Source organism: Lissotriton helveticus, chromosome 10, assembly GCF_964261635.1.
Source record: "Lissotriton helveticus chromosome 10, aLisHel1.1, whole genome shotgun sequence".
NCBI lineage: Eukaryota > Metazoa > Chordata > Amphibia > Caudata > Salamandridae > Lissotriton > Lissotriton helveticus.
The window spans coordinates 306,611,422-306,683,510 of NC_136071.1; the positions used below are offsets into that span (position 1 = coordinate 306,611,422).

At 47.9% G+C, this 72,089-nt stretch overlaps 1 long non-coding RNA gene across 1 annotated transcript; it reads right to left on the minus strand.

Moving 5' to 3' along the window:
- Positions 1–27,455: 27,455 nt before the first annotated feature.
- LOC144785177 (uncharacterized) lies at positions 27,456–56,155 on the minus strand. The gene is made up of 2 exons (XR_013601795.1): positions 56,043–56,155; positions 27,456–27,764 (listed from the first exon to the last, which is right to left on the minus strand). It is a non-coding gene; the product is annotated as an uncharacterized LOC144785177 (long non-coding RNA).
- Between the last annotated feature and the right edge of the window lie 15,934 nt (positions 56,156–72,089).

Consider the following 72,089-nt stretch of genomic DNA (forward strand, 5'->3'; position numbering starts at 1 on the left):
CTCATTCTGCACTCACTCTGCACTCACTCTTCACTCACTCTCACTCTGCACTCACTCTGCACTCACTCACACTCTGCACTCACTCTCACTCTGCACTCACTCTCACTCTGCACTCATTCTGCACTCACTCTGCACTCACTCTCACTCTGCACTCACTCTCACTCTGCACTCACTCACTCTGCACTCACTCACTCTGCACTCACTCACTCTGCACTCACTCTCACTCTGCACTCACTCTGCACTCACTCTCACTCTGCACTCACTCTCACTCTGCACTCATTCTGCACTCACTCTGCACTCACTCTCACACTGCACTCATTCTGCACTCACTCTGCACTCACTCTCACTCTGCACACATTCTGCACTCACTCTCACTCTGCACTCACTCTGCACTCATTCTGCACTCACTCTGCACTCACTCTGCGCTCACTCTCACCCTGCACTCACTCTGCACTCACTCTCACTCTGCACACCCTTTGCAGCACTCACACTCTGAAGAAACTCACTCACACTGCAGCACTCATTCTGTACTCACTCTCACTCTGCACTCACTCTGCCCTCATTCTGCACTCTGCAATCATTTTGCATTCACTCTGCACTAACTCTGCACTCACTCTCACTCTGCACTCACTCTCACTCGGCTCTCACTCTCACTCTGCACTCACTCCCACTCTGCACTCACTCTGCACTCATTCTGCACACACTCTGCACTCACTCTCACTCTGCACTCACTCTCACTCTGCTCTCACTCTCACTATGTGCTCATTCTGCACTCACTCTGCACTCACTCTCACTCTGCACTCATTCTGCACTCACTCTGCACTCACACTCACTCTGCACTTATTCTGCACTCACTCTGCACTCATTCTGCACTCACTCTACACTCACTTTGCACTCACTCTGCACTCATCCTACACTCACTCACACTCTGCACTCACTCTCACTCTGCACTCACTCTCACTCTGCACTCACTCTCACTCTGCACTCACTCTCACTCTGCACTCATCTGCACTCACTCTGCACTCACTCTCACTCTGCACTCATTCTGCACTCACTCTGCACTCACTCTCACTCTGCACTCACTCTCGCTCTGCACTCACTCTCACTCTGCAATCATTCTAACTCTGCACTCACTCTCACTCTGCACTCATTCTGTACTCACTCTGCACACACTCTGCACTCACTCACTCTGCACTAACTCTAACTCTGCACTCACTCTGCACTCATTTTGAACTCACTCTGCACTCACTCTCACTCAGCACTTATTCTGCACTCACTCTGCACTCACTCACACTCTGCACTCACACTCTGCTCTCATTCTCACTCTGCACTCACTCTCACTCTGCACTCACTCTCACTCTGCACTCACTCTCACTCTGCACACTCAGCACTCACTCTGCACTCTGCACTCACTCTCACTCTGCACTCACTCTGCACTCACTCTGCACTCCCTCTCACTCTGCACTCATTCTGCACTCACTCTGCACTCACTCTCACTCTGCACACATTCTGCACTCACTCTCACTCTGCACTCACTCTGCACTCATTCTGCACTCACTCTGCACTCACTCTGCGCTCACGCTCACCCTGCACTCACTCTGCACTCACTCTCACTCTGCACACCCTTTGCAGCACTGACACTCTGAAGAAACTCACTCACACTGCAGCACTCATTCTGTACTCACTCTGCACTCACTCTGCACTCTCTCTCACTCTGCACTCACTCACACTCTGCACTCACTCTGCCCTCATTCTGCACTCTGCAATCATTTTGCATTTACTCTGCACTCACTCTGCACTCACTCTCACTCTGCACTCACTCTCACTCGGCTCTCACTCTCACTCTGCACTCACTCCCACTCTGCACTCACTCTGCACTCATTCTGCACACACTCTGCACTCACTCTCACTCTGCACTCACTCTCACTCTGCTCTCACTCTCACTCTGTGCTCATTCTGCACTCACTCTCACTCTGCACTCATTCTGCACTCACTCTGCACTCACTCTCACTCTGCACTCATTCTGCACTCACTCTGCACTCACACTCACTCTGCACTTATTCTGCACTCACTCTGCACTCATTCTGCACTCACTCTACACTCACTTTGCACTCACTCTGCACTCATCCTACACTCACTCACACTCTGCACTCACTCTCACTCTGCACTCACTCTCACTCTGCACTCACTCTCACTCTGCACTCATCTGCACTCACTCTGCACTCACACTCATTCTGCACTCACTCTGCACTCACTCTCACTCTGCACTCACTCTCGCTCTGCACTCACTCTCACTCTGCAATCATTCTAACTCTGCACTCACTCTCACTCTGCACTCATTCTGTACTCACTCTGCACACACTCTGCACTCACTCACTCTGCACTAACTCTAACTCTGCACTCACTCTGCACTCATTTTGAACTCACTCTGCACTTACTCTCACTCTGCACTTATTCTGCGCTCACTCTGCACTCACTCACACTCTGCACTCTCACTCTGCAATCATTCTAACTCTGCACTCACTCTCACTCTGCACTCATTCTGTACTCACTCTGCACACACTCTGCACTCACTCACTCTGCACTAACTCTAACTCTGCACTCACTCTGCACTCATTTTGAACTCACTCTGCACTCACTCTCACTCTGCACTTATTCTGCACTCACTCTGCACTCACTCACACTCTGCACTCACACTCTGCTCTCATTCTCACTCTGCACTCACTCTCACTCTGCACTCACTCTCACTCTGCACTCACTCTCACTCTGCACACTCAGCACTCACTCTGCACTCTGCACTCACTCTCACTCTGCACTCACTCTGCACTCACTCTGCACTCCCTCTCACTCTGCACTCATTCTGCACTCACTCTGCACTCACTCTCACTCTGCACTCACTCTGCAGTCATTCTGCACTCACTCTGCACTCACTCTGCACTCACTCTCCCTCTGCACTCACACTGCAGTCATGCTGCACTCACTCGCTGTTGGAAATGGGATCCCCGGCTGGCCAGGGCTTTCGCCAAAGTCAGTCAGAGACCACCACTCCCAAGTCAGGGCAAGGGAGTTACACGCCAAGATAACCCCTGCTCACCCTCTAGGTAACGTGGCGCGAGCAGCAAGGCTAAACTTGGAGGCGATGTAAGTTAAGTATTTGCGCACGCACCCCAGCAACAACACCCAGGACCCACCACAAAGGAAACTCCACACAAGGTTATATAAAAAATAGCCTTTGTATTATACCAAAACACATTAGATAAAACACACACACTTTACAATGTGCCAGAGGCACGGGCAGAATTTACATGGGATATGTACAAGACAGGGCCACCTGGACCACTGCCAGGAATCAGAAGTAACACTTTCAGAAATAGCACTTAGAATGTAAATTACTGTAGCACAAAATATAAAAATAGAGCACACAACCAGTAACTACTGGTAACAGGACCTCACTAGCACCACCTGTACTAGGGAGGAAACAACCACCTAAGTATTACAATACCTGTAGGGGTGTAAGAACATAACACATGATGCAATACATAACATTCATTCAGAGGTGTAAGGGAGGGAAACACATGATGCATCAACAATACATTCAGAGGTGTAGAACAATAACAATGGCGCCAAACTCACGTAAGTCACCACCTGAGACTGTCCCTAGGCCAACTGGCCTCGCAGGGGCTAAGACGCCCTGTGTCCCAAATGTCAGGGGGCCTAAACGTGGCAGCTGCCCACAAAGTGCTGGGCAGCTGGAGATGAGGATGGGGCCAACGCTGGAGCCTCGCAGGCTCTGGCCAAAAGAATTGCCCCTAGAGCCTCTCTGGGCTCTTAATTAGCAATCTGGCACTTCGAGCCTCTCAGGGCTCTAAATACAACTCTGGCGCCTTTCTGTGGGAGTCACCCCCTCTGGGGGGACTCGAGAACACTGGCCCGTCGTTGGAGTCCCCCTCCTGGGGACTCGAAGTGAAAATGGGGCGCCTAGAGCCTCTCAGGGCTCGTGAAATAATTGCCCCCTTGAGCCTCTCGGGCTCAACTACCAAATTATGCCCTGAGCCTCGCAGGCTCTATCAACAAAAATGCCCCTGAGCCTCGCAGGCTCTGAACACCGGAGGGGGGGGCGCGAGCACCGACAATGTGCCCCGACGTCCCCCCTCTCTCCCAACTGCCCTGGACTTGGAGCTCCCGCCCAGCCGGCTTCACTTACCGGCACTTCTGCAGGTGGGGGCTCCTTCCGGCGGTTGATGCAGACTTCCTCTGTTGCTCCGGTGCGGAGCGAGCTACACACTGGGTCCGGAGGAGGCGGGGTAGGCTCTCGTCCTCCTCCTTGATGGCGACGCACCCTCGGCCGTCGGCGGGGCTCTCCCAGGCCACGGGAGCCCCGCGGGACCAAAATCACGTCCGGGTCGTCCTGTTGTCCCTCTTCCTCCTGGGCAGTACGTGCGACCGGCACCCCAGCCGCAATTAGGCCGCCATTTCTCCGACGTCCTCGAGGACGCTCCTTCCGTTGCCGGGCAACCCTCCGGCCAGGCTGATACTCGATAGGCTGGCGGGACAGCCAATGGCAGCGGGCCCTGCAGACGAGCCCCCAGGCTCCGGGTCGCGCTGCTGGGCAGGCAGGAACTTCTTCTTCTAACAGCCGCAATCCGGGGTAGCCTCCCGGGAATTCACAATTAAAAGCGAGGTGGCACTCGCTTGGGTGGCAATGTCCCTGGCAGGGTGGGCACCTGCCAGGGGGCTCCCAGATCGGCAAAGAACGGGGCAAATGCCGGGTGGGCACCGGCTCTCACCAATAAAGCGCTCCTAGCGCTAGGACGAAAATAAAGCGCTCTCAAGTGCTAGAGGGAAAAGCCAAGCGCTCCTAGCGCTATAAATCAGGAAAGGACCCAGCAAAGTCCTTGTAGGCAGGCAAGGGGCAAAGCTGGGCCCAGAGCCAGCTCACTGGGTCTCCAGGCAGGGAGACACCCCAAGTGGCGGTCCTCTGGCCCAGCAGTAGCAGCAGCCCCCTCAGGATCCTGGAAGAGAACAACTTCTGTGGGGACACAGCCCCATTTTTATACAGTACATTCCTTTGTCTGAAGGTGCAGGGTGGGGGCAGAACCAGTCGCAGCTGGTTCTTGAGTACTCTGTTTACCTCAACCACCCTCTCTATTCACTGGCAGGGCTTGGGTCGTTAGACACACCACAGGGGGGCGGAGCCAGCATTGTGTGGAGAAAACACAGCCCATCCAGGACACAGGTACACTTCTCCCACACATCACTCATGCTAATCTCACACTCATCACCGGGCAGACCCATCCAGACTTCTTGGAGCCTGGCATGCCAGCCAGCTCCAGCCAATCACGCTCCAGCACCCTCACTGCACACGGACAGCCATGTCTAGAAATGGCGCTTCCCTACTAGACACATACATGCTGCATACACCATCTCGCAGCATTCACTCTCACGAGTTCACACATACCAGACTCAAGCCTGTACACCCCACGCATCAGGAACTACCAGGGACACATACATTCCCCATGCATTCCTATGGGCGGGCTGGCCTAGCTCAGCACATGTACTCAAAGTGCGCACGCACTTTCCACTGGGACACAGTGAAAGTGCGCAGAACCCAAAAATCACCATTGCCAGGTCACCATTTCAAGCAAAAAGTCTAGGGGTGAACCTGCCCTAAGGGCCAAAGTCCAACACTCTCACTCTGCACTCATTCTGTACTCACTCACACACTGCACTCACTTTGTACTCATTCTGAACTCATTCTGCACTCACTCTGCACTCACTCTTCACTCACTCTCACTCTGCACTCATCTGCACTCACTCACACTCTGCACTCACTCTCACTCTGCACTCGGTCTCACTCTGCACTCACTCTCACTCTGCACTCACTCTCACTCTGCACTCACTCTCACTCTGCACTCACTCCCACTCTGCACTCATCTGCACTCACTCTGCACTCACTCTGCACTCACTCTCACTCTGCACTCACTCTCACTTTGCACTCATCTGAACTCAATCTGCACTCTCTCTCACTCTGCACTCATTCTGCACTCACTCTGCACTCACTCTCACTCTGCACTCATTCTGCACTCACTCTGCACTCACTCTCACTCTGCACTCACTCTGCAGTCATTCTGCACTCACTCTGCACTCACTCTGCACTCACTCTGCACTCATTCTCACTCTGCACTCACACTGCAGTCATGCTGCACTCGCTCTCACTCTGCACTCATTCTGCACTCACTCACACACTGCACTCACTTTGCACTCATTCTGCACTCATTCTGCCCTCACTCTGCACTCACTCTTCACTCACTCTCACTCTGCACTCACTTTGCACTCACTCACACTCTGCACTCACTCTCCACTCACTCTCACTCTGCACTCATTCTGCACTCACTCTGCACTCACCCTCACTCTGCACTCACTCTCACTCTGCACTCACTCAGTCTGCACTCACTCAGTCTGCACTCACTCACTCTGCACTCACTCTCACTCTGCACTCACTCTGCACTCACTCTCACTGTGCACTCACTCTCACTCTGCACTCAGTCTCACTCTGTACTCACTCTCACTCTGTACTCACTCTCACTCTGCACTCACTCTCACTCTGCACTCACTCCCACTCTGCACTCATCTGCACTCATCTGCACTCACTCTGCACTCACTCTCACTCTGCACTCACTCTCACTTTGCACTCATCTGCACTCAATCTGCACTAACTCTCACTCTGCACTCATTCTGCACTCACTCTGCACTCACTCTCACTCTGAACTCACTCTGCAGTCATTCTGCACTCACTCTGCACTCCCTCTGCACTCACTCTGCACTCACTCTCCCTCTGCACTCACACTGCAGTCATGCTGCACTCACTCTCACTCTGCACTCATTCTGTACTCACTCACACACTGCACTCACTTTGTACTCATTCTGAACTCATTCTGCACTCACTTTGCACTCACTCTTCACTCACTCTCACTCTGCACTCACTCTGCACTCACTCACACTCTGCACTCACTCTGCACTCATTCTGCACTCACTCACACTCTGCACTCACTCTCACTCTGCACTCAGTTTCACTCTGCACTCACTCTCACTCTGCACTCACTCTCACTCTGCACTCACTCTCACTCTGCACTCACTCCCACTCTGCACTCATCTGCACTCACTCTGCACTCACTCTGCACTCACTCTCACTCTGCACTCACTCTCAATTTGCACTCATCTGAACTCAATCTGCACTCACTCTCACTCTGCACTCATTCTGCACTCACTCTGCACTCACTCTCACTCTGCACTCATTCTGCACTCACTCTGCACTCACTCTCACTCTGCACTCACTCTGCAGTCATTCTGCACTCACTCTGCACTCACTCTGCACTCACTCTCACTCTGCACTCACACTGCAGTCATGCTGCACTCGCTCTCACTCTGCACTAATTCTGCACTCACTCACACACTGCACTCACTTTGCACTCAATCTGCACTCATTCTGCACTCACTCTGCACTCACTCTTCACTCACTCTCACTCCTCACTCACTCTGCACTCACTCACACTCTGCACTCACTCTCACTCTGCACTCACTCTCACTCTGCACTCATTCTGCACTAACTCTGTACTCACCCTCACTCTGCACTCACTCTCACTCTGCACTCACTCACTCTGCACTCACTCTGCACTCACTCTCACTCTGCACTCACTCTGCACTCACTTTCACTCTGCACTCACTCTCACTCTGCACTCATTCTGCACTCACTCTGCACTCACTCTCACTCTGCACTCACTCTGCACTCACTCTGTACTCACTCTTCACTCACTCTGCACTCACTCTGCACTCACTCTCACTCTGCACTCATTCTGCACTCATTCTGCACTCACTATGCACTCACTCTCACTCTGCACTCATTCTGCACTCATACTGCACTCACTCTGCACTCGCTCTGCACTCACTCTCACTCTCACTCTGTACTCACTCTCACTCTCACTCTGCACTCACTCTCATTCTGCACTCATTCTGCCCTCACTCTGCACTCACTCTCACACTGTACTCATTCTGCACTCACTCTGCACTCAATCTCACTCTGCACTCACTCTCACTCTGCACTCACTCTGCACTCACTCTCACTCTGTACTCACTCTCTGCACTCACTCTGCACTCACTCTCACTCTCCACTCATTCTGCACTCACTCTCACTCTGCTCTCACTCTACACTCACTCTCACTCTGCACTCACTCTCTGCACTCATTCTGCACTCACTTTGCACTCTGCACTCACTCTGCACTCACTCACTCTGCACTCACTCTCACTCTCACTCTGCACTCACTCTCACTCTCACTCTGCACTCACTCTCGCTCTGCACTCACTCTCACTCTGCCCGCACTCTGCACTCACTCTGCACTCACTCTCACTCTGCACTCATTCTGCACTCACTTTGCACTCACTCTCGCTCTGTACTCTCACTCTGCACTCACACTCTGCACTCACACACACTCTGCACTCACACTCTGCACTCACACACACTCTGCACTCACACACACTCTGCACTCACACTCTGTACTCACACTCCACACTCACAAAACTTATTTTGCCGACCTCCGAGCAGGGAAAGGCCTTCAGCGTTCGTTCTCTATTTAAAAACAGAGACCTGGAGATCTTGCAGATCGTATCTGTGGGGTTTTGATCTAGTTATTCTTAGCCATCTTCACAGATTAAGCTTGAAGTGGTGAACACAAAGTGGATTGCGTCATAGCTTTGTGTTAGGAACGAGTTGTCATTAGTGACGGCCGTGTTTTGAATCCGATTGAAAATAGGAACAACCTATTCTAAGTCTTAGTTCGAATCCAAACCGCCTGTTTTACCATGTTATACTGCTGATGCATCACATGAATTGCATGTGTGTTGGGTGATGGTACGCGCCTGTCACTAAAGTACCAAGAGACTGCTCAGTATGTCGCGTGGATTGTAGAAGTGGTTTAAAGGATTCCTCAGGCCTGCCACGCTCTTCCCTCAGTGTGCTCATGTGGGGTTGTTATTCTCGCCTCTGGAATCCACATCGATAGGCAACAAAGTTACATAGACGATAAAAGCATTCTTTTTGTAATTGAAAAGCTAATGGAAAGAATAAGTCGGTGATGACATCCACGAATTCATTCTGATCGAGGAGCCCTTGGAACAAAAACAACAAATACGATAGTAACCGCGGCCGTGACGGCCGTGATAATTGATGAAAAAAAAAGCCTGCAGTGATGCGCGCACGCGCGCCACTGCGAGCATATGTTTTGAATTATCTCCGATGTCAAGCCACGATAATTCAAAACATATGGCCTTCTGGTGCACGTAACAGACATGAATAGGCCATAGGCAGAGCTACGCGACCGCCTATGGCCTATTGCGTGTTCTGTTTCTAAAGCACACGCACGCAAAGGCCAATAGCAATGCACCTAGGAAAAAACACGCACGAGCAGCGTGGAATTCCTAGGTACATTCTGAGAAGCCCTAAGAAAAGGACTCTGGGCTCCGCCCACTGCTGACGCAGTGGCTAGGCCTGAGACCTAAATAAGGCAGATTGTTACAAATCGCACCAGAGAGGCAGACCTCATTAATACATTACACCCTATCCACCTCTCCCACCAAATGAAACACTACGTCAATGGCTACAATTAAATGGCAGGCTCCCACCTTTCAAACAAAGACCCGCACTTGCCCAAAATACCAAAGGGTTCAAGAGAGGCTGGGATTCACACCCGCCTCTCCCCTGTTTCAATTCTCAGTAAAAATACCAACAAAATAGAAGGCTTTGTCCGTCCCCTCTGTAGTGAGCACGTAGCACTGAATCCAAACATGAACACTGGCTGGCACAGCAACTCTTCTCTCTCCCTCGCCCACATTTGCACTGCACTTCCGTTTCCTTTGGAATCCGATGCAAAACATGTAGATAAGGGAAACAGAAAACGGACTACAAAATGGACGGTACAGTAATTAACCTGGTGGCCATCAAGCATTGGTGAAGACAACCTGCTCCAAACTTATTCTTACAACATCTATGCTGGTGTGCACACTATTTTTAGAAGCCTTTATTTGTTCTTGTTTTCACTAGCTATTGTAGAAGCAGGTGATACTGCACACATTTTCATTTGTGTTGAAAGAAAAATGTAAGTGCTGATTTATATTTTATTTTATTTTATGCGATTTTATATAACGCGAACAGTAAGCGAAGGTGTCAGAGCGCTTTAAAAAAGAACCAGTTGCGATTCGAAAGGACTTTGGATTACATGAGTTACATAAGAGATACAAACAGAAGAAATTGCAAATGTACACAGTTTAAAATCACTCAAAGAAGAGATATAAAATGGAAAAAAACATTTGCAATGCAATAGGTCTCGCATTAGGAAAGTTTGAGCTATTGGTCTTGTAAATGAATTTTTTTTTATTTATGTTGTTTTTGAAAATAGCGAAATTAATAGCTTTGTCATTTACAATGCCAATACTTTTAACTTTTGCAAATGTGACACCTATAGCATTTGTAATGCAACATGTTTTGTATTTACGTGACTTAGATGTATTGATATTACAAATAACAATGGCTTTTAATTTTTTAAATTATTAATACTTAAATAAAAGTTATTGTAATTTATAATGACAGTAGCTTAAACTTTTGTAAATAACTTTTGTGAAGATTATGTTCGGCGTATTTTATTGTGACGAAAATTCAAAGAACAGAAGTGAAATATTAACATCTTTTTGTGACATTTGTTATAAAGTTTGAAACATTGAGGGAACATATTTGAACCAATTGTTGTTGAATGGTTTCACAGATTGATGCTGCAGTGGCGCTGAGTGATGTTGTGGTGGCGACGAGTGATGCTGTGGCGTTCAGTGATGCTGTAGTAGCGCATAGTGATGTTGTGGTGCCCCTGAGTGATGCTGTGGTGCCCCTGAGTGATGCTGTGGTGGTGCGATAGATAGAGTGAGGGCGATAGATAGCTAGAGGGAGGGCCAAAGATAGATAGAGTGAGAGCGATAGATAGATAGAGTGAGGGCGATAGATAGATAGAGTGAGGGCGATAGATAGAGTGAGGGCGATAGATAGATAGAGTGAGGGCGATAGATAGAGTGAGGGTGATAGATAGATAGATAGAGTGAAGGCGATAGATAGAGGGGAGGGGGTGTGAGGGAGAGGTTAGGGCGTGTGAGGGTGAGGGTGTGTGAGGGTGAGGGAGTGTTGGACCCGGCCTCATGGCGTGGTCCTACCCCTCCCGCATGGCGGGCCCCGACCGACATCGGCCCTCCACCGAGCCTCGGGCAGCCCCGTCTGCCCGACCCTGCACGCCCCAACACTGCCGGTCCGGTTACCATCCCGGACCACCACTACCGGCCTGGCTCCATCTTGGGCCCATCATGTCCTGAGCACGAGGCCTCGCCCGACTCCATCTTGGGCCCACCACGTCACGAACACGTGGCCTCGGCCCCGGCCCAGGCCCCAGCGAAGCCCGACCTCGAGGCACCAAGATCCACCCAGGTGGTCGAGAGGCCACTCGACAGATCCCGGAGGAAGGGGAGTTTCGATGGCCCTCCAGCCGTCCCCGGACGCCTGGTATCGATCGCCCTCCGGCCTCCCTGGGCGCTGGCTCCACCCCCCAGCTGGGTGTCTAGACACCATCATCCCGGCCCCTCTGGCCCCCAGGCGCGAGGGTCCAGACATCAAAGGACCCCACTCCTATATCTGGGCCTGCCCCGGAGTAGGACGCCAGTTGTATCCTGGACTGGAAAGCCCTGCTGACGCTGTCACGGCCGACACCAGAAGAACTCATTTCCCTGTAACCTGAAGATACCCTGAGAGTCTGCTGGCGCTGCCGCGGCCCACCTTTGCTGAAACATCTTGAGAGCCTGCTGGCGCTGCCGCGGCCCATCATCACCGAAACCACCTCGAGGCCTGCCTGGCGCTGCCGCGGCCTCCTCTCCGTTACCGACCACCTGTCGAGTCCTGCTGGTGCTGCCGCGGCTCGGCCACTCGGAACCCCCGGCTCGAGGATTGAGAGCTGTGCGCAGGGTATCCCTTCCTGCACCCATATTGAGACTGTCCCGCTACCACGCTCCTTTTACGAGACTCTACAGATCCCTCGATCTGCCTGTACACCTCGCTGAGAACCAGCAACCTTTATTCCTGATAAAGCTTAAGAACTTAAACTCTTGTGTGGTGTCCGTTTGTAGTGTTGTGGTTACTCTGCTGTACGATCCTAGGAGAGGACCCTCACCCAGGAGGCCTCTCGATAACGCTCGGCTGCTTCTCGACGGAGAGGTGGACCTAGGGGTGGTCAGTCAGACATCTTCTGCCTCCCCCCGGGATCGCCTTTCTAACAGTGGTGGCAAGCGACGGGATCCGAGCCAACGCAGATCATACAGAGAGTGATTCACTCACTACCGAGAAAAACACACCGCGACCATGACTACGCAAGAAACGAGACCGACTACGGAATTCCAGAAAGAGAAAATGGAAGACTACAGTCACAAGGAATTAAAACAATTCTGCAAAGACCTGGGCATCGCTACCACAGGCCTAAGCACCAAGGAAGACTTTAAATCGGCCCTACAGGAATGGGTGGACGCCGGTGACACGCCACCCCAGAATGAGGACAACCTGGGTCCGAACGGAAGCCCGGAGACCGACACGACCCCAGTGGGGGAGATACCCGCAAATCCAGGCACGGGCCCCCACGAAGACACCCGAGAACGAGAGAGGAACCGGCTCCACGAATTAGAGCTCGCCCGACTCCGGCTGGATGGAGAACTGCAGCTGGCGGAAAGGAAAATAGCACTCGAGCAACTACGGCTAGAAGGAGACCTGGAGGAGAAACGAAGACAAAGAGACCTCGAGGAAAAGAGACTCATGCTCGAGCATGAGCGCGGCTTAAAGGAACTAGAAATAAAGGCCAAGACAAACGAGACTAGCACCTCCGGGGGCAAGACCTCGCCCCGCCGGTGTACGCGTAGGTGAACATACCCAAGGATGTCGTCAAAGAGTACTACAAGAACGACGACATCCAACAGTGGTTCAAAGCCTATGAAGTAGCCATGACCGCCCATCGAGTACCCCTCAAGGACTGGGGCGCCGGCCTGTGGGGGAAGTTCGTCAACGAAGGGAGGGACGCCCTGCTAGAGCTTCCCAATGCCAAGATGACCTCATATGAACACATGAAAACCGCTCTCCTCACTCGCTACGGACTCACCCCTGAAATGTACCGGCAGCGATTCCGAGACTGTAAAAAAATCCCCGGTACCACTTGGGTGGAGTACGTGAACTTTAACAGCCGAGCCTTCGAGGGGTGGATCAAAGGCAGCCAGGTCACCACCTACCAGCAGTTGGTCGACCTCATTATATGGGAACATCTTTCCAACAACTGCTTCATCGAACTCCGGCAGCACCTCCTCGACAGCAAACTGACTGAGCCACGAAAACTCGCTGTCGAGGCGGATAGATGGGTGAGCACCCGAGTCCCACGGAGCCCGATGGGAGACAACGGCCGGGGATCCCCGGGGAATCACCGACCACGAGGCGGCGGAGGAGGCCAGAACAGGGGCCGAGACGCCCCCACGGGGTCCTCCCCTACCTCCACTTCGCCATCCCTGGGCCGAAGGGGGGTTCCCCCAGCAAGACCGGGGCCCCGCCCAAATGTTACGTGCCACCGATGCCAGCGACAGGGTCATTATGCGAATGACCCCCTCTGCCCGATGAACCAGTGACCCGGCACCACCGCCCCCCCCGAACCGCCAGATCGCGGCCGCCATCCTGGGTACAGAAGGAGGCGAGGAAGAAGACAATGACCCCGAACAGGCCGAGTGGGATCCCGCCGCTATGATCTTGGCATGCCTGGGTGATCGAGACCTGATCCCCCGAGACCCGATCCCAGGCAACACACAGAAATACCACCAATGGGTCACCATCAATGGACGCCGGGCCGAATCCCTCCGTGACACTGGAGCCAGCGTGACGGCGGTCCGCTGCCACTTGGTGACCCCAGAACAAATTCTCCCCAATGTCCTGTGCCCGGTGCGGACGGCGGACAACTCCGAGAGTTTATGCCAGATGGCCCGTATCCCCTTCGAATGGGGAGGGGTGTTGGGTATGCTGAAGGTGACCGTCCGGGACGATGCCCCCGTAGACTGCCTCCTCGGGAACGACCTGGAAAGTTCCCCCTGGGCCGGCGTCAAGCGGAGAGAGCATCTGGGGATGCTAGGCCTTCCAGAGTGGGTCTGTGCGACCACCCGCTCCATGTCCGCCTGAGCCTCCGCCCCAACGGAGGATGCCCCGACCGAGGAACCAGAGTGGCCCGCACCTCCACTGCCCGCCGTCCCCGAGGACGCCGACCCTGAACCCAGCCCCCCGGGGCCCAGCCATGAAGACCTCACCGAGCTCGGCCACCTTCCAGAACTAGCTCAATGGCGCCAAGAAGGTGGCCCCACCCGCAAACAATTCTGGCAGGAACAGAAAACCTGTCCCTCCCTGAGGGAATCCGACAACAAGCCGCCACTCAAGCCGCTGGAGACCCCTCGGGGTCCCACTGGGTCTATTGGGACCACAACCTTCTCTACAGCGAGCAGAAGATTGCCGAACTAGGGGCCAGCCGGGTGCTGGTCGTTCCCCTCCGATTCAGAGACTTCCTCTTGAACTTGGCACATGACGTGCCCCTCGCCGGGCACCTGGGGCAGGACAAAACTTACAGCCGCCTGGTGACCCATTTCTACTGGCCGAAAATGCGCAACGATGTGCATAATCACTGCCGATCCTGTCCGACTTGTCAAGCCAGCGGGAAGAGCGGGGGAAAAGTCAAAGCTCCACTCCAGCCTTTTCCCGTGGTCACCACCCCCTTCGAGCGAGTAGGGATCGACATAGTGGGACCCTTGGACCCCCGCACCTCTCAGGGGCACCGCTTCATCCTCGTTCTAGTGGACCATGCCACCCGCTATCCTGAAGCCATCCCCCTCCGAACCATCACGGCCTCAGTAGTAGGCCGAGCCCTAATGGGGATCTTCTCCAGAGTCGGCTTCCCCCGTGAAGTCGTGAGTGATCGGGGCACCAACTTTATATCTAAATATATGCGGTCCCTGTGGCAACAGTGCTGGGTCACATATAAGTTCACCACCCCGTATCACCCCCAAGGAAATGGACTTGTGGAGCGGTTTAACCGAACACTGAAGGGGATGATCAAGGGCCTAGAGGAGCCGCTACGACGCAAATGGGATGTCCTGCTGCCCTGCCTCCTGTTTGCATATCGCGAGGTACCCCAGAAGTCCCTGGGGTTCAGCCCCTTTGAACTATTGTATGGGCACCCGGTCCGAGGCCCCCTCAGCCTGGTCAAGGAGGGCTGGGAGACGGCTGTCCGAGGTGCTCCACCCGATGTCTACCAGTACCTCCTGACACTCTGCAACCAGACTCGGAAGTTCCGGGAACTTGCCGAGGCCAACCTGGAGGCTAGTCAGGAGGAGATGAAACGCTGGTTTGACCGGAACGCCTCGTCCATTGAATTCGAGCCGGGCCAGCAAGTCTGGGTCATGTCCCCGGTTGAACCTTGTGCCCTCCAGGACAAATGGACGGGGCCCTTCAAAGTGGTGGAGCGCAAGAGCCCGGTCACCTACCTGGTGGACATGGAGTCCCCCAGAAACCCCCTCCGGGTTCTACACGCTAACCGGCTCAAACCACACTTTGCCCGCACTGAACTAAGCCTGCTGCTAGCGACCGATGACGGAGCGGAAGACGACTGCGAACCGCTACCAGATCTCATGAGCACCACCGAGAAAGACGGCTCCATCGAAGGGGTCACGCTCTCCTCTACCCTGACCCCAGAACAGCACCAAGACTGCCGACAGCTGCTGGGGCAATTTGCCGATCTATTTTCCCTCACTCCTGGAGTCACCCGGTGGTGTGTCCACGATGTGGACACCGGAGACAGCCCGCCTGTAAGACACCGAGCTTTCCGAGTGCCCGACCGAGTTCGGGCCTGCATTCAATCCGAAGTGGCCAAGATGCTAGCTCTGGGGGTAGTCGAACCCTCCGACAGTCCCTGGGCCAGTCCTGTCGTCCTGGTCCCTAAAGCTGCCGCCCCCGGCACACCCCCGGAGCTCCGGTTCTGTGTTGACTACCGAGGGCTGAATGCAGTCACCAGGACCGACGCACATCCCATCCCCCGGGCGGATGAACTGATCGATCGCCTGGGGGCCGCAAAGTATCTCAGCACCTTCAACCTCACGGCCGGGTATTGGCAGATCGGCCTCACCCCTGGAGCACAAGAGCGATCGGCCTTCTCGACCCCTGATGGCCACTACCATTTCAAGGTGATGCCCTTCGGCATGAAAAACGCCCCGGCCACCTTCCAGAGACTCGTGAATCGGGTGCTGGCCGGACTGGAGGAGTTCAGCGCCGCCTATCTAGACGACATTGCGGTGTACAGCCTCCACTGGGATGAGCACCTGACCCACCTCTGGGAGGTCCTCTCGGCCCTCCGACGGGCCGGACTGACAATAAAAGCCAGCAAGTGCCATATAGGCCAAGGGTCCGTGACGTATCTGGGACACCAAGTGGGGAGCGGCCAGGTGGCTCCCCTCCAGCCAAAGATTGACGCCATCTGGGCCTGGGAGCCCCCGGTCACCCAAACAGCCATCTGAGCCTTCCTGGGGCTCACAGGATATTATCGGCGTTTCATAAAGGACTATGGGAGCATTGTGGGGCCCCTCACTGAACTAACCTCCAAGAGACTACCCCAGAAGGTGCGCTGGACCCCCGAGTGCCAGGTCGCCTTTGACACACTAAAGACCGCTATGTGCACCGCCCCTGTGCTCCAAGCCCCCGACTACAGCCATGAGTTTGTGGTCCAAACCAACGCCTCGGAGCACGGCATTGGGGCGGTCCTCTCCCAAGTAAATCCTGAGGGAGTCGACCTTCCCGTTGCCTTCATCAGACGGCGGCTGCTGGCCAGAGAACAACGGTGGAGCACCATCGAGAGGGAAGCCTTCGCCGTCTTGTGGGCCCTAAAGAAACTCCGGCCCTACCTCTTCGGCACCCACTTCCGGGTCCAGACCGACCACCGGCCCCTGCGGTGGCTGATGCAGATGCGGGGAGAAAACCCGAAACTGTTGCGATGGTCCATCTCCCTGCAGGGGATGGACTTCACTGTGGAGCATCACCCCGGCAACAACCACGCCAATGCTGACGGCCTGTCCCGATTCTTCCGCCTCGGCGAGGAGAACCCCCAAGAAGATGGGTGACTCTCCCCTGCCTTCAGCTGGGGGGGACGCGTGTTGGACCCGGCCTCATGGCGTGGTCCTACCTTTCCGCATGGCGGGCCCCGACGGACATCGGCCTTCCACCGAGCCTCGGGCAGCCCCGTCTGCCTGACCCTGCACGCCCCAACACTGCCGGTCCGGTTACCATCCCGGACCACCACTACCGGCCTGGCTCCATCTTGGGCCCATCATGTCCTGAGGACGAGGCCTCGCCCGACTCCATCTTGGGCCCACCACATCACGAACACGTGGCATCGGCCCCGGCCCAGGCCCCAGCGAAGCCCGACATCGAGGCACCAAGATCCACCCAGGTGGTCGAGTGGCCAACCGACAGATCCCGGAGGAAGGGGAGTTTCGATGGCCCTCCAGCCGTCCCCGGACGCCTGGTATCGATCGCCCTCCGACCTCCCTGGGCGCTGGCTCCAACCCCCTGCTGGGTGTCTGGACACCATCATCCCGGCCCCTCTGGCCCCCAGGCGCGAGGGTCCGGACATCAAAGGACCCCAGTCCTATATCTGGGCCAGCCCCGGAGTAGGACGCCAGTTGTATCCTGGACTGGAAAGCCCTGCTGACGCTTTCACGGCCGACACCAGAAGAACTCATTTTCCTGTAACCTGAAGATACCCTGAGAGCCTGCTGGCGCTGCCGCGGCCCACCTTTGCTGAACCATCTTGAGAGCCTGCTGGCGCTGCCGCGGCCCACCTTTGCTGAACCATCTTGAGAGCCTGCTGGCGCTGCCGCGGCCCATCCTCACCGAAACCACCTCGAGGCCTGCCTGGCGCTGCCGCGGCCTCCTCTCCGTTACCGACCACCTGTCGAGTCCTGCTGGCGCTGCCGCGGCTCGGCCTCTCGGAACCCCCTGCTCGAGGATTGAGAGCAGTGCGCAGGGTATCCCTTCCTGCACCCATATTAAGACTGTCCCGCTACCACGCTCCTTTTACGAGACTCTACAGATCCCTCGATCTGCCTGTACACCTCGCTGAGAACCAGCAACCTTTATTCTTGATAAAGCTTAAGAACTTAACCTCTTGTGTGGTGTCCGTTTGTAGTGTTGTGGTTACTCTGCTGTACGATCCTAGGAGAGGACCCTCACCCAGGAGGCCTCTCGATAACGCTCGGCTGCTTCTCGACGGAGAGGTGGACCTAGGGGTGGTCAGTCAGACATCTTCTGCCTCCCCCCGGGATCGCCTTTCTAACAGGGAGTGTGAGGGTGAGTGTGGGTGAGGGTGGATGAGGGGGTGAGGGAGCGTGTGAGGGTGAGGGTGTGTGAGGGTGAGGGGGTGTGAGGGTGAGTGTGGGTCAGAGTGGGTGAGGGTAGGTGAGGGGGTGAGAGGGTGTGTGAGGGTGTGGGTGGGTAAGGGTGGGTGAGGGGATGTGAGGGTGAGGGGATGTGAGGGTGAGGGTGTGGGGGAGGGTGAGAGGGTGGGTGTCGGTGGGTGAGAGGGTGAGTGAGGGTGAGGGGTGTGTGTGAGGGGGTGTGTGAGGGTGGTGGAAAGGGTGTGAGAGGGTGTGTGAGGGTGCGGGTGGGTGAGGATGGGTGAGAGGGTGAGTGAGAGGGTATGTGAGGGTGAAGGCGTGGGTGAGGGTGAGAGGGTGAGTTAGGGTGAGGGGGCGGCGTGAGGGTGAGGGGGTGTGAGGGTGAGGGGGTGAGGGAGGGTGAGGGGATGTGAGGGTGAGGGGATGTGGGGGTGAGGGGTGTGAGGGTGAGGGTGTGTGAGGTGTGAGGGTGAGTGAGAGTGAGAGGGTTGTGAGGGGGTGAGGGTGTGAGGGTGTGTGAGGGTGAGAGGGTGTGTGAGGGTGTGTAAGGGTGCTTGAGGGTGAGGGGGTGTGAGGGTGACGGTGTGTAGGGGTGTGAGCGGGTAAAGGTGAGTGAGGGTGAGAGGGTTGTGAGGGGGTGAGGGTGAGAAAGGGTGAGAGGGTTTTATTTATTTATTTGTATGCTTGTATAGCGCAGGACTCGACCCCTGAAGGGGTATCTCCGCGCTTGTGTTCATCAAGGGTGCCCAAAATATAGCCAGGCGGTGCACAAAATTAGGATGTCAGGAACAAGTGTGTTTTAAGAGATTTCCTAAAGGCCTGAAGGTTGGTGTTTTGCCTCAGTGTGAGGGGGAGCGTGTTCCAAAGGGTAGGACCCTTATATGACAGTGCTCGGCCTCCCTGTCTTGCCCTCCTAACATGAGGGATCTGAAGCAACAGTTGGTTACTAGAACGCAGAAGACGTCCGGGCTTGTAGAGGTTGAATTTGTCAGCCAGGTATTTAGGGCCAGAGCCAAAGAGGCTTTTGTGTATTATACAACAGATTTTAAATTTAACTCATTGCCGAATGGGTTGTGAGGGTGAGGGGGGTGAAGGTGTGAGGGTGAGTGAGGGTGTGTGAGGGTGAGAGGGTGTGAGGGTATGTGAGGGTGAAAGGGTGTGAGGGTGAGGGTGTGAGGGTGAGGGTGTGAGGGGGTGTGAGGGTGAGGGGGTGTGAGGGTGAAGGGGTGTGAGGGTGAGGTTTACAAATACCGGGCTTATGCAGAGGAAGGTGGCACCCGCAAGGTGGGATTGCTGCACGCTGAGGCGATGGGGGCTGCGGTTCGCTTTAGGGGTTTGTTAGGGGTAGAAAGCACTATGCATGCATTCAGTGCAACCATGAGGGAAGTGGGTAGAAGGTGACGGTGAGAAAAACATTGAAGTGGGGGTTTGACAGTCGTGCAATTGGCGAGCTGACTGTGGGGGACTGATGGGGTGCGAGAGAGACGATCAGAAGTGGAAAGTGAGGGGTCAAACTAGCAGAGTGAATAGAAAGAAGGGGGGCGGACGATGATGATGAGACCAAATGGGACTGGGAAGCGAAGATTGTGATTCTGTAGAGATGGAAATAGGGTGAGGGGCAAGAGAATAGGACGTGCACAGACGCGCTGATGGGGTGGGTGGCAGATGAGACCTAGAGCTAGTCGAGACCTAAAAACACAGAAACGCGGTAGTAGACACACAACAAAGTAACAAGACACATAGACAGGAGTAAATCGTACACAGAGAAGGGAAACACATGTACAAAAACACGTGGTTCATTATGCACGCACACGTACTATGTAGACACTGAAAAGGCAACAGAAAAGCCCCCCTAAAACACTACCCTACACTACACAAACACCACAACACTACCCTAAACCCTAAAACACTACCCCCAGCATGACCCTCCCCCAACACCCAGTCCGGTCCCCGCACTCAAACACTACCCTGCACGACCTCCCAGCACTACCCTAAAACACTACCCAACACTACACAAACACCACAACATTACCATAAACCCTAAAACACTACCCCCAGCACGACCCTCCCCCAATACTCAGTCCAGTCCCCGCACTCAAACACTACCCTGCATGACTCACTAGCACTATCCTAAACCCTAAAACACTACCATACACTACACAAACACCACAACACTACCCTAAACTCTAAAACATTACCCCCAGCACAACACTCCCCCGACCCCCAGTCCGGTCCCCACACTCAAACACTACCCTGCACAACCTCCACTACACTAAACCCTAAAACACTATCCTACACTACACAAACACCACCCCCAGCATGACCCTCCCCCGACCCCCAGTCAGGTCCCTACACTCAAACACTACCTTGCACGACCCCCAGCACTACCCTAAACCCTAAAACACTAAGCTACACTACACAAACACCACAACACTACTATAAAAACTCTAAAACACTACCCCCAGCACCACCCTCCCCCGACCACCAGTCCGGTTCGCACACTCAAACACTACCCTACATGACCCTCCAGCACGACCCTAAACCCTAAAACACTACCCTACACTACAAAATCACCTCCCTACACCACAACACTACCGTAACATTAAAACACTTCCCCCAGTATGACCCCCAGTCCGGTCCCCACACTTAAACACTACCCTGCACAACCCCACAGTACTACCCTAAATCCTAAAACACTACCTTACACTACACAAACACCACAACACTAAACCCTAAAATGCTACCCTCAGCACCACCCTCCCCCGACCCCCACTTCAGTCCCAACAATCAATCACTACCCAGCATTACACTAAACCCTAAAACACTACCCTACACTACACAAACACCACAAAACTACCCTAAACACTAAAACACTACCCCCAGCACGACCCTCCCCGACCCCAAGTCTGGTCCCCAAACACAAACACTACCCTGCATGACCCCCAGCACTATCCTAAACCCTAAAACACTACCCTACCCTACACTACACAAACACCACAACACTGCCCCAAACCCTAAAACACTACCCCCAGCACGACCCCCCGACCCCTAGTCCGGTACCCATACTCAAACACTACCCTACAAGACCCCCCAGCACTACCCTACCCTAAAACACTATCCTACACTACACAAACACCACAACACTACGCTAAACCCTAAAATGCTACCCCCAGCACGACCCTCCTCCGACCCCCAGTCCGGTCCCCACACTTAAACACTACCCTGCACGACCCCCCAGCACTACCCTAAAACCTAAAACACTACCTTACACTACACAAACACCACAACACTAAACCCTAAAACACTACCCCCAGCACGACCCTCCCCCAACCCCCAGTCCGGTCCCTACACTCAATCACTACCCTGCACGATCCCCCAGCACTACCCTAAACCCTAAATTACTACCCTACACTACACAAACACCACAATAGTATAATAAATAAAGCATAAAAATAGTATCGTAAGGCGCCGATCTACCATTCAGCATGCAGCTTGAAAATAATGATAATAGTTGTCTGGTTAAAGTCCAGTAGTATTCAAATTGTTTGTATTCACTAAATGTTCTGCATTGTAAATGAAGACTATGCGATTACAAATACGTATGTGCTTAGTATTCTATTAGTATTCAAGAAGTTCCACTCACATATCAATAGTCTTCATGCACTAGCCTTCCCAAAAAGAACACTATTGAATACTAAAATTGGCATAAAATAGTCTTCGAATGCTATAAAAAGACAGGTTAACCACTAAGTGTAGTATTCGACTTCGGTAAGGGAAGGCTTCATAAAAAAGTAAGGTCATTTCTTGCCGGGCACATATTCACTGCGATCAAAATGTTGCTGCTTTAATAAGGCAAAATGTTCCGCTCACTCGCAGCAGTCAAGCTATTGTTCTCACATTTAAATAGATACATTGCTGAGAAACTATGTTGCCATTTCTTCACATATTCTGTCAGCATAGAGCTGCAAACTCTGATCATATTATTGCCTGAAATTCAAACTGCTGCATGCTGAAGCCTCTAAATTGTGCACTCCACAGCTTACACAAACGTGTCAGAAGTTAGCTGTCACATAAGTATTTCACTGACTTATTTTTTCAGAAACGTACTCTCCAAAGCTCAAATAAACGTGTTAGAAGCACGTTCTCACACAAGTATTCTGCCTACATATTCACAGATCGCTTACCTTCCAGGTGTAAAGAAAAAGACAGTTCTCAACCAGAATATTTAACAACAAGGGGTGGTGATGGACAGAGTCTCTGAATTAAGCAGAAAACTCTCACCCAGTCAAGAGATCAGGGCTAGATCCAACACCGTTTTTTAGCTCACTGCATCATCCCAGTTTCAGAACCTGGCTGTATGCAAATTAGTCTGTTCCTGTCCCAGTGCATGATGGGAACAGGGCAAACCAAACTACAAAGCCAATTCTTACACTGGAAAGGACACAAGCTACCGGGGACCGGTTTCTGGCATTTCAGCCTCTTCGGCCCGGCTTGCTTGAATCCTGATGGTGCCGTGAGCAAGGGACTCATGTCTGAGCATACCCTTCCACGCTTAGGGTGGACAAAATATTTAACAACAAGGGGTGGTGATGGACAGAGTCTCTGAATTAAGCAGAAAACTCTCACCCAGTCAAGAGATCAGGGCTAGATCCAACACCGTTTTTTAGCTCACTGCATCATCCCAGTTTCAGAACCTGGCTGTATGCAAATTAGTCTGTTCCTGTCCCAGTGCATGATGGGAACAGGGCAAACCAAACTACAAAGCCAATTCTTACACTGGAAAGGACACAAGCTACCGGGGACCGGTTTCTGGCATTTCAGCCTCTTCGGCCCGGCTTGCTTGAATCCTGATGGTGCCGTGAGCAAGGGACTCATGTCTGAGCATACCCTTCCACGCTTAGGGTGGACAAAATATTTAACAACAAGGGGTGGTGATGGACAGAGTCTCTGAATTAAGCAGAAAACTCTCACCCAGTCAAGAGATCAGGGCTAGATCCAACACCGTTTTTTAGCTCACTGCATCATCCCAGTTTCAGAACCTGGCTGTATGCAAATTAGTCTGTTCCTGTCCCAGTGCATGATGGGAACAGGGCAAACCAAACTACAAAGCCAATTCTTACACTGGAAAGGACACAAGCTACCGGGGACCGGTTTCTGGCATTTCAGCCTCTTCGGCCCGGCTTGCTTGAATCCTGATGGTGCCGTGAGCAAGGGACTCATGTCTGAGCATACCCTTCCACGCTTAGGGTGGACAAAATATTTAACAACAAGGGGTGGTGATGGACAGAGTCTCTGAATTAAGCAGAAAACTCTCACCCAGTCAAGAGATCAGGGCTAGATCCAACACCGTTTTTTAGCTCACTGCATCATCCCAGTTTCAGAACCTGGCTGTATGCAAATTAGTCTGTTCCTGTCCCAGTGCATGATGGGAACAGGGCAAACCAAACTACAAAGCCAATTCTTACACTGGAAAGGACACAAGCTACCGGGGACCGGTTTCTGGCATTTCAGCCTCTTCGGCCCGGCTTGCTTGAATCCTGATGGTGCCGTGAGCAAGGGACTCATGTCTGAGCATACCCTTCCACGCTTAGGGTGGACAAAATGTTGTTGTAAATTATTTTGTCCACCCTAAGCGTGGAAGGGTATACTCAGATGTGAGTCCCTTGCTCATTGCACCATCAGGATTCAAGCAAGCCGGGCCGAAGACGCCTGAAATGGCAGAAACCGGTCCCCGGAAGCTTGTTTCCTTCCCAGTGTAAGAATTGGCTTTTGTAGTCTGGTCTGCCCTGTTCCCATGATGCACTGGGCCAGGGACAGACTAATTTGCATACAGCCAGGTTCTGAAACTGGGATGGTGCAATGAGCTAAAAAACGGTGTTGGATCTAGCCCTGATCTCTTGACTGGGTGAGAGTACTCTGCTTAATTCAGAGACTCTGTCCATCACCACCCCTTGTTGTAAATTATTTTGTCCACCCTAAGCGTGGAAGGGTATACTCAGATGTGAGTCCCTTGCTCATTGCACCATCAGGATTCAAGCAAGCCGGGCCGAAGACGCCTGAAATGGCAGAAACCGGTCCCCGGAAGCTTGTTTCCTTCCCAGTGTAAGAATTGGCTTTTGTAGTCTGGTCTGCCCTGTTCCCATGATGCACTGGGCCAGGGACAGACTAATTTGCATACAGCCAGGTTCTGAAACTGGGATGGTGCAATGAGCTAAAAAACGGTGTTGGATCTAGCCCTGATCTCTTGACTGGGTGAGAGTACTCTGCTTAATTCAGAGACTCTGTCCATCACCACCCCTTGTTGTAAATTAGTTCTCAACCAGAAGGCAGAGCCTCTGCAGCTGTTTGGAGTGAGTGCACCTAAGCCTGTTTCACAGTAAAGAATACTACCTCAGTTGCATTAGTGCCCCTACTATGTACATAGAGTAATGGACCTTCATATTTGTTTTTTAGATGTGCTCAGAATAAAGATATAAAAGAGATAATTGAAAGATCCGGTGATCCATCCCAGAGTTCACATCAAGGTAATCAGTGAAAGTTAGAGGTGGATTGATTTCAAACTCCCCACAAAAAAAAAGTGACAGCCACTAACAGATACCCCATATGTTTTATTTTATAGTATCCAGCCTGAGTCCTGTGGAGAACCCCCAAATCATATTGGGGTTGAAACACGTCAACAATGTTCAAACACCAGAGAGTGCGTTGTAGGGACATCACTGACACACAGGGAATAAGTAGAAAGAATGGCAATAAAGGATACATCCATGTTAATAGCTGGTCATAATATAGCCTTATAGTCCGCCGTAGCGGGCTATACCAGCTATTAAAGGCCTGCTGAATCGTTAAAGGCCCGAGCCGAAGGCGAGGGACTTTAACGAGACAGCGGTACTTTAATAGCTGGTATAGCCCGGTATAGCCCTGCTACGAAGGGCTATAAGGCTATTAGAACATTCTGCCACTAGAGGGCAGAATGTTCTAACAAATTAAACAAAGGGTTCTCGAAGCTCGAGAAGCCTTTGTAGAACATTGGAATGTTGCTCTGCGGGCCTTTACCGGCCCGTAGAAGCAGGGAGCACTCCATTGTCTGCAATGGAGCTCCCAACATTCCAATGTTCTAATATAAATTGTGCTAGCACCTCTGGGTATGACTCTACATGCAGTAGCTAGGTGAATTGATTTAAAACTTGTTTTCAGCTCCCATTGGGAATTCAAATTTAGAGCTGGGATACATCTGTTGTTGTTGTCTATATACAAATGTGTTGCTTATTTTGTGTAAATCGCATGTGATAGTTATATGTTTTTTTAAAATGTTATGCGGGTGATCATTATTGAAAAAGTTCATGTAATGTTTTTCATGTTTGTTGGGTAACTGTCTATGAGTGTTTTGAAAAATTATTGAATATTTCTTAAAGATAAAGAAAATAAATTGTGGTTGCAGTAATTAATTTGTACGATCTCAAATAGTAACACTGATTGCTTGAAAGGATAGTCAGTATTGGCAATGGTAGTTGTGTCTTAGTTTTTAGTGGCTGATGTATGATTGGCACAACCTCTGTTCTTGATTGCAATCTTTCTAAAAGTTGTATTTTTAAAATTGTAATGATAAATGTGACTTTACCATTAAAGAGTGTTTATCAGTATAACTCTAAAGGTACTAAACATGAAAGTTCTACGTACTTCCAAATGAGAATTACAACTTGTTAGGTGTAATAAGAGATCCCCAGTATTAACCTATGGGAGGGCTGGGCCCCTGTAGTGTGCAGATTTATTCATTTATTTATATGTTGCGCCTTATGTTCTATGCCTACATCATAGTATTAGAATGTTATGAGTGTGCTCATTCTATGTGACTAAGAATGTTCATGTCTGATTGCTAGGTGAGAGTGAGTAATTTACTGGCTTCTCATCTGGGCATGCAGTAACTGCTCTTAATGAATAAATATTTTCATTTCTCTACCATTCGTTTGAAGACGTCTTTATTTGGTCCACCCTGTTACTACAGCCTGACAGTAGTGAAAACCGAGTTTGGGCGATTTTCACTACCAGATCATTTAAAACTTAAAAAGTATATGTCCTACCTTTTAGTTACACAGCACCCTGACCTATGGGCTACCTGGGGCCTACCTAAGGTGTTACGTATATTTAATAAAAGGAGAGTTTAAGGCTTGGCAAAGAGTTTTAAATGCCCAAGTCGACTTGCCAGTGTAAACTGCACGCAAAGGCTCTGCAGCAGCAGGCCTGATACATGTTTAAAGGGTTACTTAAGTGGATGATCCAATCCATGCTGTAGGCCCACTAGTAGCATTTAATTTACAGGCCCTCTGCAAATGGAGTGCACTTTACTAGGGCCGTATGGATAAATTAAATATACAAATTGTGGATAATCCAATCAAACCCTGTTTATGGGAGTGAACACAAGCATTTTAGCATTGGTTAGCAATGGTAAAGTAGGCAGTGTCCTCAGGCCAACAGAAATTAGGTGAACAAAATTGGAGGCAAAAAGGCAAAAAACTTTGGGGGAGCACCACCCTAAGGCTAACAGGTCTAACAAAGGGGCATCTAATGTCCTTTGACCCAAGTGTCAGACCAATGCACATTTTTCAGTCATTCAGAACTAAATGATTTCAACCACTATTCCACACCTAAATGACAATTTTATTTATGCTCTGAATGGCCACTTTTCGCCTGTGTGAAACACCCAGAAACGTATGTTCATTTAAGCACTCCCACCCTCCCCCGCAATCCCTTTTCCAACCTCCCTCCTCACCTGATCCCCTACCCCTGGAATAGACAAATATTCAATTGCCATATGTTTTCACTGGTGTCTCTGGGTGAGATTCCGGCCATGAAATTTACATTTAATACCTAGCTTTAGTGGTGAGTTTTTTTGGCGGGAACCAGACACAAGACTTTGTAAACAAGTGTTGAACAAATTTGATTTATTAACTAAGAAAAGTAGGCAGAGGATGCTTGAAGGCAACAACAGCAATGCCTAATGGCTGCTTGAACATGCATTAAGCTGGGCAACACAAATTGAAATTGTATTATCATCGAGACAGTTTTGTAGTACATGTGGGCAAGGGCACTGCACAACAGACACATGATAATAATGTGGTTCTGTTGGAGCTTATCGTAGTGCTTATCGTAGTGGTGGTGGAGATATTCGCTGTTGTTGTGGTGGGATTCTCAGGATAGGGGCCATCATTTGATCTTCGGGCCCTCATAGGCAGCAGCTGGGAAAAAATGGCAGCACGTTAGCACAGAGAAGGAACAGCTAACAGAAACATAACAGCCTGTTGTTATAAAGACGCTCCATGGAAAAAAGATCAAAAATGACAATCTCATATTCAACCAATATCTTATGTAGAAAATATATACATGCATTGAAGAGTCCATGAGTCATCAATGCACAAACATTTGATTAACAATTAAGCTGATAGGCGTGGAAGTGACATGCAGTGATGTGCAGGAAGTGACGCCTGACTCAACGGGAGCGAGCAGGAGCCGTGTTGAGTTGAGTTGCTCCACGTTCCGTGCTCTGTGGCCTGCCAGGCACGGTGTAGTGGAGGAGGCAAGATTACAGAGGAGCTGGAGGGCGCACGAGGCTGAGGGACTGCTGGTCTCTCCATTCCGCTCTGCTCCTTGGAGGCGAAGGTAAATGGGCAGGCAGCAGTGGTGAAGCTAGTGCTGCGACTCCATTCTGGCTATGCAGAGACAGCATGCGTTAGGTCAGTGCGGTTAGTGCGTCGGGGAGGTGCGCCCCTGCTCCTGTTTGTTTCATTTCTGTTGGAGCCCGCTCCTATTTCTTGCCTCCTGCCTCAGAGTCACACCCCCTGCTGTACTTATTTTTTGCACCCTTTTCCTCTCCTTTACGAGAGGGAGGCTCTATTTTGTTCATTATTTTGGCCTCCAGAGCTGCTTTGTCAGTAGTTGCCATTTGGTCATAAATCCTAAGATGCGTGGTATTTATTATAGGGATTTTGGCGCCTCTTGGTGAAATTGCACAAATTATGAACTTCAAAAGAGTGTATCAACGGTGCTTAACTCCCTGGCTGTGGCCGGAATTCTGCACCTGTGCGGCACATTCCGATCGCGGGCGTGTTCATGACGGCTACAGGCCGTCATCAGCACACGCCCACCGTAAGTGATGACGACCGGGAGCCGTCATCAGCATCGAAGGGGTTAAAGGTGTGGAGAACCACTAAACTCCACAAACAACAAAGCTAAAGCTATATATCAAATCTACTTCACTCCCAAGCACAGGTTATGTGTTGAAATAGTTTCCCCGTTAAAGTAAAACACAATAATTTTCAAAACAAAATATAAACAATCTCTTTGGTCCTTTCTTTTCAGGCTTTTATTCTTTTGGTTTGAGCCACAGGCAACACGTGTTTCGTCTCAAGTCTTCAACGAAGCTTCGTATCGCACTCGATAGAAGTCAGAACGTAGTATGGGATGCCATACTCTGCTAATTTAAAGAAATCTACGAAAGATACAAAGGATACTTGCAGCTATACGTTTTACCTGGAATTACGCAACATTAATTTGGAACCCCAATGTGGGTTGGAAATATCACCACATTTAAAATTTCAACACTCTGAAAGATATAGCCTTGATGAAGTCGCGGGATCACGCCCCAATTGCGACGAAACACGTGTTGGCTGTGGCTGAAACCAAAAGAATAAAAGCCTGAAAAGAAAGGACCAAAGAGATTGTTTATATTTTGTTTTGAAAATTATTGTGTCTTACTTTAACGGGGAAACCATTTCAACACATAATGTGTGCTTGGGAGTGAGGCCATTTGATCATAGGCTATTTAGCCCTTGATACATTGTGTTATTCATCTTATTCACTGCTTCATCCCTTCCCAAGGTAGTAGAGATATCCTGTTATTGAGAGTGCAGTGGGAGCTTATATACAATTACAGACTCTAGATTATAGCACATAAAGGTATGAACGAGAAGCAGCAAGCAGCAGCAAACTTCAAGCGGTAGGAAGCGGCAGCAAGTGGCATTAAGTATTAAGCAAGCATTCAGCAGTTATGAGGTAGGCTGGTTATTGACACATATCTTAGTTACATAAAAGGATGAGGGAGGTAGAGGTAGAGGCAAGGTTTATCCTCCTAAACAGTTATGTACCACCAAAAAATACAAACAATTGAAGAGAACATGCACGTGGGATTTAGTAATAGGAAACAGCGAGAATATGCTGCAACCGATATTCTAGAAAAGAGACTTTTTTCTAGAGACCCCTCACCCACCAGGGTTACCCGTAGGTGGCATGCTTCATCATTGGGGTTCTTCCCAATCCTCTACTGATGAGATGTGCTGTGACTATCAGTTACGCAGGAGCACTTATTGGTATAGACTAAGTGAAGTGAAGGGGAGTGGAAGAAAGTAAAAATTACAAATACCTAACTAGTGGGACACTTTTTTATTCCCGCCCCTAGTTGGTAAGGTTAAAATCAGGCGTTGTTACTGGACAGACCAAGACCGCAATGAGTCTGGCTGTCTCAGTAATGGATAGCCAACATGTTTTGAGCCCTTCCCCTATTGGCTCTTCCTCAGGACTCAACGGAGACCAGCCCCGTGTGTACCACTCTTAACTAATCCTGGAATAAGGACACACACGTGCACACTTACTGTGCATGCTCTGGGTATACATACAGTTTGTAATAAGGTATTCCGTATGTTTTGTAAATGAGATCTGTAATTACAAAAGCAGAGAACATTAAAACAACGGCCTGTCAGCCGGGCTGGCAGGTCACAGTAGTTCATCTTGGACCATACATCTATAACACCCATATACAATAGGTGCTACAAATGTCTAAATAGTGCTCTCCTCTTAGCGTGTAAAATAGTTGCCACATAACATTGATAATGACATAAACTCACTCATGAGATGTGACCCAACGAGACTTCACATCACAACACATATAACAAATAGTAAGTAGTATGCTTCATAACCTACTTATAAAATGCTATACTAAGGCGTCATGGTCTTAAAAGCAGGGTTGAGGGGTTTGTAGTCAAACCCTGTTTGAGGAAAAAAGGATATGCGGATCCCTTAGTACAGGTAAGTCTTTTTTTTAGACAATCGATTGCAGCGTATTCTCGCTATTTCCTATTGACACATATCGACACGCATCATGTGCACTGGGGAGGCCTAGGCCCCAACCCATCTCCTTGGTGGTGAGGAAGCAGCCAGCACTAGGTTGGTGCGTCTTGGGTGGGGGCTGCTCCGAGTTTATATTTATTGCAAGTTCCTCACTCTCCTACACTCTTTGTAAGTCCTTTCTGAGCCTCAGCTCCAATCTTTGAAGAGGTTACATTTATTGTTGGAGAAGGAAAGTGCTGTAGAGTTAAGGGCAGATGGCATCAGTGGCATCTTCGGATGAGTAGTAAGGTGAATGTCTGTGGCTGATCCCCTTAGTTTCTGAAGATTGAAGATGCCCTCAAGGTGCCTTTGATCTTGTTATTTAATGGCTCCTTCAGGGTCAGTCGGATCTACAATCAGCTACATCAGTTCCGCAAATTGCTAAAAACCATCCAGCGGAAGAGGCCCAAAGTCTATCTGTCCCTTTTGAAGTTCCATCCCTCTGTATTGTCCATGCTCTCTAAGGGACAGAGGGGGAAAGCAGTAGGAATTAAGGAATTGGGGATGCCACCAGGTGCAGTTAATGAAGATGAGCTGGGCATAATTGCGGTTCGTTCTCAGGATATAGTGCCGCATCAGCTTAACCACATCACACATAACCTAGTGCAGTGATAATCAAAGTACCGCCCGAGGGCCGCATATTGCCGTCCTGACTTTTAAAAATGGCTCCCTGGACAGCAGCAGCCCTGGGCTGCTGTTTACTCCTCTCAGCTCCAACAATAAAAATATGTTAAATGAACAGTCAATCATTTGTTTAAAAGTTAATTTAAGTTAAAGAAATGTAGTAACGACGGTGTCCTGGACCACTTAACTTTAGAAACACCTTCATATTTAAAGATATCTTTTCAGCAAAAGCATAAAAGTATGATACACTGTTCAAAATTCAAAAAGTGTATTTCATTATCATGTAGAACAAGTTCATCTTAATACATAAGAAAATATCATTGCATTAAGAAGTATTATTTTAAAAGTGATAGTTTTTAAAGATACATTTGTAAACTGTTATTCACTAATCACCCTCACCCTGATGACACAAAGTTGTTAATAGTGAACTAAGAGGCAGGTCTGGCATTTGCATTCTTTTGGTGACTTGGGTTCCTACTGTACATAAACAACATTATAGTTTATTAAATCAAACACAAGAGAATGTTTTGTACAGGGGACATCCTGAAGCCATGTATTTCAAGGCCCTTATATGTGATAATGAAAGCAAAAAGGAGGCAAAGTGAAATTAATATGCACCTAGGATCACGCAATTTGGTTAAGGGGAGAAGCAGGGATCAGTCCTAAGCTGTTGGTTTCATTTTGTGCAATTCAGACACTAGACATATATGATTGCTTCCCTTACACCCACCTTACCACCAGCTTCCCAAACAAGTGACAACCAATCTCTCTGCATCAATGCGGCCCATAGTCACATCACAGACCAAAGTTTATGGTCCCTGGAAAAACATTTGCTAATAGCTATGACCTAGTGGAATCTATTCATCCAACTCAGCTTACTGACCAACGGCCTTCAGCTGAAGCAGTTGAAGAAATGGAAATGGATATGGAGGACGTTAAGGCTAATCCCGAAATAAACAGCGTTGGTACAAAGTTGATGTCTGAGCCTGTGGTTACGCTGGAGTCTATAGAGTCTGATGGTTATAACTGGCCCCTGAAATGTTGCTGAGTCAGTACCAGTAATGTTTTATACTAAAGAGCCCTCTCGAGTGTTTCAGAATGAGCAACAGGAAGGTAAATGCAGTTTTGATTCTGGGGATTTAGAGGATTTTTCATTGCCGGACATTGCTATACATATGAAAAATAATCAAGTTATGGAGGCTAATTTAAAATCACTGTTTGCTCAAGAACGGATTTGAGACTGCCATTGGACTGTCCTGTCAGTTGCCCTTTTATGCCAGTGTTGTGCAGCAGTACTCCTTCAAGTGTATCCTTTTTATGCTCATTGGGATTATCGAAATTAGGGGCATCCCCAAAAACAGGAGTTCAAGCCTTATGGCAACTAACGAATGAGGGTGTTAACAGGAATAGGAGAGGGAGGGCAAACTCTGATATTCTTTATGCTTTAGAGAGGATTCTCTCCTCAAGTTTAACCTTGTTAGAGTTATCAATTGCTAATTCTGATCAGGTATTGGATGCACTGTTTCTGATTTTAATGGGGGTGCAGCACCTTACCTCTGTCGGTTCTTGTTTAGGAAAGGCAGAAACGGGTATTGATGTGAAATCTCAGCCAACCCAGACTAACATAGTGGTGTTATCTGGGGTGATGAAAATGGGAGTCTAAGTGGGAACTTATGATGACCCTAGTTTTTTTTCAATTTTGCTAGATAAGATGTTCCGTTCCATCCCCAAAATCAGGTAACCCGGGATCATCACGTTGTTGTTCAAGGGGAAAATTTGAATGCATCCATGCTCAAGAACTCTCCTCCCATTTTGTAAAAAGTGGTCCCCTGTATCTCTTGCGATATTGACCCATTAAATGACGCTCCCATTGTTAAATAATCATGGGCAAAATTTGATGATGTTCCCCCCAGGGGGATTCCACTCACTCAGACAGTACGAGGATAAAAGTACGGAATAAAAATAAGAAAATGATTTGGCGCATTACAAAATGCAAGCCCATAAAATTGAGGTTTCTTAATGACGTTGAGAAACCTGAACTAATCACTCTGTCTCAAAATGGAAAGGAGTTGGGGGTGCCTGGAAGTAAATCCTCTCCCTTCCTCTATTATGAAAGAAGTACCTGCATTAGGTGGACAATGGCAAGAGGAGGGGCCACAAGGATATGGGGATAACAGCCTATTACAAGTGGAGGGTTGGGCACTGGCTTTGAGACAGTTAAAGCAAGGATAGACCTGGTTGATTCACAGATTATAGCAGTAAAAATAAACGAAGTTCCGCCAGAGTTAGGGTGGACTGTGGACAGAATTCCCTCAACCCTCTCTCATATAGATTCTCTCCCTGTACGGACCTAATCAAGGGAGGTTTTATGATGGGAAGGCTGGTTTTACTTCTCCATCCATACCAATTTCAGAATTGGAGGCTGAGCAAAGGCAGAGCAATAGAGTATTTGCAGGACTTGGGTCAGGAGAAGTATCTAACACTTTGGTCTTTGTTTCCTTGTTTGATAGGGAATTTGGTCCATTTAATTGAAGTTTTCTACTGCAGTGATTTCTGATATCGAGGATCCCAGATTGGTAACAAGTAGAGATATTGAATATGTTTTTATATAGCGCATGGCTACCCGAAGGCATCTCAGCGCTGCGGAAAAACAGTGAGAAGCAGATGGAATTATGGGAAGAGCCATTTCTTCAGGTGTCTGCGAAATGATAGGTGGTTGACTTCCTGATGGATGGGGAGAGGCAAAGAGTTCCAGAGCCTAGAAGCGTTAGAGGAGAAAAGGCGTCCCCCTGTGGGGGCCTTCCTAATTCTGGGTGTATCAGGGTGTGGTGGATCACAGTATCAAAGGCTGCACTTAGGTCCAGGAGGATGATGGCTACAGACCCTCCGGAGTCAAGAATTGGAGCAATTTAAAGGTTTCGAGATGTGCAGAAAGTAGGCGGTTAACATATTTTTCTGTGACCTTACTGATACCAGGAAGTAAGGAGATGGGGAGATAATTGGCCAACTCCGTGGGATCTAGGTGTTTTTTAGTAATGCTTTAACCATGGCATTCTTCCAGTCCTGGGGGACTACACCCGATGCTAAAGAGGCATTGACTAGTTTAACAATTGGAGAGATGATGATAGATGTTGCAGGCTTCAGAATATTGAAGCAGGCGGGATCCAGCGGGGAGCCACTCTTGATTGTGTCAAGGATGGATGGAAAAAAATCCTCAGTGAGTGGAGCGAAGGACTCAAAGTAGGGGGCAATATTCTGAGATTCTACTTTGAGCTGCTCGAATGGATGCTCATTATTGACCGGTAGAAGAAGATTCAGTATATTTTGAATTTTAGTGGCAAATAAATCGACTATCTCCTCACAACGATGGCCTGAGAAGTCAGGGGCTGAAGGGGGATCGGGGACTTTCATACATTTTTTTATGATCCAGAATATTTATTTAGAGGAGTTGGAGGAGGATGCCATTTTTTCTTCATAATAGGCCGCCTGGGTTGCTTTGAGTGCTGCTTTATAGGAGATGATAGATGCCCTATAGTCCGATTTTTTCTCGTTTGCAAAATCTTTCCTTCATACTCTTTCTAATCTTTTGAACCATTGTTTTACTTTGCAGAGTTCGGGGGTGAACCAGGGACATTTATTGGATCTGACTTTTTGTAGCATAGATCTCCTAGGCAATACTATTGTGAGTTATCAATCCATGAGTGGAACTTTCTGCTAGCTATTGAAGGGTCAGGATGGTATGAGGGTATGGTAAATTGCAATTTCTGAGTCCATTCCTCTACGATCAATTTGGGCCATTGATGGGCTTGAATACGGGATGCTAACACATACGGGCACGGGGAGGATGGATACCATGAAAAAGGGACTAGAAAGTGGTCTGACCAAGGGAGGGGAACAGGCTCCTTCCCTTTAAGTTCTGCTATAATTGAAAAGATCGGGTCAAGGAGATGACCTTTCATGTGGGTGGCTTGATGAATCTTTAGATGCATCTGGTAGGCTGCGAGGTCATGAGCAAGATCGTTGGCTGCTGTGTCCTGAGGGTCATCAAAATGGAAGTTGAAATCTCCCAGATGATTAACATTGGACGATGTGCTGGCTAAATTTAAAACAGATTCCAGTAACAAGCTGCAGAATTGTCCCTTTGCTCCTGGGTGGTGGTAGAGAAGAATGCCAACAAACGTGAGTAAAGGGGTGAATTTGATGGAAAAATTGGCATTTTCACAGTCTAGGAGAGGACTGCCCATAAGGCGGCAGACTTAATGATCTTTATAGATAATAGCAATCCCCCCCCGCTACATATTCTGTCTACACGCCAATTCAAGTAGCCAGGGGGAAGCGCTTGGACAACATCTGGATCTGAGCTTGGTACTAACCAAGTTTCCGTGAGAAATAGCACATCAAGTGCTGTATCTTTCAGTACTATGGAGATTTCTGTGCGTGTTTTGGCTTGTTGAATTGGTTCCCAACCGTAGGGTGGCCTCTTGCCATTAAAGGCAGTTCATATAAGCAGTGAGGACACTTGTGTTGTATTTTCTCCATAGAGATAGAATGTTTACAAAGTGGGGTTAATACTTTCATAATTTGGAGAAGTTTTTCCCTGGGGTATTGGAGGGGGGCGGAGGGAGATGAGGCAGAGGTTCTGTGCCCCGGGCCCTGTCTGGGGCGAACGGGCGCAGACGGGCTTGCCTTTGCCGGGTATTCTTAGACCTTTAAAGTGGACTCCCGAATTCCAGAGTAACTTTTAGCTCTTGGATAATTGCAATGCTAATCCTGTTCAATGTCGATCATTTTAGGAAAAATGGCGTGGTGGTCTCCCGTTCAAGGAGAGCACAGGAAAATACACACAACAACCAGATAGATCAAAGGACACATTGACTATCAACAATTGCTGATTTAAGTCCTATCAGACCACCCAAATAGCAGAGCCTCATCATGTAGGACACTCAGGCCATGGTTAGTTTTTGCACTGCACCTATCAGTACCACCTTGCATTAGCATTTGCGGTATCCAGACCATGACTCAGTCATGCATTGCCAATATACACCTGGGCGTTTGCAGACTAACCATGGCCTGAGTGTCCTACATGATGAGGCTCTGCCATTTGGGTGGTCTGATAGGACTTAAACCAGCAATTGTTGATGGTCAATGTGTCCTTTGATCTATCTGGTTGTTGTCTGTATTTTCCTGTGCTTTCCTTTTTCCAGCGCGATTTCTGAGCACCTCGGCGTTACCCGACTGACAGGTACTTTTGTTCTTTAGGTTGTTACACTGGGGGTATTTACCTGTTAGGTCGTTAAACTTTCCCTCGGACCCTCCTTCACTAATTTGTTGTACTCCCGTTCAAGGAGCCAGTTGTTGCTCAGATAGAATCACATAGGAAAGACTGCCAGGGCTTAGGTAGAATTATATCTTATAATAGGGGCTTTGTAATTCCAAAAGATATTAAAATCTCGGTTGGCAGTATTACAGGAAAAAGAGTGATTAATATTGCGGGATATGATGACCAAAGGGTCAGCGGATCCAGAGGGGAGGATGAGTTAGCCCATTGGAATTGGTTAGCTGGTTCACTGAACGCTTCTAAAGAAAACATAAAACTCCATACGCTGCAGAGGTAGCCCCCTGGGAAAAATTCTGTCCTGGAACATTTCAGGTTTAGGACACCCAATTCAATTCAATTCAAAAATACTTTATTCGGATTTCAACAAATCCATAAAAGCGACATAATTAAAAGTACATTTAAAATTACAAAAGCTTCCACAAATAGTTAAAGACTGCAGAAAAGAGCATACAGCATAAATGTAAACAATCAGTATTTTCCGATTACTAGAATGCAGTCCAATTTACTAAAGTGCAAAGGCATTGGGAACTGTGCAGCGCATAAATATTTCAAGGTGATTCCATCGATTTGCGTGTAGAAGAAATAACTTTCAAAAATGAACTTACACGGAAGATCAGTTCATCGTTTTCTAGTTTTAAAAGCATAGAGTAGGATTGAATCAGGGAAACTGGTCTATGTTTTTTTTAAAATATGGGGCTAAAAACCATTTGATGTATTTCATATAAAATTTACAGTTAAAAAAGAAATGGCAGTCATTTTGTCTGCTGAATCCATCGCAGGGACAGGGGCATGGCGTGTTTCCGGAGGTCATCATACTATGGCCCATAGGAAAGCAAAGTGAGTATTTTATAGTCCCAGCTCTCAGGCGATATAATAACGATCTTTCCCAATTAGTCAATGGAAGTCTTAGATATAAAGGAATTTGTTGTAGAGATGAGTCATTATTTACGTTATTCACATATGACTTAACAGTTTGTTTTTGCAATTCTTCCTCCAACCTCTTTTCCCTATAAAGGGCATAGAGTTCAAATTGGGCATCCTTTTTATCTGTACTCTTAATCTGAGAGGGGTCGTTGAAAAAATGGATTTTGCCTATGCTGTTTAGGCTTTCTTGTGTCGCCCGAAGCCACGGGATACTCATACCTTTGTCTCAAGCTAAACACTCCGTCACAATTTCCTGAGTTAAGGTAGCCCGATCATTGGCCCAAATGGCCAGCCAAAATAGTGCAGGCCGTGTGGCGATGAAATCAGTTATATAGGGCAAGTTGAGTTCAGCATGGCAAATGTACCCGGATGAGGAGATTGGGGCTCCAAGTAATTTCCTGCATAACCGATTCTCTTCTGTCTGCAGGCTGGGTGTTTTCACTATCCCCCAAATCTCCGCACCATAGGTTGCTACCGGGGCACATTGCAGTCTGTATATCTTCACAATTGCATTAGTTGTTTCAGTCCTCTTTGGCCGTGGAAGGGAAATGATTGAGTTTATGGCCTTTGAGAACTTGCCTGTGGCGTGGGCAAGATGCCCACTCCACAGGCCGTTCGCAGCAAAGACCATACCTAAATAAGAAAATGTTTTTGTAGAGTACAACTTATCTTGTCCTATAGAAATGGAATTAAGATGTTTGGCCCCTGGCCCGCAGGCCATAATAAACGATTTTTTAAAATTCACTTTCAAATCCAAATTCCCCATAAAATGTGCAAAATTCTTGACCAGAGCACGTAGGGCGTTTGGTGTTAGGCCCATAATCACCGCATCGTCGGCGTACAGAAGTGCGGGTAACAATCTCCCTTGAATTCTCGGGGCGTCAGTGGTCGTTTTTTTCAAGGAATCGCTCAGTCCGTTTATATAAATGATGAACAGTAGGGGTGCTAGGACGCACCCCTGTCGGACGCCTCTCTCAACCTTGATTGCCCCTGAGATCTCACCTTCTCTGCCAATCCGTACCTGTGCTTTAGTGTCTGCGTGTAGATAAGCCAGGAAATGCACCAAAGGTTCGTCGAGGCCATAAGAGAGGAGAGTCGCCCACAGTTTTGACCTGTTCACTAAGTCGAATGCGGACGACAAATCCATAAATGCTAGGTAAATAGGTGAAACCCTAGCTATGGTGTATTTGCCAATTATAAGGTTGAGGTTCAGGCATTGTTCAGTTGACCCAACCTTACTTCTGAAGCCCATTTGGCATCTGTCCATCACCGCTGTTTCTTCGGCCCAGTCATTCACTCTGTTATACAGCACCCGACCCAAAATTTTCAAGGTGTTGTCTAACAGCGAAATGGGCCTGTAATTTGCAGGGTCAGATCTTTCACCTTTTTTGTAGATGGGGACTATTATGCTTGTTGACCAGGTGTCAAGAATAGGGACCAACGGCAGACAATTAAAAACATTGACCAAAATGGGTCCCCAAAATTCCGGCTTGTGTTTAATTAGGTCAATTGGGAAGCCATCCGGCCCAGGCGCCTTGTTCCCGAGGCTTTGATTAATAGCCAAAATAACCTCTCCCTGGGTTATGTCTAGTGGAGTCAGTTTGCCAGGGCTATAACCATCTGTAGAGGCAACAGGGTTGGCGTATATTTTGGAGAAGTGTTGTTCCCATTGCTGGCTTGAAATGGTGCAGCTAATTGGTGATAACTGTTTTCCCAAGTCCCGCATCTTCCTTACAGCAGGCCAAAAAGTAGCGCTATTTCCCATAGCAGCTGAAACAGTTAATTCCTTCCAATGTTCTTCCACCATGACCGCCTTCCTTATCCCTATGGTTGTTTTATAGGTTTGTCTGGCGGTCCGTACATCTGTCTGGCTCCTAGGTTTGGAATTTAGAGCCCTGCGGAGAGCCTTATTTGCCGCTGAACAATGACTGTCGAACCACCTAGGCTCATCATTGTGTTTTTTGTTAGGGACAGTTAGGAGAGACTTTATAACATTACAGAGATTTACAAAGTTTTTGACTATCCTTTGGTGATTCCCATCGGTCAGTGAACACAAATCAACTAGTGGTTGGTGGTTGCTTATAAATTTTGTTCATAATGCAACCACTGTCCACCCCTTTCCATTTCAGCCTTAAGTTATTAGTTGAAGGCATAATATCCCTAGCTCCCAGAGTGCGAGCAGGTGCTTGGGACGATCCTAGTCTTAATGTTAGTTCTAGTGCATTATGGTCTCCAAAAGCTGTTTCTAGGACTCTTGCCTGGGTGACTCTGTCTAATAGTTCTACAGACATAAAAATGTAGTCCACCGTACTAGAAAAGTCTCTGCCTCTAAAGGTTGGAATATATACTGATTCACTAGTTTTACATGTGTCCATAATATCCAGTAGGGTATGAGCATTTATGAAACTTTCTAGTTCCTTTCCACGTTTAGTGGCCCTGTCTGATTGAGTAACACCTTCTTTGGTTTTGACCATTTTGGCATTAAAATCCCCAGCTAGGATAATCCTATTGTTCGCACAGTTGTTGGGGGATTCAGTTATTTTCGCTAGGTTCCCGAATAGTTCTATATAATTCCTGTTAGGAATTGATTGGAAATCATTATTATAGAAATTAATCAGGTATAACGGGGACCTACGTGTGAACTCAATTATTTGAATATTGGAGCTTTTAGTTGGTATTAATTTGATAGCCCCCCCTAAAGTTATCCTGAATCCAATCAGGAGACCTCCCATAGGGCATCCAAAAACTGGCTTCTGTGCATTAATGCTGTGACATTCGAAGCCTTCAATAGCTATTTCCGAAATAGCCCATGTCTCTTGTAGCATTATTATGTCTTTGTCGGATATAAATTTTAACCATTCCAAGTCCGACACCCGCTGTTGGAGTCCGGCAACGTTCCAGCTAATGATCCTTAGTTCATTGTTAGATAGTTTGTGTGGGTATGGTTTCCCGTGGATCATATGCATATCAGAGGTTTTTTGGGGACTACGGTGATCTCGGGATTCAAATGTTGCGGGCCCAATAATATTACCACCTACTTGATCTTCTCTTATCGGTGACATCCTCAAACTATTTTGAGCTAAGTGTGTACTGGGGATCTCCTTCACATGCACCTCTTTGATTTTTGTGATCTCAGTTGGGCAGCCCTGTTCAGTTCCCTCCAGTTCAATGTTCAGCGGCCAGGATGGTGATAGAAGTCAGTCAACCATCTCTAGGCCGCTGAATCTATTGAAAACTGGAATTCCCCAATAGGCATCCCTGCTTGTTGTATTTCTCTGGGGGTATCTGTGGTTATCCCGCCCCCACTCACCCCAGTTGTTCCCCACGTCTCTTTGTCCCACCCGACACCAGCCTCCATCAAAGGCCTGGTCGTAGTGGTCAAACCTACCATGATTCCTAGATGGGTAGAAAAAAGAGAGGTGCCTTGTCTCTATACCTTCTGTATACCCCTCACTTTTCCAGGAACAAATGTGTTCTACCGTGCGTGGGTCCTCGAAATTAACAATCACACAGTCACCATGTGTTTTCTTTGTCTCGTGTCCCACCCACGGTACTCTCCTGACTGTTAGAATTTTACCCCTGCAATATGGGGGTAGGGGTCTATTGTTATTTAGCCAATAACTGACTTTATTTGATAGAGACCAAGTGGGTTCATCAGTATTGTCTGGTGTCTCGGGAACTCCCGTCATCACCACTATATATGGACTTGATCCGGGGGGCAGATTAGCGGGAAATCTTTCTTGATTTCCTTTGTTCCTATCCTTATGGTTGTTGGTACTTCCCCCCTTTGGTTGTGTCGGGTTAGATTGGTTCCCTTGCGGGTTTGTATTTGTAATGGGTGGGGTTGGTTTCTTCACGACACCCATAGAGGGTGGAGTTAGTTTAGGTGTGTTATTAGAAGCTGCAACGGGTTTTTTCACGGGTTGGCCCAGGGGTTGTTGAATATGCGATTTGGCTGCTGCTAAAGTGGATGTTCCTTTTGTAGGTGGACTTTTGACTAGGGTACTTAGTTCATTTAGTTGTTTTTCTATATTCCCTAGTCTCTTATCTATGGTTGCTAGATGTCCACTTATAAGTTCCCCGACCTTAGTTATAAGTTGGTTGGTCGAGGGGCAGTCTTTGCATAATGACTCCGTGATGGACGAGTCCCCTTTATGGTCCGTCCCTGTATTAGTTTTCTTATTGCCCTTTTTTGAATAGTTAGATGGGCATTTCCCCTGCTTTCTCTGAGGTAGGGGGTTCCCCTTAGATATGGATATATTTGAGCCTTGTGGATGTTTCTGTACGGCTCCCTCCTTTAAGCCTCGTAATGCTCTTGAATTAGGAGTTGAATCCTGCAAAGTGTGTGTAGTGACCGATTCTAGGGGAGGGGATAGATTAGTGGCCATCAGGTCAGAATCTATAATCAGGATCGGGTCAGTGGCAAAAACATGTGTGATGTCTGTTATCGGAATAGAGGGTAACTGAGACTCCATAGTGGGCGTTGTAGCCAGGTTGTCAGCATAACTCGCAGCTGGGATAGAATTGGTAACGAACTCCAATTGTGTGTTGAAATTATCGGTTACGTCTAGGTTTGGGGATTTTTCCAAGCTCCGTAGTGATTCCGATAATAGCTGTGTTGCTGATAAGTCCACAGTGTTAGGCATGGTGTGGATCTCTGCTCTAGCTCTAACTACTGGGATGCCATCAGCAGGATTATCCCTATTTGGGGTCTTAACTGAAGCGAGGAGTCCCAAAGAAGAACGTTTGGCTTGAGCCAATTCCAAGGAGACTCTGCGCTCCAAGAGTGATATTCCATGGTCAATAGCTTCATTGGCCCTAGTGATGAAATTGTCGATTGGGCCAGTGACCTTCCCTACTCCTGCAGCAGTCTTGCTGCGACTGCCCCTTGCGGACATAGCAGTATGTATGATGAATAGTCGCCTAGTAGAGGCGAAGCGTAAATGAGTAAGGTGTCTATCAAGATCTTACTTGGAATTTTCGAATAGCGTGGGGATTAATGGGGTGGCCCGTCCCATCCTCCGTCGTCCTCGGACGGCCTCAGACGGCCCGCCCTTTGCCCGGGCTTAGCCCGGCGCTCCCGCGACGCGGGTGGGGCTGTGCAGTTTTATGCGCCGGCAGGCGCGCTCTCTGGTCCCGCCTTACTTCCTGGTGACGGGGCAGCTGGGAAGGGTAGTTCTTTCCCTCTCGGTCCCCCCCTCTCGGCGGCTGTTCCAAAGACAAGGACAGCGGCGGAGGGAGACCGGCGCGGTACACCCGCAGGGGCTCCGCCTCCAGCAGCACCACGCTAGGCAGCCTGTGAAGCCTATCAAGTTATCTGGTGAGTCTGGCAATCCTTCGTGACAGTTTCAGTTTCCCCGCTCCACCGATGGGGCTGTGCAGTTTTATGCGGCGGCAGGCGCGCTCTCTGGTCCCGCCTTACTTCCTGGTGACGGGGCAGCTGGGAAGGGTAGTTCTTTCCCTCTCGGTCCCCCCCTCTCGGCGGCTGTTCCAAAGACAAGGACAGCGGCGGAGGGAGACCGGCGCGGTACACCCGCAGGGGCTCCGCCTCCAGCAGCACCACGCTAGGCAGCCTGTGAAGCCTATCAAGTTATCTGGTGAGTCTGGCAATCCTTCGTGACAGTTTCAGTTTTTAGGACACCCTAGCTCTAATCTAAATTCATTAATGATATCTGATCCAAAAATAATTTGCCTACAGGAGGTGTGCAGATTTTAAGTTGAGAACTCTGTTGTTTTCTATTGTCCAGCAAAACCTTCAGTAAAATGTCATGCAAGTGGAGGTCTAGCTTTTTTACTTAGTGACCGTGTAATTTAGAATCATTTGGTTTTTGTCCAGCCGCCAAATTTCTGCATGTGCATGAAACTGACTTTGGATAATGTTATAGGAGCCCAGTACTCAACCTTTTTACTGGTATATATTCACCCTGTGAGGGCGTCTAACACTCTTGTTGAAACCATGTTCTCTTTTGTGCATAAAATTAGTACTTCAGAAGAATTCACATTGATAATTATGGTGAGAGATTTTAACACCAAAATCAGGAATTATTCCTCTTTGGCTTTTGGTAACCGGGAATTGGAAGGCATATGGGCCATCCCTGAAACTGTTATATAGGTCCAAAATATCTTACCCACCGGAGCTATGGGCCTCACCCCGTCAAGGCTAAAAATAGATCGGGTCTCCCAAATTCTGCCAGGACTGACTCGTCTCCTGGCCTGCTCCTGTTTCTGTTTTCATGTATCAGGGATAGCTCCGGTGGTCAAGATATTTTGCACCTATATAACAGTACAACAACCAATGAGGTGGTGGTCCCTGGTTGATGTTGCCCTAGGTGCCGGTCTAAGAGCTGAATAAGACTTAGAAAGAGGCCATCAATGAAGGTCAGTGTGGCCCCTTTAACAAAGGTCAGCTTTGCAGTTTATCTAGGAAGGCAACCAGTTTAGCAAAAAGGAAAGATATATATCCTCCCTTAACCCACCAATTAATGGATCAATAATTGGGGAGAATATTTAAAGCACTTGTTAGTCTGAAGAAGGGGGTGAACAGTGAGATACCACCGAAACGCATCGCTTCTGTGTCAGTGGAGAAGTGTGGCTCAATGGTTAGAGTGGCAGACCCTGATGCAGAGGTTTAGCCTGGGACCAGCGTTCAATTCCCCGCCTTGGTGGGTCTTGGTCTCAAAATTCCACGGACCTGATAATTTTCGCCTCGTGCCTATTCCAATCATGGAGTCCCACTCTGCAACTCTGGGCAATAGCTTGCTTAATCTCCACAACGGCCCCCACAACGCTAAGGATGCCTGGCCTCCACCTTTGGGGTGCCCAGGAGTGGACGCCTCACAGGGAAAGCCAGGATGGGTTCCACAGCGGTATTCGTACAAGCGCCTTGAGACCCTTGCGGGTGAGTAGTGCGCTATACAAGTATCAATTTACATTTTACATAAGGAATACCCAAACAACACCCACCTGGTCTGAATAGAGCTGGTCTGGTTAAAAAACACTTGAAATAAAATCTGGTGTGGACAAAAGAAAGAGCATATTATGTATACATCTAATGTGATACATTAATACTCAAGTATATGTATCTGAAGTGTCTTTAATATGAAGCAGATTGTTGGTTTTGGGGCCTTGAGAATAATCTATTAGTTCTCCCTTTTTACTGTGAATGAAATGTTTTTAATATATGTATTTAATATATGTGTATTGGAAAAATACTTGTGATTTTTAAAATAAATATATACCATTGTGATATACAGCTAATAAAAATATAAGACTTCCTTATATTATGCTCTGGGTTACCATTTGGTGCTGGTGAATGGTTTATGATTGAAGGTAGTGTGACTATTGTGTATGCTTCAAAAGGAGCCCAAAGGGATCGTTTTGTTTGACTATAGTGTCTACTGTTGGTGTTCTGTCCCTTCGGCTGAGTTGGACCCCTCTCTTTTAATTTCTGGCCCATACAGGAAAATCCCATTGTTTGTTTTGAGAAGAATTTGTCTTTATTTAGATCATGTGGAAATAAGAAATGAGCTAACTGTACTAACCACTTGGTGGCCACCTCCTAGGGGGCACAAAAGTTACATCAGGAGCTGTATTCCTTAGTAAGGGACCAATTTAAGCAGTCATCATTGATGAGACAAAGGGAAATCAATAGGCTGAAGCCCGTAAGAATGAGATTGAAGGCATCCAAACGTAAAGGAGTGGAGGATCTTAAACTGAGAGAGGTTGCATATTCCGGTGACTCGCGTAAAAACTGGGCTCTGATAGCCGAATACTGTGACTGTAGAATTAAGGCTGAAGCCATTTTAATATCTGATGCGTAATGGATCTAATATATCTAACGATTATATACCTTAAATTCAAGTGCCGGATTTAATTTGGAGTCAATCAGCAAGTCTCCCTTGGGGAATGTTTATGGCCCCCCTTCCTGTAAGTAGCAAGGTATTATGGTGCAATGGGCCCGAACGATCTACCGATAGCCATTTTGAAACACAATAGCTCCACATGGGCTCTCTTACTCTATGTGGTGTTTGATTACTGCTGTGCACACAGGACTATCCCGTCTTCTTGGAAAGGAACCGTAGTGGTACTATTTAACAAAAGGGTCCCAAAACCTCTCCTGCCAGTTTTAGGCAGATCGCATTATTGGATGCGATCGGAAAACTGTTTGTCAATAGTATACTTCTTAATCTTCAGGACTGGGCCTATGGTAATGATATTTTACAAGCAGAGCAAGCAGGTTTTTGTAAGCATAGTAGTACCTTAGATAACATTGCTGTCCTGCAGATTGTGATGGAAAAGTATCCAACAGGCAAGGGCAGGGCCTTGTATGCTGCATTTATTTATTTCTTCTCGACGTTCAACCAGGTTGACCGAGGGACACTGTGGAGGAAATTGGCTTCATTGGGGATTCCCACGCATCTGCTTAGACTGGTTTTTACATTACAATCTTCAACTTGGACAAAGATCCTGATGGGAGGGAGCCAGGGCCTATCGAGTAAAGTGGAAACCCATATTGGGTAGTAGCATGGATGCTTATTAGCACCTCTGCTTTTTTTTTCTTTATATCAATGACTGCCTAGTAGGGTGGGGCGCTGTAAAGGGGATCAACCGAAGTTAGGAACAATGAAACTCGGCTGTCTACTTTACGCGGATGATGCCATCCTGTTAAATTGAACCCCAATAGGTTTACAAAGGCGTCTTAATGAGCTAGGCCATTATGCCGATAAACATTTTTACAAATTAATATCTTCAAAAGTAAAATCATGTTTTTTAGGTCCCGACTGTGCAGGGTTAGGAAAAATATGAACTCATTTTTGGGGAAAGATAAGCTAGATGCAGTGAAGCTGTACCCATATTCAGGTAGAATTCTTTCAAGCAAGTTCTCTAGCAGTGATCACATTGGCCACTGCATAAGGCAATATCTCAGGCCTCTGCAATTGGCAGGCAAAATAAATGCTGTGGGCAAAGGCATTTTGCACATGTTTTATCGGTTTACAAAATTAAAATCCCGCCTTCACTGAGTTGCACTTGCTAATCAGTGGATGAACAGCACTGGGACTTTTTTTAAATGTGCAAGGCGGCATTTGGTTCTAAATCTGTAACCTGAATCATGCAGCCACTCCAGCGGCCCTTCAGCTCGAATTTGGGGTCTGTTCGACCTACGTGTTTGCCATAGAAGCAAACCTTATATGGGGTAATGCCTTACTAAATAGATAATAAAGTTCTGCATGGGCTGCGCTAAAACAGAAAATCTTTTTTTGCCTTAAGAGAAAAAGTGTTGTCTTTAGAAATTATGTGAACGCCTTAGACTTGTTTGAAATTGGGCGAAGTAGAGCATGCCCTCTTCCAAAGCAGGTCTTAAAAAATCTAATAAAAAAACAATTCATGAAGTCAGTCACAAAAGAGATAGTATACTGTTTAAGGCATTTTAGGACTTACACAATAGTGGAGAGTAGTATGTGTAAACGACTTAAGCGTTATGTCACATGGAACCTTCCCCATGGAGTGTGTAGAACTATCCTGTAACTTAGCTGAATTCGCTGCCCTAGCGAATTATAACATGAGCATGGAAGAGATTAGCCAGGGAGTGCAGACTTTGCAGCCGGTGTCGAAACTGGGTGCAGGATTTAAATCATGTGTTATTTGCCTGTCCCCCACTAGAGATTATGACATTGTTTCTAAAGTATAACATCATTACGGTGGTGGAGGCCCAGATCTGCCTTTTGGCTCCTGTTAGAAACGGGGTTTCCCGGTAGGCTAGGGCAAGCGCCAAAGCGAGGCAGAAACCCCCATTCTAGTCAGGGCGAGGGAGTTACACCCTGAGGATAACCCCTGCTCACCCCCTTGGTAGTTTGGCACGAGCTGTCAGGCCTATCCCAGAGGCAATGTGTAAAGCGTTGGTGCAACACACACACAGCAGCGACACACTACCCACACTACAAAAGAGACTCCACACAAGGTTGTATAAAAATAGCCTTTGTATTATAAAAACACATTAGAATATAATCACAGATATATATATATACTGTGCCAACTGGCACCAGGTCACAATTTACAGGGGATTATATTCAAGGCAGCGCCAATTGGGTCACTGCCAGAACCATCACAAGCCCAAAGAATAAATGCATAACAACCAGGAATAACAGCCAGTAGCTACAGGTGAATAATGAACTGAGCATCATCACATTATGGTTAGGCATAAATCAAATGTGCATGAGGCATCATCCTAAGACATCCTAGCATGACATTAGGCTGAAAAACATGATGCATCTCATTCAGCGTAAACCACATTAGATTAGGCATAAGCCACATTCGATCAGGTATAAGCACATTATGCAGAAAACCAGCAATATAAGCATTAGGGGAAAACATTAGGCATCAACCTTAGGTATATAAACACATTATGCATCATAACAGCAGAAGTCACATTGGGCATAAACACATGAGCATGAATACATTAGTCACAAAATCAGCAATGCAAACTTTAGGGAAAATCTGAACACATAATAAGTGTCCCCAATGTTGCAGATTAGCTTTCAGCGCCACTGCGCCTGGGGAGCCCCTACTCTGGAACTCAACGGATTCGCTCACGTTGCAACTGCCCACTGTCCGGCGGTGCAGTTGAGTAAAGGAAAGTCAGCCCTGGTCCATTGGAGCCTCATCCGGGACTCTGAAAGTGATGAAATGCCCCAAGACGTTGCAGCTGCCGCAACTGCGGTACAGCTGTGAAGCAACACAGACCAGTCCAGGGGAAAGTTGGAGCCCTCCCTCCCTGGGGCTCTAAAGTAAAATTATCCCCAACGTTGCAGCTGCCCACTGTTGGGTGGGGCAGCTGTGAAACCAACAGGGGCACTTCTGGTGCCATCCCCGGCACCCTTGATGCTTCCAAGAGCCCCCCACTCACTGGGACTCTTCTCATTCTGGCTGCGGGCTCAGTGGCCTCTCCGGCATGCGCAGAGCTCTACTAGCACATGGGAGCCCTGCTCAAGCAGAAGCCGACTTCTGGACTCCACGGGGCTCTCTTCGTCTCCCAGGGCCCACTGACCACGACTGCACCTCCACTCACCGGAAAACACCTCACTGGGCACGGCAACCGGGACAAGTGCCAGGCCTGCGGGGCTCTCCTCATGGCTACAGGAGCCCTGCCTCCAGTCCAGCTGCTTCCTTCTCGGGCCACTCTCTGATTGGTCGGTCCCCGCCTCACACCCAGGCTTCCTGTTTTTCTTCCAATCTCGGCAGCTGCTGCTACAGCCGGGCTTGCGGCCGTGCTTCTCTGCAGTTTTAATGTGAGGGGTGGGCACCCGCGAACAGTGTTCACATGCAGGGTGGGCACCTGCGATCAGAATCAGCATTAATGAGAGGTAGGCACCCGCTCTTGCATAATTATAGATGGGGCACTAACGCGGGGTGGGCTCCCGCTCGGTGACTATATAGGGGGAATCCCACATGCTGGTATTCCTTCTCAGAGCGTTGCAGCCTTCCGCTGCAGGGACGCACACGCTCCTCACCTCCTTGGAGTACAGGCGATTAGAATATAGCGCTTATGAGGCTCTAGACGGCAGGAGAGCACAGTCAATGTTGGGCAAGATCAGCAGGCAGCATGGCAGCTCACCAAAAAAATGAAGTAGCAGTTCCTGGGAACAGTCAAACCCATCAGGGTGGCAATCCTCCTGGCGCAGCAGCCTCCACTCCAGCAGAGTTTCTCCTGGGTCTGGTAGAAAAACAGAGGGGCAAAGTTGGGCACAGGGGCCAGCACGCAGGGTCCAGCGGCAGTTCCTCCTGGCAGAGGGTCCCCTCCAAGTCAGCACAAGCACAATCACCCCCATGGGGTCTCAGCCCCTGTATTTATACACCTCTCTGCCCTGCATTTAGAAGGGGGCAGGAGCTTTTGCAAGGGTCTAGGGATAGGGGTTTCTGGAAGGGTCTTGGAAGTTCCAGTCCCAACGGGCACTGGTAGGGGTGTTAGTAGGAGCGGAGTTAGCAATGCACAGGGCAGGGACAGGGGATTTCTCCTCCCACTACTCCAATTGCAGATCTCCCATTCAGCCTGACCCTGCCTCCCATTGCCCTCCCTGGAGCCACCCACTCCTCAACAGCCCCGGTCACTTTTAGAAACAGATATGCAGGCAGGCACACAGCACACAGAAAGGCCAACTTCTAAAAGTGGCATTCCTAAAATAGTAAAAATAAATCTGCGTACACCATTGTGCAGTATTTATCATTTCCATTCCACTCATACCAAACATGCTGTACTTATTTTGTTTTATTTAGGAGTTATCCCATAAGGGGGGAGTTCCCAACGTTAGCCTATGGAGGGCAGAGAGCACACGCACTCTGCACTGCTAACCAGTGCTAAAGTGCCCAGAGTCCTAAAAGAACCAACACCATGTTAGAAAAAAAACTAGGAGGAATGCAAAAAGTTTAGGGATGACCCTGCAAACAGGGCCAAGTCAAACAGCCCCTCCCTCTGAATCAGCATGTTTAAAATGGTTAGCTTTTTAAAACAATTTTTAAATATTTTTTAGAGAGGATTATTCCATCTTGTTTAGCTCTGGTATGTTGAATATGGTCCGTTTTGGGTAACATAATTTGCACATTATAAGTAGAATCTCAGGTCATTATGAATTGTACTGTTGAAGCGGTTAGAGTATTTAAATGGTGTAAGGCCACTTGCACTTCCCTTGCAGTGCACTTTAATTGATTTGCATAATTTTCTGGCGCACTTGCACTTTATATGTCATGGACCTTTATTATACATGGAGTTGTTTTATTTTGATTATTGCTGCTACGAATTTTGCACTGTATAATGAGATATCTATTTTTTAAGTTCCAGAACGTATTTTACTTAGCTATTAAGAACTGTAACATCTGTTGCTTTGGAGCTTTGGAGTATATCTTATGTGGAACTCCTCTGAGTTTCAAATCATAATAAAAAAATTGATTCATTGATTAAAATGTGTTCCAGTTGGAGCTAACAATCAGCTACGATGGCTCACATAATTCTGCTGTCTTATGACCATGGCTCACATATACAGTGATTGGTCACAATGGAAAGATGGTACAAGGGTGGTATATCACGCATACAGGGGTATGTGTCATTACAGCGAATACAGGGGATTGATACTGCTGCCATAAAAAACGCTTAAAAGACAACACTGGGCTACCTGTGCTATCATGCCCACAACATCAAAATTATACCTACAGATTGGTGGTTACATGGGTGTGGGTCCAGAATATCGTGGTACCTTAATACCATTGGTAAAAAATCAAGAGTATGTATAGATTTTCTGTATCCATTTGCACTTCTAAATATCTGACAGATATGTATATCTTCAAGGTACATAGATGTGGAGTTAAGAATAGTACATTTATACATCCCAAAATGCTTACCTTTTAATATTTTTTCTCCTGAATACTTTGACTACTTTATTAAAATATCACAATAACCCCTACGCGATATCCCCAACTAACACTGGTAAAAATCACTTAGGGCTTGATATTGTTCAACTCCCCAATGCAAGGCTCCTTTTTTTTCCTTTAAACTCAGCTTATTTTGAAGAGGACGTTCAAGTCGTCCATACTAACCATGGGCGAAGTACTACGCTACGCTCGCGTAGTTTGTGAAGTTTGTGCTACTTCGCACTACGCGAATTGCACGTAGCACAGTGCAAACACGCATAGCGTAGCGGTCATTTTTTGGTTGCTCGCGGTCCTCAATGACAAGCATCCGGCACTGTGCAATCAATGCGAACAGCATTTTGCACAGTGCACTACGCAGTTTCCGTAGCTAGGCATAGCTCGCATAGTGCGAAGTGCACTTCGCGTAACGCTACTACGCGAACTACACCCAGGGTTAGTCCATACATTAAAGACATTGTATTACTGGCAACCCTTTAGTTACTAACTACTTTTCCTGCTGGGCTTGTGTATGTGTAGTACTTATGAAACTGTGCTAAATCAACAATTATGGGCTTGCTAATATGCGTTATAGAATTGCTATAGAAGCCCAGGTTAGATTTCCTTCACATCTAACCTGGGCTTCTATAGGTATTCTGTAATGCATATTAGCAAGCCCTTTATCGCCAATTTAGCGTCTGTGATTAGATGGACCGTGGTGGTCATCGTAAGACAGAGCATTAGCTGTGCCACTGCTTGTTTGTAGCTTGTGGTGCCTTTGCTTCTGGCAGGGACCAGAAATACAGGAAGCTGATCACTTGCAGGAGATAACTTTCCCTCTGGGCTCGTGAATTTCATTTTAGCTCTCGTACATTGGAGGCCTGTGCACAAAACCCACACCTCCCTGCTAATAGAAATTCAGGGGCATATTATCAAGGACCGGTGTTAAAATTATCGCCGTTTTATCGGCAGGAAACTGCAGATAAAATGGTGATAATTTTAACACTGGTCCTTGATAATATGCCCCTCAGTGAGGAGAACTTTTCTTTGTTAACTGTAAGTAAAGTGGCAAAGACCATAATCCATATGTCCATATAATCCATATGTCCTAGGGACAAAGAGGCAGCCCCCACAACAGCCAAGCTCTGTCCGCTAAGACGTTCCCACAGTTAAAACAGGCATTCACGGTTTGTTAAAACATAAAAGAAACCAGTGTTATCAATAATTGTCCCCTTTTCTTTAAAGAAAATGATAGCTTCTGGATAAGAAAATTTGGAAAGGAGTAAACCAATAATACCACTTTCATCAATAGTAGGCCCTCGGTGACTGCCTTAGAAAAGACCTTTGCTCATTGCCTCTATATTAGCCACAAGGCAGCAACGCTTTAATCTATATAGTGACCTCTGTCCCTCCCTCTGGGCCGGTCACTCCACCACGCACCGCGCACACTCCCCGTGGGTGTGCCCAGGCTGCCTCGTTCCCGCCGCTGCCCGCAGCTGTGCTCCTGACCACCAGGCGTGGTCTCAGCTTCTGTAGCGCAGTGCCCGCTTCCTGCTGCCTGCTCGACTTCTCCCCTGCTGCTCGTTGTTTCCTGCCTCTGTACTTTCGCTCTGTTTTCCCCCTGTATTGGCGCTGTTTCCCCTGTTGTGCCCAGCCTTTCTATCTTTCTTTGTAGTCTCTTGCCTAGTCTGCCGTTTTTCCCGCTTTTCCCCCCGCCGCGCTTCCCGCCACCTCCCCACTCCCCGCCGCTGATCCCCTGAGGCCCCGCCCCCTTCCACCTGGACCCTTCCCATTCGCCGCCCCGCTCCCGCCTCCCAGCTGCCCCTCCCTCGCTCCGCCCCCCCACTCTCCTCATATGGCAGAGTGGCAAACGCGCAGCGTTGACGCGCAGCGGGAGCACCGATTGAGCGCCGAAGGTGCGCCAAAGGTAAGCCCGTCTGCGCCCGTCCGCGCCTGGACCGCGCCCAGTGCCAGGACCCCTGGCCCCCAACGACGGAAGCCGACCCGACGGACCTACAACGCCACCGAACTCAACGCACTCAACACCGGCCGAACCCCGGGCTGCTACCGAGCCACACCGAGACGCACCCACGGACCCTTCAGCTGCCACTCCTGCAAGTTCAACTGCAACCGGACCCACGCTACACCAGCACCCACCAAGCCGAACTCCAGCAGCACCCACCTGAAGTGCATCCTGCTCAACACCCGCTCCGTCCACAGACACGCCGTCGAGCTCTGGAACCTGCTCGACACCACAGCCCCAGACGTCGCCTTCCTCACGGAAACCTGGATGAACGCCTCCTCAGCGCCCGACATCGCCATCGCCATCCCGGACGGCTACAAGATCATCCGGAGAGACCGCGTCAACCAGACAGGAGGAGGCATCGCCATCATCCACAGGAACACCATCCGCATCACAACCGACACCGATGACACCCTCGCACCCGCCGAACACCTGCACTTCCAGATCCACGTCAACCCCAAGACCCCCCTCAGAGGCACCCTCATCTACAGACCCCCGGGACCACGCACACAATTCAGCGAAGACATCGCCGACTTCATCAGCCCGCACGCCCTCCCCTCCGCCGACTACATCCTCCTCGGGGACCTCAACTTCCACCTGGAGAACAACAACGACCGCAACACCACCACCCTGCTGGACGACCTCGCCAACCTCGGACTCAAGCAACTGGTGACCACCCCCACCCACTACGCCGGACACACACTCGACCCGGTCTTCTCTTCCAGCAAGGACATCGCCTTCAGCCGCGCCACGGGACTCCACTGGACGGACCACAGCTGCGTCCACTTCAGCTTCAGGAGGACCACGGTCCACCACCACCAGCAACAGGTTCCCCGCAGAAGCTGGAACAAGATCACTGCAGACCAGCTCGCTACTTCCCTGAGCAAGAACCCTCCCACCAGCACAACAAACCCCAGCCAAGCGGCCACCAACCTCACGAAATGGATCAGCGACTGCGCAGACGACCTCGCCCCTCTGAAGACCCCGCCGAGCAGACCCGGCAGCAAGAAAGCACCATGGTTTAACGACGAACTCAAGAGCTCCAAGAAGAACTGCAGAGCACTCGAGAAAACCTGGCGCAGAGACCCAACACCGGACAACATGACTGCCCTCAAGCTCGCCACCCGAAAACACCACCAACTGATCCACGCCACCAAGAAAACCGCATTCAAGGAACGACTGGACAACAACGCACACAACAGCAAAGAACTCTTCAACATCGTGAAAGAGCTCTCCAACCCCAACGCCGGAAACAACGACATCACCCCTTCGCAAGACCTCTGCAACTCCCTCGCCTCCTACTTCCACAACAAGATCGCGGACATACACAACAGCTTCAGCACTCAACCGACGCACGCCACGACCGAACCACCGCCCCCCACAACCACCCTCCGCGCCTGGACCCCGATCAGCACCAAAGACACCATCAACACGATGAACTCCATCCACTCCGGATCTCCGACAGACCCCTGCCCACACCACGTCTTCAACAAGGCCGACGCTGTCATCGCACCCCACCTGCGGGACATCATCAACACCTCCTTCGTCACCGCTACCTTCCCAGAGAGCTGGAAGCACGCCGAACTCAGCGCCCTACTTAAGAAGCCATCAGCCGACCCCACCGACCTCAAGAACTACCGCCCCATCTCGCTGCTCCCGTTTCCGGCAAAAGTCATCGAGAAGACCGTCAACAAGCAACTGGCCGCCTTCCTCGAGACGAACGGCTCCCTCGACCTCTCGCAGTCTGGCTTCCGGGCCAACCACAGCACCGAGACCGCCCTGATCGCAGCTACCGATGACATCCGAGCCCTGCTCAACAACGGAGAAACAGCGGCCCTCATCCTCCTGGACCTCTCCGCGGCCTTCGACACTGTCTGCCACCGTACCCTAGTACAGCGCCTCAGCAACGTCGGAATCCAGGAGAAGGCACTGGAGTGGATCATCTCCTTCCTCGTCGGAAGGACACAGAGAGTCCGCCTCCCCCTGTTCAGATCGGAGGCCACCGAAGTCATCTGCGGCGTTCCTCAAGGCTCCTCGCTCAGCCCAACACTCTTCAACGTCTACATGAGCCCCCTCGCAGCCATCGCACGCCAGCACAACCTCAACATCATCTCCTATGCCGACGACACCCAGCTGATCCTCTCCCTCACCAACGACCCCGCCACCGCCAGAGCCAACCTACACGAAGGGATGACAGACGTTGCCAAGTGGATGATGAACAGTCGCCTGAAACTGAACTCGGACAAGACGGAAGTCCTCATCCTGGGATCTTCACCCTCCGCCTGGGACGACTCCTGGTGGCCCCCTGCCCTGGGCAGCACACCCAAACACACAGACCACGCACGTAACCTGGGCTTCATCCTGGACTCCTCCCTCTCCATGACCAGACAAGTCAACGCCGTCTCCTCGTCGTGCTTCAACATCCTGCGCATGCTACGTAAGATCTTCCGATGGATCCCCACCGAGACCAGGAAGACGGTCACCCAGGCCCTCGTCACCAGCCGTCTGGACTACGGCAACTCCCTCTACGTCGGAACCACCGCCAAACTCCAGAAGAGACTCCAGCGGATCGAGAACACCTCAGCACGACTCATCCTGGACATCCCCCGCCGCAGCCACATCTCCGGACACCTGAGAGACCTGCACTGGCTCCCGGTCAACAAGAGAATCACCTTCCGGCTCCTCACCCACGCCCACAAAGCCCTACACAACCAAGGCCCAGGATACCTCAACAGCCGCCTCAACTTCTACGCTCCCAAATGCCAGCTTCGATCGACCAGCCACGCCCTCGCCGCCGTCCCCTGCATCCGAAGAGCCACCACAGGAGGAAGGTCCTTCTCCTACCTGGCCGCCAAGACTTGGAACTCCCTTCCGACCCACCTACGCCTGACCCAGGACCACCTCGCCTTCAGAAAGCAACTCAAGACCTGGCTGTTCGAGCAGTAGCGAACCCCCTCCCCCCAGCGCCTTGAGACCCTCCGGGTGAGTAGTGCGCTATATAAATACTTTGATTGGTTGATTGATATAGATATTGAACAATGTGCTACTTACCGGGCTGCCTTTAGGACCTGAGTCCAGTAGGTTGCTGGAGTCTTTTAGGAACCGATCTGTAAGTGGTGCAGTGTTGAGGACTGTCGCCATAACAAGTAGCAGAGCACCCTCCAGCAAGAGAACCAGTGTGTGTTGTCTCATGGCTGTGCTGGAACTGGAAGGGTGGACTTGAGCTAGCAGGGACTATCTCTAATGAAAGATGCTTGATTGTCCTGGAGGGAGGATAACCCACAACTGGATTATAAAGGATCCTTCGCCTCTAGAAAGGTGATTATCAGATGGGAGTTTTCAAACACTCCCAGGAAAAGTTTAATTCTTTGGCGTGTCCAGGCAGCCTGCTACTTGCAAATAATGCAACCTTGACCTAAAACAGATATATATATATATACCAACCAAGCATTAGAACTGAACACTTTCCAGAATTCTACCTTCGAATTAGGAAAATTGCTGAAAAGCTCCTAATGCAAGATAAAACGAGCATTGGCAAAGCCAATAGGCCTGGCTATAATGGTTTAATGCATGCAAACTAGCATGCACAAAAGCCTGTGTCATCTTTCGCATTTTTTTCAAAAGACACAAGATTAGTAGCCTATGCGCATTTTAGGATGCCTGAGTGTACATATATCAGCTCATTAAAGCCAGGCTCACTGGGTTTGCCAATAAATGCTGATCTATGCGCTTCATATGTGTCAGGAACACGTAATGAAATTTATAGAAACTACATGACCATGGATTGAACTGGGAGTCTAGTTTTCACAAATTTCTGAGATTGGTTGGTTTCCGAGGTTGCTGGATGACCAAGAACCCAAGTACTGCAGCCACATTTTAAATTCAAGACTGACTGCACATGGGTTCAGCGAAGTAATGCTACATGGAGTAATGCAATGGTTTTCTTCTGCTAAGGGGATGGTTTACCTTCAATTACCTGTTTTACCCCTACTCAGGGAAGTGTTTTCTACTCCTGCCTTACGCAGTGTTCCCTGAGCGTCTACAGCTATATAATGAAATGTTTAGGAGGGATCTGCGGTATTGATTCAGGAATCACCCCCCTTTTACTCCTGCAAGGAAATGGTTACTCCTGCTAAGAGACTGTGTCACTGAAGCATTACTATCTTTATTATTATTCATTGCCCTGAGACGGGGCCAGAGCCCCGAAAGACACCTTTGGGGGCCTAAGTTGAGTCAAGTTAACCCCACGTTGGGGGACGGGTGGTGCTAACCTGCCCCATGGCAGGTCTTTGGAAAGTACCGCTGTGGTGCTGGATTAACGGTCCCCTGGCCCAAAGTGCTAAATGCTTAATGTGGCTAATGGAGGGTCTACCTCTACTGAATGAGTCAGCTTAACGGCCCGTTGACTCCTGAGTAAGGAAATGTTATTATTCCTGCCTGATTTCTAGTGAAACGTTGATTCCTACTTAAGGAACTGTTTATTCTTGGTGGAACCTGGCTAATGAAATGCTTTACATTTAATGAAATGTTTTATCCTCATTTAATGCACTGCTTATTCCTGCTGAAGGAAATGTTTTACTCTTGCATAAGTACCTTCTTTTTTCTTATCTAATGAGATGCTTGTTCTCTTATAATGAGATGTGGCCGATGAATTAATTACTTATGCTTATTCGGACAGTTTATTCCTACTAAAGAGTTTTATGTAATGTTCACCCTTGCTTGGTGAGAAGTTAATTTATTTGCCTACTGAACAGGTTACTTACCTGATGCCATGTGGACCTTTGCTACATGATATGCTCATCTTTGCCTGATGAGCTGGGTGTCCATGCTAATCCTTCAATTAAATGTTTATTTTGAAGTGTTAAATTGGATATTGAACTGCTCCCTCTACTCCCCTCTAACGAAATGCTTTGATGAGAATTTGATGCTGTGATTTTTGATTACCCTAACCTTGATCTTATATAAAAACCTATTGTTTTAAATCAAAATCACTGGTGTGGACTCAGTCATTGCGTGCGTTTTATTGTTCCAGTGGATGCGTGTGCTGTGTAGTCACTTAACACCTAAGCTTTCGGGTGCCTACCTGCTCGTGCCAGGCTACCCCCGGGGAACTGGTGACACCAGTTCTTACATAGAGTATTTGCAGGACTTGGGTCAGGAGAAGCATCTAACACTTTGATCATTGTTTCCTTGTCTGATAGGGAATTTGGTCCATTTAATAGAAGTTTTCTACTGCAGTTATTTCTGATATCGAGGATCCCAGATTGGTAACAAGTAGAGATATTGAATATGTTTTTATATAGCGCATGGCTACCCGAAGGCATCCCAGCGCTGCAGAAATGCAGTGAGGAGCAGATGGAATTATGGGAAGAGCCAACCAGGACAGGGCCATGCCCGTCACTCCCACTTTTTTGAGCCGGTGTGGTGGTTCACAGTATCAAAGGCTGCACTTAGATCCAGGAGGATGATGGCTACGGACCCTCCGGAGTCAAGAAATGGAGCAATTGAAAGGTTTCGAGATGTGCAGAAAGTAGGCGGTTAACATATTTTTCTGGGACCTTACTGATACCAGGAAGTAAGGAGATGGGGCGATAATTGGCCAACTCCGTGGTATCTAGGTGTTTTTTTAGTAATACTTTCACCATTGCATTCTTCCAGTCTTGGGGGACTACACCCGATGCTAAAGAGGCATTGACTAGTTTAACAATGGAAGAGATGATGATAGGTGTTGCAGGCTTCAGAATATTGAAGAGGGCAGGATCCAGCGGAGAGCCACTCTTGATCGTGTCACGGATGGATGGAAGAAATTCCTCAGTGAGTGGAGCGAAGGACTCAAAGTAGGGGGCAATATTCTGAGATTCAACTTCGAGCTGCTCGAATGGATGCTCATTATTGACCGTTAGAAGAAGATTGAGTGCATTTTGAATTTTAGTGGCAAAGAAATCGGCAAGCTCCTCACAACAATGGCCTGAGAAGTCAGGGGCTGAAGGGGGAGCGGGGATTTTCATAAAATTTTTTTATGATCCAGAATATTTCTTTAGAGGAGTTGGAGGAGGATGACATTTTTTCTTCATAATAGGCTGCCTGGGTTGCTCTGAGTGCTGCTTTATAGGAGATGATAGATGCCCTATAGTCCGAGTTTTTTCTTGTTTGCAAAATCTTTCCTCCATACTCTTTCTAATCTTTTGAACCTTTGTTTTACTTTGCGGAGTTCAGGGATGAACCAGGGGGATTTATTGGATCTGACTTTTTGTAGTATAGACCTCCTAGGCAATACTACATCTAGTGAGTTCTCAAACCATGAGTGGAACTTTCTGCTAGCATTGAAGGGTCAGGATGGTATGAGGGTATGGTAAATTGCAATTCAGTCCATTCCTCTACGATCAATTTGGGCCATTGGTGGGCATGAATATGGGATGCTAACACATACAGGCATGGGGAGGATGGATACCATGAAAAAGGACTAGAAAGTGGTCTGACCAAGGGAGGGGAACGGGCTCCTTTCCTTTTAGTCCTGCTATATTTGAAAAGATCGGGTCAAGGAGATGACCTTTCATGTGGGTGGCTTGATGAATCTTTAGATGCATCTGGTAGGCTGCGAGGTCATGAGCTAGATCGTTGGCTGCTGTATCCTGAGGGTCATCAAAATGGAAGTTGAAATCTTCCAGAAGATTAACATTGGACGATGTTCTGGCTAAATTTAAAACAGATTCCAGTAAAAAGCTGCAGAATTGCCCCTCTGCTCCTGGGGGGCGGTAGACTAAATGATCTTTATAGATAATAGCAATCCCCCCCCTTGATACATATTCTGTCTACACGCCGAATCAAGTAGCCAGGGGGAAGCACTTGGACAACATCTGGATCTGAGCTTGGTACTAACCAAGTTTCCGTGAGAAATAGCACATTAAGTGCCGTATCTTTAAGTACTATGGAGATTTCTGTGCGTGTTTTGGCATGGATCTGCAGTTGACCAGAGTCATCTTGAATTGGTTCCCAACCGTAGGGGGCCTCTTGCCATTAAAGGCAGTTCATATAAGCAGTGAGGACACTTGTGTTGCATTTTCTCCATAGAGATAGAATGTTTACAAAGTGGGTTAAAACTTTCATAATTTGGAGAAGTTTTTCCCTGGGGTATTGGAGGGGGGCGGAGGGAGATGAGGCAGAGGTTCTATGCCCCGGGCCTGGTCTGGCGAGGACGGCCGCAGACGGGCTCGCCTTTGCCGGGTATTCTTAGACCTTTATAGGGGAATCCCGAATTCCAGAGTAACTTTTAGCTCTTGGATAATTGCAATGCTAATCCTGTTCAATGTTGATCATTTTAGGAAAAAGGGGATTGGTGTTCTCCCATTCAAGGAGCCAGTTGTTGCTCAGATAGAATCACATAGGAAAGACTGCTGCCAGGGCTTAGGTAGAATTATATCTTATAATAGGGGCTTTGTAAATCCAAAAGATATTAAAATCTTGGTTGGCAGTATTACAGGGAAAAGAGTGATTAATATTGCAGGATATGATGACCAAAGGATCAGCAGATCCAGAGGGGAGGATGAGTTAGCCCATTGGAATTGGGTAACTGGTTCACTGAACACTTCTAAAGAAAACATAAAACTCCCTATGCTGCAGAGGTAGCCCCCTGGGGAAAATTCTGTCCTGGAACATTGCAGGTTTAGGACACCCTAGCTCTAATCTAAGTTCATTAATGATATCTGATACAAAAATAATTTGCCTACAGGAGGTGTTCAGATTTTAAGTTGAGAACTGTGTTGTGTTCTCTTGTGCAGCAAAACCTTCAGTAAATTGTCATGCAAGTGGAGGTCTAGCTTTTTTACTTAGTGGGCGTGTATATTAGAATCATTTCGTTTTTGTCCAGCCGCCAAATTTCTGCATGTGCGTAAAACTGACTTTGGGTAATGTTATAGGAGGCCAGTACTCAACCATTTTACTGGTATATATTCCCCCTGTGAGGGCGTCTGACACTCTTGTTGAAACATGTTCTCTTTTGTGCATAAAATTAGTACTTCAGAAGAATGCACATTAATAATTATGGTGAGAGATTTTAACACCAAAATCAGGAATTATTCCTCTTTGGCTTTTGGTAACCGGGAATTGGAAGGCATATGGGCCATCCATGAAACTGTTATATAGGTCCAAAATATCTTGACCACCGGAGCTATGGCCCTCACCCGGTCAAGGCTAAAAATAGATCGGGTCTCCCAAATTCTGCTGGGACTGACTCGTCTCCTGGCCTGCTCCTGTTTCTGTTTTCATGTATCAGGGATAGCTCCGGTGGTCAAGATATTTTGCACCTATATAACAGTACAACCACTGAGGTGGTGGTCCCTGGTTGATGTTGCTCTAGGTGCCGGTCTAAGAACTGAATAAGACTTAGAAAGAGGCCATCAATGAAGTTCAGTGTGGCCCCTTTAACGAAGGTCAGCTTTGCAGTTTATCCAGGAAGGCAACCGGTTTAGCAAAAAGGAAAGATATATATCCTCCCTTAACTCACCAATTAATGGATCAATAATTGGGGAGAATATTTAAAGAACTTGTTAGCCTAAAGAAGAGGGTGAACTGTGAGATACCACCCAAACGTGTCACTTCTGTGTCATAAGGAATACACAAACAACACCTGGTCTGAATAGAGCTGGTCTGGTTAAAAAACACTTGAAATAACATCTGGTGTGGACAAAAGAAAGAGCATATTATGTATACATCTAATGTGATACATTAATACTCAAGTATATGTATCTGAAGTGTCTTTAATATGAAGCAGATTGTTGGTTTTGGGGCCTTGAGAATAATCTTTTAGTTCTCCCTTTTTACTGTGAATGAAATGTTTTTGATATATGTTTTTAATACATGTGTATTGGGAAAATACTTGTGATTTAAAAAAAATATATATACCATTGTGATATACAGCTAATAAAAATATATGACTTCCTTATATTATGCTCTGGGTTACTATTTGGTGCTGGTGAATGGTTTATGATTGAAGGTAGGGTGACTATTTTGTATGCTTCAAAAGGAGCCCAAAGGGATCGTTTTGTTCGACTATAGTGTCTCCTGTTGTGTCCTGTCCCTTTGGCTGAGTTGGACCCCTCTCTTTTAATTTTTGGCCCATACAGGAAAATCCCATTGTTTGTTTTGAGAAGCATTTGGCATTATTTAGATCATGTGGAAATATGAAATGAGCTAACGGTACTAACCACTTGGTGGCCACCTCCCAGGAGTCACAAAAGTTCCATCAGGAGCGGTATTCCTTAGTAAGGGACCAATTTAAGCAGTCATTATTGATGAGACAAAGGGAAATCAATAGGCTGAAGCGCGTAAGAATGAGATTGAAGGCATCCAAACGTAAAGGAGTGGAGGATCTAAAACAGATTAAACTGAGAGAGGTTGCATATTCTGGTGACTCGCGTAAAAACTAGGCTCTGATAGCCGAATACTGTGACTGTAGAGTTAAGGCTGAAGCTATTTTAATATCTGATGCGTAATGGATCTAATATATCTAACGATTATACATTAAATTCTAGGGCCGGATTTAATTTGGAGTCAATCAGCAAGTCTCCTTTGGGGAATGTTTTTGGCCCCCCTTCCTGTAAGGAGCAAGGTATTACGGTGCGATGGACCCGAACGATCTACCGATAGCCAATTTGAAACACGATAGCTCCACATGGGCTCTCTTACTCTATGTGGTGTTTGATTACTGCTGTGCACACAGGACTATCCCGTCTTCTTGAAAAGGAACCGTAGTGGTACTATTTAACAAAAGGGTCCCAAAACCTCTCCTGCCAGTTTTAGGCAGATCGCATTATTGGATGCGATCGGAAAACTGTTTGTCAATAGTATACTTCTTAATCTTCAGGACTGGGCCTATGGTAATGATATTTTACAAGCAGAGCAAGCAGGTTTTTGGAAGAATAGTAGTACCTTAGATAACATTGCTGTCCTGCAGATTGTGATTGAAAAGTATCCAACAGGCAAGGGCAGGGCCTTGTATGCTGCATTTATTTATTTCTTCTCGACGTTCAACCAGGTTGACCGAGGGACACTGTGGAGGAAATTGGCTTCATTGGGGATTCCCACGCATCTGCTTAGACTGGTTTTTACATTACAATCTTCAACTTGGAGAAAGATCCTGATGGGAGGGAGCCAGGGCCTATCGAGTAAAGTGGAAACCCATATTGGGTAGTAGCATGGATGCTTATTAGCACCTCTCCTTTTTTTTTCTTTATATCAATGACTGCCTAGTAGGGTGGGGAGCTGTAAAGGGGACCAACCGAAGTTAGGAACAATGAAACTCGGCTGTCTACTTTACGCGGATGACGCCATCCTGTTAAATTGAACCCCAATAGGTTTACAAAGGCGTCTTAATGAGCTAGGCCATTATGCCGATAAACATTTTTACAAATTAATATCTTCAAAAGTAAAATCATGTTTTTTAGGTCCCGACTGTGCAGGGTTAGGAAAAATATGAACTCATTTTTGGGGAAAGATAAGCTAGATGCAGTGAAGCTGTACCCATATTCAGGTAGAATTCTTTCAAGCAAGTTCTCTAGCAGTGATCACATTGGCCACTGCATAAGGCAATATCTCAGGCCTCTGCAATTGGCAGGCAAAATAAATGCTGTGGGCAAAGGCATTTTGCACATGTTTTATCGGTTTACAAAATTAAAATCCCGCCTTCACTGAGTTGCACTTGCTAATCAGTGGATGAACAGCACTGGGACTTTTTTTAAATGTGCAAGGCGGCGTTTGGTTCTAAATCTGTAACCTGAATCATGCAGCCACTCCAGCGGCCCTTCAGCTCGAATTTGGGGTCTGTTCGACCTACGTGTTTGCCATAGAAGCAAACCTTATATGGGATAATGCCTTACTAAATAGATAATAAAGTTCTGCATGGGCTGCGCTAAAACAGAAAATCTTTTTTTGCCTTAAGAGAAAAAGTGTTGTCTTTAGAAATTATGTGAACGCCTTAGACTTGTTTGAAATTGGGCGAAGTAGAGCATGCCCTCTTCCAAAGCAGGTCTTAAAAAATCGAATAAAAAAACAATTCATGAAGTCAGTCACAAAAGAGATAGTATACTGTTTAAGGCATTTTAGGACTTACACAATAGTGGAGAGTAGTATGTGTAAACGACTTAAGCGTTATGTCACATGGAACCTTCCCCATGGAGTGTGTAGAACTATCCTGTAACTTAGCTGAATTCGCTGCCCTAGCGAATTATAACATGAGCATGGAAGAGATTAGCCAGGGAGTGCAGACTTTGCAGCCGGTGTGGAAACTGGGTGCAGGATTTAAATCATGTGTTATTTGCCTGCCCCCCACTAGAGATGATGACATTGTTTCTAAAGTATAACATCATTACGGTGGTGGAGGCCCAGATCTGCCTTTTGGCTCCTGTTAGAAACGGGGTTTCCCGGTAGGCTAGGGCAAGCGCCAAAGCGAGGCAGAAACCCCCATTCTAGTCAGGGCGAGGGAGTTACACCCTGAGGATAACCCCTGCTCACCCCCTTGGTAGTTTGGCACGAGCTGTCAGGCCTATCCCAGAGGCAATGTGTAAAGCGTTTGTGCAACACACACACAGCAGCGACACACTAGCCACACTACAAAAGAGACTCCACACAAGGTTGTATAAAAATAGCCTTTGTATTATAAAAACACATTAGAATATAATCACAGATATATATATACTGTGCCAACTGGCACCAGGTCACAATTTACAGGGGATTATATTCAAGGCAGCGCCAATTGGGTCACTGCCAGAACCATCACAAGCCCAAAGAATAAATGCATAACAACCAGGAATAACAGCCAGTAGCTACAGGTGAATAATGAACTGAGCATCATCACATTATGGTTAGGCATAAATCACATGTGCATGAGGCATCATCCTAAGACATCCTAGCATGACATTAGGCTGAAAAACATGATGCATCTCATTCAGCGTAAACCACATTAGATTAGGCATAAGCCACATTAGATCAGGTATAAGCACATTATGCAGAAAACCAGCAATATAAGCATTAGGGGAAAACATTAGGCATCAACCTTAGGCATATAAACACATTATGCATCATAACAGCAGAAGTCACATTGGGCATAAACACATGAGCATGAATACATTAGTCACAAAATCAGCAATGCAAACTTTAGGGAAAATCTGAACACATAATAAGTGTCCCCAATGTTGCAGATTAGCTTTCAGCGCCACTGCGCCTGGGGAGCCCCTACTCTGGGACTCAACGGATTCGCTCACGTTGCAACTGCCCACTGTCCGGCGGTGCAGTTGAGTAAAGGAAAGTCAGCCCTGGTCCATTGGAGCCTCATCCGGGACTCTGAAAGTGATGAAATGCCCCAAGACGTTGCAGCTGCCGCAACTGCGGTACAGCTGTGAAGCAACACAGACCAGTCCAGGGGAAAGTTGGAGCCCTCCCTCCCTGGGGCTCTAAAGTAAAATTATCCCCAACGTTGCAGCTGCCCACTGTTGGGTGGGGCAGCTGTGAAACCAACAGGGGCACTTCTGGTGCCATCCCCGGCACCCTTGATACTTCCAAGAGCCCCCCACTCACTGGGACTCTTCTCATTCTGGCTGCGGGCTCAGTGGCCTCTCCGGCATGCGCAGAGCTCTACTAGCACATGGGAGCCCTGCTCAAGCAGAAGCCGACTTCTGGACTCCACGGGGCTCTCTTCGTCTCCCAGGGCCCACTAACCACGACTGCACCTCCACTCACCGGAAAACACCTCACTGGGCACGGCAACCGGGACAAGTGCCAGGCCTGCGGGGCTCTCCTCATGGCTACAGGAGCCCTGCCTCCAGTCCAGCTGCTACTCTCTGATTGGTCGGTCCCCGCCTCACACCCAGGCTTCCTGTTTTTCTTCCAATCTCGGTAGCTGCTGCTACAGCCGGGCTTGCGGCCGTGCTTCTCTGCAGTTTTAATGTGAGGGGTGGGCACCCGCGAACAGCGTTCACATGCAGGGTGGGCACCTGCGATCAGAATCAGCATTAATGAGAGGTAGGCACCCGCTCTTGCATAATTATAGATGGGGCACTAACGCGGGGTGGGCTCCCGCTCGGTGACTATATAGGGGGAATCCCACATGCTGGTATTCCTTCTCAGAGCGTTGCAGCCTTGCGCTGCAGGGACGCACACGCTCCTCACCTCCTTGGAGTACAGGCAATTAGAATATAGCGCTTATGAGGCGGAGAGCACAGTCAATGTTGGGCAAGATCAGCAGGCAGCATGGCAGCTCACCAAAAAAATGAAGTAGCAGTTCCTGGGAACAGTCAAACCCATCAGGGTGGCAATCCTCCTGGCGCAGCAGCCTCCACTCCAGCAGAGTTTCTCCTGGGTCTGGTAGAAAAACAGAGGGGCCAGCACACAGGGTCCAGCGACAGTTCCTCCTGGCAGAGTGTCCCCTCCAAGTCAGCACAAGCACAATCACCCCCATGGGGTCTCAGCCCCTGTATTTATACACCTCTCTGCCCTGCATCTAGAAAGGGGCAGGAGCTTTTGGAAGGGTCTAGGGATAGGGGTTTCTGGAAGGGTCTTGGAAGTTCCAGTCCCAACGGGCACTGGTAGGGGTGTTAGTAGGGGCGGAGTTAGCAATGCACAGGGCAGGGACAGGGGATTTCTCCTCCCACTACTCCAATTGCAGATCTCCCATTCAGCCTGATCCTGCCTCCCCTTGCCCTCCCTGGAGCCACCCACTCCTCAACAGCCCCGGTCACTTTTAGAAACAGATATGCAGGCAGGCACACAGCACACAGAAAGACCAACGTCTAAAAGTGGCATTCCTAAAATAGTAAAAATAAATCTGCGTACACCATTGTGCAGTATTTATCATTTCCATTCCACTAATACCAAACATGCCGTACTTATTTTGTTTTATTTAGGAGTTATCCCATAAGGGGGGAGTTCCCAACGTTAGCCTATGGAGGGCGGAGAGCACACGCACTCTGCACTGCTAACCAGTGCTAAAGTGCCCAGAGTCCTAAAAGAACCAAAACCATGTTAGAAAAAAAACTAGGAGGAATGCAAAAAGTTTAGGGATGACCCTGCAAACAGGGCCAAGTCAAACAGCCCCTCCCTCTGAATCAGCATGTTTAAAATGGTTAGCTTTTTTAAACAATTTTTAAATATTTTTTAGAGAGGATTATTCCATCTTGTTTAGCTCTGGTATGTTGAATATGGTCCGTTTTGGGTAACATAATTTGCACATTATAAGTAGAATCTCAGGTCATTATGAATTGTACTGTTGAAGCGGTTAGAGTATTTAAATGGTGTAAGGCCACTTGCACTTCCCTTGCAGTGCACTTTAATTGATTTGCATAATTGTCTGGCGCACTTGCACTTTATATGTCATGGACCTTTATTATACATGAAATTGCTTTATTTTGATTATTGCTGCTACGAATTTTGCACTGTATAATGAGATTTCTATTTTTTAAGTCCCAGAACGTATTTTACTTAGCTATTAAGAACTGTAACATCTGTTGCTTTGGAGCTTTCCTTGTATATCTTATGTGGAACTCCTCGGAGTTTCAAATCATAATAAAAAAATTGATTCATTGATTAAAATTTGTTCCAGTTGGAGCTAACAATCAGCTAGGATGGCTCACATAATTCTGCTGTCCCGTGACCATAGCTCACATATACAGTGATTGGTCACATGGGAAAGATGGTACAAGGGTGGTATATCACGCATACAGGGGTATGTGTCATTACAGCGAATACAGGGGATTGATACTGCTGCCATAAAAAACGCTTAAAAGACAACACTGGGCTACCTGTGCTATCATGCCCACAACATCAAAATTATACCTAGAGATTGGTGGTTACATGGGTGTGGGTCTAGAATATCGTGGTACCTTAATACCACAGGTAAAAAATCAAGAGTATGTATAGATTTTCTGTATCCATTTGCACATCTAAATATCTGACAGATATGTATATCTTCAAGGTACATAGATGTGGAGTTAAGAATAGTAAATGTATACATCCCAAAATGCTTACCTTTTAATATTTTTTCTCCTGAATACTTTGACTACTTTATTAAAATATCACCATAACCTCTACGCGATATCCCCAACTAACACTGGTAAAAATCACTTAGGGCTTGATATTGTTCAACTCCCCAATGCAAGACTTCTTTCTTTTCCTTTAAACTCAGCTTATTTTGAAGAGGACGTTCAAGTCGTCCATACTAACCATGGGCGAAGTATTACGCTACGCTCGCGTAGTTTGCGAAGTTTGTGCTACTTCGCACTACGCAAATTGCACGTACCACAGTGCAAACACTCATAGCGTAGCGGTCATTTTTTGCTTGCTCGCGGTCCTCAATGTTAAGTTGGCGACCGCGAGCGAGCAAAAGGACATCCCGGTGAGACTTTTTCCTCATTCGCGATCAGCAACATCAAGTTGCTGATCGCGAGCGTGGAAAATAAACCTCCTGGCGAGATTCTCAACGCAGGGAGGTCAGGTTTCTCATTGCGAGTGGTCGCGTGTGCTCGCGACCGCTCGCGATGAGAAACTACCAGTCTGCATTGAGAAAGCTGCCGCTCAAGTAGAAATCTACCCGAGCGGCAGAAAATGACCGCTTGCACTGTGCAAGATGTGGTTGCACTTATTGCACAGTGCGGACAAGCATCCGGCACTGTGCAATCAATACGAACAGCATTTTACACAATGCACTACGCAGTTTGCGTAGCTAGGCATAGCTAGCATAGTGCAAAGTGCACTTCGCGTAGCGCTACTACGCGAACTACACCCAGGGTTAGTCCATACATTAAAGACATTGTATTACTGGCAACCCTTTAGTTACTAACTACTTTCCCTGCTGGGCTTGTGTATGTGTAGTACTTATGAAACTGCCGCTAAAACAACAATAATGGGCTTGCTGATTTGCGTAATAGATTTGCTATAGAAGCCCTGGTTAGATGTCCTTCACATCTAACCTGGGCTTCTATAGGTATTCTATAACGCATATTAGCAAGCCCTTTATAGCCAGTTTAGCGGCAGTTTCCTGCCGCTAAAACTGAGATAATTTTAACGAGGTTCCTTGCTAATATGCCCCCTTGTCTGTGATTAGATGGACCGTGGTGGTCATCCTAAGACAGAAGCATTAGCTGTGCCAATGCTTGTTTGTAGCTTGTGGTGCCTTTGGTTCTGGCAGGGACCAGAAAAACAGGAAGCTGATCACTTGCATGAGACAACATTCCCTCTGGGCTGGTGAATTTCATTTTAGCTCTCGTACATTGGAGGCCTGTGCTCAAAACCCACACCTCCCTGCTAATAGAAATTCAGGGGCATATTATCAAGGACCGGTGTTAAAATTATCGCCGATTTATCGGCAGGAAACTGCAGATAAAACAGCGATAATTTTAACACCGGTCCTTGATAATATGCCCCTCAGTGAGGAGAACTTTTCTTTGTTAACCGTAAGTAAAGTGGCATAGACCATAATCCATATGTCCATATAATCCATATGTCCTAGGGATAAAGAGGCAGCCCCCACAACAGCCAAGCTCTGTCCGCTAAGACGTTCCCACAGTTAAAACAGGCATTCACGGTTTGTTAAAACATAAAAGAAACCAGTGTTATCAATAATTGTCCCCTTTTCTTTAAGGAAAATAATAGCTTCTGGATAAGAAAAAATAGGAAAGGAGTAAACCATTAATACCACTTTCATCAATAGTAGGCCCTCGGTGACTGCCTTAGAAAAGACCTTTGCTCATTGCCTCAAAATTAGCCACAAGGCAGCAACGCTTTAATCTATATATAGATATTGAACAATGTGCTACTTACCGGGCTGCCTTTAGGACCTGAGTCCAGTAGGTTGCTGGAGTCTTTTAGGAGCTGATCTGTAAGTGGTGCAGTGTTGAGGACTGTCGCCATAACAAGTAGCAGAGCACCCTCCAGCAAGAGAACCAGTGTGTGTTGTCTCATGGCTGTGCTGGAACTGGAAGGGTAGACTTGTGCTGACTGACTGAAATACTTATAAAGCGCACGAATGCCGCGGCGTCTTGGGACTATCTCTAATGAAAGATGCTTGATTGTCCTGGAGGGAGGATAACCCACTCCTGGATTATAAAGGCTCCTTCGCCTCTAGAAAGGTGATTATCAGATGGGAGTTTTCAAACACTCCCAGGAAAAGTTTAATTCTTTGGCGTGTCCAGGCAGCCTGCTACTTGCAATTAATGCAACCTTGACCTAAAACAGATATATATATATATACCAACCAAGCATTAGAACTGAACACTTTCCAGAATTCTACCTTCGAATTAGGAAAATTGCTGAAAAAGCTCCTATTGCAAGATAATACGAGCATTGGCAAAGCCAATAGGCCTGGCTTTAATGGTTTAATGCATGCAAACTAGCATGCACAAAAGCCTGTGTCATCTTTTACATTTTTTTCAAAAGACACAAGATTAGTAGCCTATGCGCATTTTAGGATGCCTGAGTGTACATATATCAGCTCATTAAAGCCAGGCTCACTGGGTTTGCCAATAAATGCTGATCTATGCGCTTCATATGTGTCAGGAACACGTAATGAAATTTATAGAAACTACATGACCATGGATTGAACTGGGAGTCTAGTTTTCACAAATTTCTGAGATTGGTTGGTTTCCGTGGTTGCTGGATGACCAAGAACCCAAGTACTGCAGCCACATCTTAAATTCAAGACTGACTGCACATGGGTACAGTTTCAGACCATTGCTCTTCCATATAAAATGCCCATCAATGCATGCCAGGTATAGTTTTTGTCTGGAAATGTGTGTCAAAACATTCTTCTCTAGCAGGTATTTTGAGGATAAGACAACAGACACAGAAAGTCTACTACAAGGGCACACAATTCAGATTTCACCACTTCTTTTATGTTGATGTCTTGTTTTGACTATGCCATAGTAATTAAAATGGGAGGCTGACCCTCACCTGCATACAGTCCTCCAATCTAGTACTAGGGAATTTGCTTTTTCTATCTGGTCTGACATTTGTTTTGTGCATAACTGCCACTTGTGTGGAGTGATGACAGATGGACTTGTATGTTTGGTTTGAAAGGAGTGTGATTTTAGTACTACCTATGTGATTAGATTAAGGTGTAGTGACCTGTGTTATATTCCTTCTCTGACTTTCTACCTTCTACTTGAATATGAAATCCTTAAGATAACAATTCCAGTCTATCTGTGAGACCTGACTAAAACTGTGTGTGGGGGCAGGTGCATCTTTACTTATGCCATACCTTGGCAGCTTGTATAGGCTCATAATGACTTGCCGTTCTTGCCTCTATAGCATTCTCACTATGCTTTACAGGAGCCCTTCTAGAGGTGAAATTAGGCTACTAACTGCAATGTTACTACCAAAAATGGAGTCCACATTCACCACCATCCTTCTCCTTCCACTGTGTTCTAGTAACATGCAGGTTGTCTAAGGACCTTTCCGGGACCCACTGCTTAGAACCTGAGAGAATAATTACATTTGAATACCGAGGACGAAATCCTGGAAAAGACTTTGCGAAAATTCCTGTATAGATTGCCAGAAACATGTAGCCAAATAAAGCACAACAGCAGCAAGCAGGCCACAAGTGTCACACATGTGTACTCATTTACTTGAGTCAGTGTAAACACAATGGGGCACATTTACAAACCCTCACCACCACGGAAGCGTCACTTTCTTTGACACTTTGGTAGCACAGTGCTATTTTCCATATTTACAAGGTGTCGCTAAGCTACTTTGCATGGCTTACCTTGGAGATGTGCCCCATTCTGCTGCAGTCCTCTGTGGTAAAGGGTCATGCAATGGGTATTGCTGTGTGCATTCCACCGCAACACCCATTGCCTTTTGATTCTGACCCAGATTTACAAGGCTGAGGCAGCGCCAAAACTAACGCCATAGAATACCAGGCATTAGAATAGTAATACAAGGAGAAATCATTAATTACTCCTAGTTTTTCGCTCTTCACATGTGTGCTGAATGCATTCTGCAGCGCTCATAGAAGATGCAAATCACCATTATTGATTGTTTATGCACTGGAAGGTGTCCTTGCAACATGGCGGCAGGGTGCCTGCACCGTTGCTAGCCAGCTTTTTTTGAGCCAGC